The following is a 70653-nucleotide window of genomic DNA, read 5'->3' as shown; positions in this document are numbered from 1 at the left end:
CAACTGAGCCGCTGTTTCAAGCCTTATAAAAAAAATTTTTTTTAAAAAAACACCAGCCCAGTTTTGAGTTTACTATTCTCAAGAACCATTGCCTAATGTGAACCATGCCTTGCAGAAAAGAGATGATTTACTGCCGATAGATTTAACAATTGTTCATTTGAATGAAGTTGGAAAGGGTCACAAAAGTATCTCTAAGAGCCTTGATATCCATCAGTCTATGGTAAAACAGATTGTCTATACATAAATGGCTAAAATTCAGCAGTGCTATTCCTCTCCCGAGGAGTGGCCATACAGTTTTGTAAAGAGGAATGGTCCAAAATATTTTGCAAGACTGATCTGCAACTACAGGTTTGCTTGATGCGGTTGGTTATTTCTGCCAAAGGCTCAGCCAGTTATTCAATCCAAAACTTCCCATACATTTTCCCACCCTGCACTCTGAATGTTGACCTGTTGTGTTCAATAAAAACATGGGAACATATTGTGGTTAGTGTGCTATTAGTATTTTTTTTTGTCTTAGATGAACATCAGATTACATTTTATGAACAATTTATGCAGAAATCAAGGTAATTACAAAGGGGTTGCATTCAATATATTGCAACTTTATGTTTGCAAAAGGCTGCATCCATCCAATGCAATAGAGTCTCTATCGGCAGTGAGATTGCAGTGTTAGCATCTTGTGTTTGGCCCAAATGTAAAATTACGTCTGTTATTCACGATCCTTGGGGTATTCTGACAACAGCATGTCACAAGCGTGTTACCAAGACACCTGGGAAGTGTTTTAAATTGTGGTGAAATAAATGCATAATACTGTAAGGCAAGTTACAGCTGATGGCAAGCAGAGGCATTTGTTGACACACGTCGTCAGCTGTAATGAGCTCACTTACAGGAATGAGTAGCAGCTGCACACTTTCGCATACATGTTCTGCTTTTTCTCACTTCACATCTTCACGACGCTTCCTATCTGTTACCGCATTTTCTTTCTATCTCTCCACAAAGGCGCTCTCATCAACATTTAACAATGCCCTGGCACGTCCTGTGCAAAGGGTGCCTGGAACGTCTTCTCGAGAAACGGCGACGGTTTCCTGTTGCACAATGTCTGGCAAGAAAAGCCCCTTCTCATGCTAAAATCGTTGGATTCCATGCCACGTGGCCCCAAGCACAATGCAGCCATCATTAGCGGCGGCAGGAAGTGATGTAAACCCCGCAGCGTGACTCTTACTGGAAGCTAATGGCGCATGAAAATAAAAAAGCAAGATGACGGCAGTGCGGTTCTCAACAGGTGTGCGCCTTTGTCGGTTTTCCTCTAAAATTAAAGCTAAAAAAAACACACCGCAAACAACTGCATTAGCATCGGAAATCTGTTTCAAGTCATCACTGTGTGAACTGAAATTGTGTAAGTAATACTGACTGGCCCTTTAATTTCCTCGCAGTGTTGTGTTTGGGTTCTGCCATATGGCCTTAAAAAAAAAAAATTCTATTTCCAAATTCAATCGTTTTTTTCCCGCTTCTCTCAAGCAAAAAGCTAATTTAAAATAATCAAAACAAGTCTTGCTCATTGTTTTTCCCCTCCCCCGATTTGTTTAATTTCTCCTGGTACCAAACAAGTTTTGAAACTGTTTTCTTTTCAATAATTAACTTGTGTCAACGTCCACACAAATAATAGAAAGACATCTTTTACTTTACAGATAATGTGAAAATCCATCCATCCATCCATTTTCTACACTGTTTATCCTCACTGGGGTCGCAGGTATGCTGGAGCCTATCCCAGCTAGGCGGGCTACACCCTGAACTGGTCGCCAGCCAATCGCAGGGCACAAAAAACAAACACCCATTCGCATTCACATTCGTACCTACGGGCAATTTAGAGTCGTCAATTAACCTACTGTGCATGTGTTTTGGGATGTGGGAGGAAACCGGAGTAAACCCACGCAGGCACGGGGAGAACATGCAAACTCCACACAGGCGCGGCCAGATTTGAAACCGGGTCCTCAGAACTGTGAGGCGGATGTGCGAACCAGTCATCCACCGTGCCGCCTAATGTGAAAATAGGCAATAGAAAATTTCCACTTTTGTCAAATCTTGTAAACAGGATCCTTAATAATTTAACCTTTTTAATATTGAGCAATTTAAGAAAATAAAATGAGTCATCAGATTGTACTTTTTGCATTGCTTGCTGTTCTCTCATAAGGAGCTGAACGGCAATCAAAACAGGTGTTGGAGCCATGAAAATTTCCAAGGATTTCCACTTGTGTGCCTTTTTGTGACTCTTCCAGTCTCTCTGTTGCAAACTGCTGATGACACTCACTTTAGGTTCATCTTAAAATTTCACCTGAAAGCCAAATATTCCGTTTTCAGTAGCGTGTAAATACAGTACATATGGATGTCCAATTGTGCTCTTTTTTTACAGAGCTCTACATATAGCAGTGGTGCAAGGGGAGCTGGCCATCGTACGCCAAATCATCCATCAGCTCAGTTTCGCAGACAGAAGCCTCGACCTCTACAACAACCTCCGACAGGTAAAACCACCAACGCATTACACCATTCCTATTGCTGCCCATTATGCACACATTGTCATTAACATTGTTCGCCATTGACTGTGGATTTTAAAGACTCTTCGAGATTATCAAAGCATCCATCAGAGCAACATGATGCAACTTGTGTCTGTTTAGCAGGTAAACCACATTCCCCTGCCTCGCCCTGCTAATGAGGCAGACATGGAAAAGAATGAAAGAGGAAGTGGTGCTGTTTCCTGCTCGCTTGTGTTTTTGATCGCACATACTCTCGTGGCTCGTGATTATTCAGCGGAATTCACCTTTTTTATTTCGAACCACCCGTACTCGCCACAAGCCAAATTACAAGCACGGCGTGCAAAATCGTGCGCGTGTTCCTGTATTTTATTTTATTTCATCGATGCTCACCTCTTCCCCAGCCTCCATCGCAGAAGGGATTTTATTTAGGGATTTACCATCTTGCGAAAGACAGAGAAGTGTGGCTCCCAACTCCTGCATTAGTAGAATCAAGGTGCAAATAACCAAAAAAACTATCCAAATGTGTGCATTTTCTAATAATGCACTTTTAATTCAAAATCTTATCAAATAAACAGCGTTTTCAAGCAATGGCCCCAAACTATTTGGGGCCATTTTCTACCAAAAATGGGGTAACTTTTTTTTTTTTTTTTTTTTTTTTTAATACGAATCCTATAAAATAAAGCTCTTGCTAATGAACCAAAAACTTAAAAATATGTATATTTTCTACCAGTAGCGGTGCACTTTTGCACCAAATCTTATAAAACAAATGAAGCATTTAACACATGAAATATGACAGTTTTCTATTAAATCAAGCTTGTTCAAGTAACTTACCCAACAATGTCTTTTTTCTACTAGCCATATTGCACTTTTCGTACAAATTCTAAAACGAAGCGAGCGACCCTGAAAATATGTCAGTTTTCTGCTCATTACAAGTGCACATTTTTATGAAGTCCCAGACAAAACATGCGGAGGAAAAACATGTAAATATATCACAATATAGTAGGATATGCTGTAACATGCCCACGAAATGATAATTTGTGGACAGGAAAAAATATAAGTTAATAATATTAATATAATTCCTGGACAGGACCTTCTCTAGAAGCTAAAGTACATTACAGTTTACAACAAACAAACATGCTTCATTTCCTTACCTACTGTATATGTCCAACATGTTCTTTTATTTTACACACCTTCTACATACATTGTGGCCATAAATTTTTATTTTGTGGACATGTTATTATCTATATTGTGGTCACAATGTTTAAATTGTTTCCATGTCCTGTCTGGGGGTCTGTACACTTTAATTAAAAAATCCTACAGTTTTTTGAAAGTGCTGCCCCCCAAAATACCATAGTGCACTTCTTGTACAAAATCCTACTACTGTTAAATAAAGTTTTTCAGTCCATGTTGTTAGTTTCATGATTGGTGGCGAATATGGGAAGCCGTTTGAGCATTTATTCCATATCCTTGATATCCAGTTTTAGGTCCATGTACTACTAGTACGCTTTGTCCTTATTAGTGAGAGACAATTCAGTGCACTAGTGTGCTAAATTGTCGTACTCGTGAGGCCAAAGAACGGACAAGTACGTGGACCTCGTCTAGGACATCGAATAAATGCTCAAACGGCTTACCGGAGGCGTGTTTCTTTACTTGACGTTTATTCCAGACAGTGCATGACATGCTGCACATGACATATGGACAAGTTTGTTCTAGTTGTTATTAAGAAAAACTAATTAGTGTCAAGGGTTCTTAAAGTCACCTGAGGCATGCAGAGCTTCATGCTCGGGGGGGATTCACCGCACCGAGGTGTCCCAATTACCAGAAATAACACCGGCTCTATCTTTTTCTCATCTCATGTTTTGTGATATCCTGTCTGTCTGCACTTAAACAATTGTTTTACCTTACACCCTCCCTCTGCCAAAAAAAAAAAAAAGTCTTGCATGTTTGCTTTCCTGCCAACTTCCCCCCATTTATGCCAAGTCACAATGTGTGTTATATTACAGAACCGCTAGAAGAACAAGATAATATTTCCATTACTACTGCCCCTTACTGTGTTTCTGTGGTTGGAGTGCATGGAGAATTTTGACAGTGTCACTATCAGTGCCCTTCATGAACAACACTGCAAGTGCTCGATTGCCCCTGAATGACGACAATATGACAGTCGTTTGATACTCGCACCCACGTGCGCACACACGCATGAACACGCACACACAATGTGTAATTAAATCCTTCAGGGTTGATCAGCATGCACCTAAGAATGCAATTACTACAATATTAGGGACACCTGCAATTTAGTAGGCGTCTATCGTGAGTAGACCCATTAAAAAGTGTCAAGAACCCATGCCCCAAAAGACATAGGAAGTCTGCCATTTTGGTTTGAAGCTCTCACGTTACTTCACTAGAGATTTAGTCCAATGTCTACCAAATTTAAATCTCACTTAGATCAAATTGGGTAGGCATGTCTATCATGAGTATCCCCACAAAAAGTCTCAAAACCACATACCCTAAAAGACACAACTCCCCTCCCCTTTGCGCGCCACCGTATCTAGGTGAAACGTGATATAGCAGGTGAACACTGTACACAAAAAAAACAAACAAACAACAAATGGACACTTGCTTCATGTTTTACATGGTGTGCACATACATGCTCACACCAAGCATCTGTGTGTTTGTGTGTACTTTGATATTCTCATTCCGAGAAGTCACGTGACCCCCCTTATCCAACCCCTCCTCATCTTGCGCGAGGTTGTTTCGTAACATACCTGAGGTTCACAGGGTGGTTCACGGGGACTTTCCCTTCTTGCATCTCTCTCTCTCTCTCTCTCTCTCTCTCTCTCTCTCTCTCTCTCTCTCTCTCTCTCTCTCTCTCTCTTTCGTTCTCTCATAGTGCCTCTCTACCACTTTTATCTACCACTGTTGTCATGAACCGACTTGACACAATCACCCCAAAAAAAATAGCTGTATTTGTGTGCAAGCAGGAAAGCAAGGGCTCTTTGCAGTTGTCTGTTTGGCGTGGCATCAAGGCCTTGGGCCGCTTTTCACGGTCCACTCATCTCCGAGGAATGCCAGAGTACGTAGGGAAAGATGAGGGATTTTCCCTTGCTATCCTGCCTTCCTGCTCTTCCTTGTTTGTGCTGTTGGTACACACACACGGACAAACACGCGCGCTTCCTCTTAGCGATGCTCCGGTTTTGTTTTAGTCACGCTCGAGGCTTTTTACAGGAAGGTCTTACTTAAAAGCCTAAATATGGAGAGGGGATGGGTCAGTTCCTGTTTGATAAGGTCAGGATGTCCGTTTTTGACATATACTATGATATGTGTGTATGTGTGTGTGTGTGGGTGCGTGTGTGTGTGTGTGTGTGTGTGTGTGTGCGCCTATGCGTATGTGTGTGTGCGTGCGTGCGTGAGTGAGTCACAAGATTCAGGGAAACTGATGGACAATGGGGCAATTAGATGGAGTCCATAAAGGCTGTCTTTTAAATTGATTGTTTTACTGAAAGGCCGTATCGTGAAAACAGATGTCAGTCATCTTTAACTTTGAGCATGATGGGTAATTTATTATTATTATTTTTTTAAAGGCAGCATTGAGTATGGTGAGCTATAGTAGTTAGCACGTCCCCTCACAGTTCAGAGTTTCTAGGTTCAAATCTGGGTTTCAACTATTATACTACCGAAACATTCTCACACCTCCTCCTGAAACACTCACAAATACCGCTAAAACTCTCACACACACTGCTGAAACATTCTCATACACTGCTGAATGTCTCTCCCATTCACGACAGAAATGCAACCACACGGATTACTGATATGCTCTCACACTCACTACTGAAACGCTCTTACATTCACCTCTGAAACACTCTCACACATACTACTAAAACAGTCATCTATTTACTGAGGCTATTTCCCACACTACTGAAACACTCAAAAAGGCAACTGAAAGGCTCTCACACACCAAAGATAAACGTTCTCATACCCACTATTGAAACATTTTCAAACAGACTACTGAAATGCTTTCTCACGCACTACTGAAAGTACTGAAACACTTCACACACTGCTGAAATGCTCTCAAACTGCAAAAACGCTTTCGCACACATTACTGAAATGGTCTTACACGCACGACTAAAATGTTCTGACACACACTATTCAAAAACTTTCACATACACTACTCAAACGCTCTCTCACACGCAAGTGAAACACTCTCACACACGCTACTGAAATGCTCCCTCACAGTGAAAAGAAACGCTCTCACACTAACTATTGAAATGCTCGGATACGTACTACTGAAACGCTCACACACACATGATTGCGCACACGTGGAACGTGTATCATAATATATGATATGAGAACATTTCAGTATATCATATCATCCATCCTTCAATCCATTTTCTGTACCGCTTTATCCCAGCTATCTTTCGGGCGAGAGGCGGGGTACACCCTGAACTGGTCGCCAGCCGATTGTAGGGCACATACATACAAACAACCATTCGCACACACATTCACACCTATGGGCAATTTAGAGTCTTCAATCAACCTACCATGCATGTTTTTGGGATGTGGGAAACTGAAACCCGGAGAAAAGCCACACAGGCACGGGGAGAACATGCAAACTCCACACAGGCGGAACCGGGATTTGAACCCCGGTCCTCAGAATTGTGAGGCAGATGTGCTAACCAGTCGTCCACCATGCCGCCTATATCATATCATATGATATGAGAGCAAAATGTCCTTACTATAGTACAATGTTTTAAAACTCCACACACACCTCAAATAAGTCAGTCAAAAAGCAAAAATGCAACTGTGTTTTTTCAGTTGCTATTTATCTTCCAATCTGTCCAAATATGTGCCGAGAGTTCACTTCCCTTTATGCTGAATGATCACTTTATTTAAACACCAGTGTCCTTGCCTGGCAATGTTGACATGTTCGTCAGAAGGATGACACACGCTGACCTCATGCTCGGGAATATCCTGCATTGCTCAAGGGGTCAACAGTGGATTCATCTAGTGTCGTGTTTGTCTATGCCAGCGCTTCCCAACCACTGTACTGTGAGAGATCATTATCATCATCATCATAATTTATGCCAGTGACTTATAGTGAGGCACGGTGGACGACTGGTTAGAGCGTCCGCCTCACAGTTCTGAGGACCGGGGTTCAATCCCCGGCCCCGCCTGTGTGGAGTTTGCATGTTCTCCCCGTGCCTGCGTGGGTTTTCTCCGGACACTCCGGTTTCCTCCCACATCCCAAAAAACATGCATGGTAAGTTAATTGACAACTCAAAATTGCCCGTAGGTTTGAATGTGAGTGCGAATGGTTGTTTGTTTTTATGTGCCCTGCGATTGGCTGGCGACCAGTTCAGGGTGTACCCCGCCTCCTGCCCGATGATAACTGGGATGGGCTCCAGCTCGCCCGCGACCCTAGTGAGGAGAAGCGGCTCAGAAAATGGATGGATGGATGGATGGACTTATAGTGACAGGCAAAACAATTAATGCTCTTCCACTCGATGACAGAAGGCATATAATTAAGTTCCATTTTGTGAGTAAATTAAGTCATGATCGTCATTGGTTCAGTAAAACACCACATATTCGTGGTCCACCATTCGCAAATTCACTCATTCACTGATTTTTTTCGAGAGCTTATCTTCCGTTGTTCGATATACTGTATACTGTTTTTGTGCTCAGGTCAACTACTTTTCCTCATGTAAAATATGTACCTCAGCACAATAAAGGTTTGGAAACACTGGTCTATGCCAATAGGTTTTACTTGCTCTAGTCTCGTTTTGGCCTTCATGTATAGCCAATTAGCAATTGTATATCTGTGTAAAAATTATGACTCAATGTTTTGGTTTGTATTTTGGTTAGTTAGTCGTAGCAGTTGGCATATTAAGGCGTAACAATCGGGCGTTGGCTCTACTTTATTGTGTCTGTTACCATTCCATGTGCAGTACTTACCAAACATGTTATGACTCCATTTAATTGTCATGTTAAATTGACCTTTTAATTCACCTTCAATCATTTTTATTACCACCTCTCCGACAGACTCCCCTTCACCTGGCAGTGATCACCCAGCAAGTAAACATGGTGGAGGCCCTGCTGAGGGCTGGGTCGGACCCCTCCGCTTTGGACCGCAACGGCCAGACGACTCTGCACCTCTGCTGCGAGTACGACCATCCAGAGTGTCTGTCCGTGGTTCTCTCATTGCCCTCGTCGGCCGCCTGCCTGGAAATGAAAAACTTTCAGGGTAAGGCTGCACTATTAAGATCCACAAAGAAACGTTAAGAAGTAGAGTATAGCATTGCCCTCATTTAAGTCCCAGGTGATAATTTTAAGAAACTAAATACCATACACATCCTTTCTTCAACTATTATCTGAAAAACTCACCTATTCTCAGAAAGGTGTATTTTTGGGCTCTTTCTATAATCTGTACCTCCTTAAAATGCCGCAGGATGATGCCATATCTCTGGCTAATATGAAAGCAATATTTAGTGTCACGAAAGTATGTTGAAATTATATATCTCGGCTGTACTAATATCTTAATATGTCAGGGAGCAGCGAAGTTGAGCCTGGATTGGTAACAGAAATGATAGTCTTTACTGCATGTGTATTTTTTCACCCTGCATTTTTTCAAAAGAAAATAATCAGTCAGACATTTGCTTTTAATGGTAATGTAAAATGAGTTTGAAATAAGGTTAACGTTTTTATAGTTTCCTTATAGTAGAGGATCGTTTGTGTTATATTTATGATATACACTATTAATATAGGCAATCGTAAAAATAATTTAGGCGGTTGTCCATTAGTCTCGGTTTTTCTCTGTTTACGTCAGGGGGTTTACCATACAATTTTGGTCCATCTCTCATTACCTTTTTACACTGCATGTCCACCTTTCAACTCCCACACCAGGTTTGAGTCCCCTCCATCTGGCTGTGCTACGTGATCACAGAGATTTGGCCACCATGCTGCTGGGAGCGGGAGCTGACATCAACACCATGGTCAGCATGGTTGCATTCATTGACTCATCACACAGTTTACATTCACCCCCGCCTGCGTCAGATGGGTGACTTTTCCCATGATATGTTATGTTCTTCCTCCACACTGCCACCACCCCACACCCACTTAATTAGGACATCAAGAGTGGCCAGAGTCCCCTCATTCTTGCGGTGGAGAGCAACAATGCAGAGATGGTCCGCTTCCTCATTGAGGTAAAGATATTGCCTGGGAAGGCTTGTGACTCAGTTCCAGATGAAAAACTGACCTCAACAATATATGGTAATACTATGAATTTAAATTAGTATAGCAATATATTTGACGGCGTGACCCCAATACAAGTGTAATACAGTGGCCCCCGCTATGTTGCGTTTTTAAGTGAATAACTTTTTTTTAATGAGTTTTTACAGCACACTTACTGTACTGAAAAAACAGTGAAACACACTGAGCACACACACACACACACACACACATCAGTGTCTGCGTGAGTGTGCAAATTGTCTTTGTCTTTTAATGTTTTCTTGGCATTCAAATGCCTGGAAAGTGCATCTGCAACTGTCTCTCCTTTCCCACATGTAAGGGCATTCTGGTAACTCTAAAGACCCATAAAAGCGATAGCTTTAAAAAAAAAAAAAAAAAAAAGACCTGCTATAAGAGGGACCCACCGTAGATGTTACTTGTTCTTGTGTTCCCTTGACACAGGGTGGCTGCGACGTGAACAGGCCGTCGTACAGCGGCAACACGGCCCTGCACAGCGCCTGCGCCCGGGGCCAGGCGGACGTGGTGCGAGCGCTGCTGAAGAGTGGTGCCGACGGTAGCCTCAAGAACTACCACAACGACACACCCCTCATGCTGGCCAAGAACAAGAAGGTAACCGTTAACAATGAGGCCTTGACAGGGGTTGGGGCACTCCCGGGACACTCAGGGTTATAGACATTTTCAGTGGTGGGAACTGGGATGTAAGGAAGTAGAAATATGTTGTTACTTTACTTAAGTACAGTAGGTACAGTGCTGTGAAAAAGTATTTGCCCCCTTCTCAATTATTCACAAATTGAGAAAACATGGAAGTTTTGACCCTTCCCTGGAGTGGGTGCCCTACAAAAATGACCCCAATAGCACAGCCACGACTCCTCCAGGAGGTCACAAAGGATAACATCTGAAGAACTGCAGGCCTCCCTTGCTTCAGTCAAGGTCAACAATACGGAAGAGAATGGGCAAAAATGGCATCCATGGCAGAGTTACAAGGCGAAAACCAAAAAGAACATAAACGCTTGTCTTACTTTTGAAAAAAACAAAACAAAAAAACATCTGAATGATTCCCAATATACTTGGGAGAATATTCTATGAACTGATGAGATGAAAGTTGAAGATTTGGAAGGTGCACGCCCGTGACCCTAGTGAGGATAAGCGGAATGGAAGATGAATGAATGAATGTGTCTCATGACATCTGACGTAATGTAACAGCATTTCAGAAAAAGAACATCAAACTAACAGTCAAACATGGTGGTGGTAGTGGGATGGTCTTGGGTTTCTTTGATCAGGACCTGGACGACTGTGACTAACGGAACCATGAATTCTGATCTTTAACAGAAAATCCTGCAGGAGAATGTTCAGCCATCAATTAGTGATGTCAGGCTGAAGCGCACTTGGGTTCCGCACCAGGTCAATGATACAAAACACACTCGCAACTCAACGTCTGAATGGCTTTAAAAATATATATATAAATAAATGAAGGTTTTGGAGTGTCCAAGGCAAAGTCTGGACTTGAATCAGGTTGAAATGCTGTGGCGTGACCGATCATGCTCGAAAACCCTTCAGTGTTGCTGAATTTAAAACAATTCTACAAGGAAGACTGGGCCAAAAATATCTCCACAGAGTTGTGAAAGACTCATTGCCAGTTGTAGAAAATGCTTGATTTCAGCAGTTGCCGCTGAGGGTGGCCCAACCAGTTAAATGGTTTAGGGTACATTTGCACACAGGGCCAGGTAGCTTTGAATTTTTATTTTTTAATTTTCTTAATAAATAACAATCACCAGTCAAAAACATCATTTTATGTTTATTTGGGTTATCTTTGTCTTATATTTACATTTGTTTGATAATCTTAAACATTAAAATGGGGAAACTATCCAAAAAATAAGGATTTAAGATGGGGGCAAATACTACAGTATCTGTACTTCACTTGAGAATTAATTTTTCTGACGACTTTTTACTTTTACTCCCTCCTTTTTAACACAGATATCTATATTTTCTACCCCTTACTTTGTCAAAATAGCCTTGTTACTTCATAAGTCGTAACCAGAGAGAGGAAAAGTTTACCGTGGTTGAGATGCTGATTGATTGACTCGTAAGGCTGCAAAACCAGCAGCGACATGGAGGATTATGAACCTGGGAGCATTAACAGATTCAGAGAAGCAAGATATTCCCCATACATGGCTTTATTTAAGACAATTGTTTGATATTTTCAGCTCCTAGAATGATTTGTAAGTCTTGTGCCAGCCTAAAAACCACCAACTTCTGGCGTTCATAAATTCTCAGCCTAGTTTGAAAAACCACATACAAGTAAGGTTTATTTTTTCAAGTTGTTATTATTAACTCTCCAGCCATCCATTTTCCAAACCGCTTATCCTCGCTCGGGTCGCGGGCATACTGGACCCTATCCCAGCTATCTTCGGATGAGAGGCGAGGTACACCCTGAACTGGTCGCCAGCCAATTGCAGGGCACATATAAACAAACAACATTCACACCACATTTAACCCGGGTCATCAGAACTGTGAGGCAGACGTGCTAACCAGTCTTCCTCCGTGATGCGTTATTATTAACTAATTTAGCATTTTTTGTTAGTCAGTTGGTTCACAAACTCAGCAAGGCTATGGGAACACATTGTTCCCATTGTTGACCATGAGTTTTCATCTTCTCAGTTTTAGCACTTTGTAAGTTATAAAAGAGGGAAACCATTTTATGTGCCAAGAAGTGTTTTGTTTTTTTTTAAGCTCACGTATTGTATATAATTGACGGTAAATTAATTTTCAGTGTTTAACTTAAGTGCTTTGCAGAGTTCACTTTTTTACATTTACTTCGGTAAAGGCGTTAAAACAGTATCGATACTTATACTTTTCCCAAAGTATATTTTACACGAGTATGTGTACTTATACTTAACTACAGAGTGTGAGTAATTCTGCCACTTATGCTACTTCCTGCATCAGGCGAGTCATGGGAAAAGCAAAACATTGCAAAATCTGCTGGATTCCACACAAGCCATGATGTTAGAATCCAATTAGTTTATCCTCCCATCTCGTGGACAAACATGAATGGTGCAGCATACTTATTACCTTTTGCTATCCATACTTGCTGTTGTACACCCTGGACTGATCGCTAGCCATTCGTAGGGTTCATACTCATATTCACACCTATGGCCTATTGAGAGTCTTGCAAAGACTTATATTGACATACAAGTCCCAGAGTTTTTTAAATTGTAGCTTGTCGTTTTTTTTTTTTTTTTTTTTTTTTTTTTTTTGGGTTTGTTTTTTATTTAATTTGTGTTGAGTTACAAATGAGTATTAGATATGCCACCGCTCAAGTGGAAAAAAATTGAGCAATTGATTAGTTACTGTAATGCCCTCACATGTGGGCAAGGAGAGCCACAGTCGCCAATGCACTTTCAGGTATTTATTGACAAACAGCCAAACACACAAAGGAGCAAGAGGCTGCTGTAGGCCACAACTCATGCCCAGACGCTCACACTAATTGGCCAACCCTACATCACTCCCTAGGCCACGCCCCTTAAAGGCACACATCTGACTAATGAATAATACAGTATGTGCATTCATTACACTTTATAAAATTAGTTTATTAAATTACATTTTCTTTTATTATGTTTTATACAATACGGTTCTATTTTTCTTAATTAAAAACACTTAACAAAAATGGTGATGATTTTTGCGGGGTTCTGATTGAATAATGGCATTTCAAGTCGTGTCAAAGGGGAACATTTATTTCAAATGTGAGTAAATTGACTTTTGAGCTTGGTTATGGACAGAATTCAACTCGTAACTCAAGGTAACACTGTAGTCCCATTTTGAGGACTGAACACGTTTGAAATATTTTGCAGATTGCGGATATATTACGAGGGAGAGGGTCAAAGCCCATACGAGTTCCTGATCAACACATCAGCACATCAGTGTCGCCACACAGCAGCAACTTCACGACCAACAGTAAGATCGTCACTGTACACTAGACATTACATTAGGTACACCTGCACCATCTAATGCAGGGGTGTGCAAAGTATGTCCTGCAGTCCACATACGACCCGGTCCGTTCTTGAATCCGGCCTACAGAGCGTTTGCATTGTCAAGAGTCCTGTAAAATTTGTGGCAACTCATTCACTGCCATTGACGTCTGTTGAATTCTGTTAACAAGGAGGCCTGGCAGTTTTTTCCCTCAAATCACTTACTTAATGTGTATTTCTTTCTTTTTTTAATTAATTTACCTCATTAACTAATTTAATTGATTTGCTGTAAATATATATATATATTTTTTTTATAAAATAAACATTTCAATAGTATTTATTTATTTATTTACGTACTTACTTACTTACTTAGTTGTTTTGATTATCCATCCATCCATTTTCTGTACCGCTTATCCTCACTCGGGTCGCGGGCGTGCTGGAGCCTATCCCAGCTATCTTCAGGCGAGAGGCTATTTTAACTATCCATCTATCCATCCATTTTCTGAGCCGCTTATCCTCACAAGGGTCGCGGGAGTGCTGGAGCCAATCCCAGCAATCATCGGGCAGGAGGCGGGGTACACCCTGAACTGGTTGCCAGCCAATTGCAGGGCACACATAAACAAACAACCATTCGCACTCACATTCACACTTATGGGCAATTGAGAGTTGTCAATTAACCTACCATGCATGTTTTGGGGATGTGGGAGGAAACCGGAGTGCCCAGAGAAAACCCACGCAGGCACGGGGACAACATGCAAACTCCACACAGGCGGGGTCGGGGATTGAACCCTAGACCTCAGAACTGTGAGGCAGACGTGCTAACCAGTCGTCCACCGTGCCGCCCTATTTTAACTATTTTACATAAAATGCAACAGTGTCAAAATTATTAAATGAAATAATTTCAAAAAATCTAATTTCATTAAATAATTGATCAAGTAATTATAATTACATAAATTAAAAAAAATCACAAATACAAAATGGTATGTTATTTTATATTTTTAAACAGGCATGAATTATTATTTTCTTATTAAAATAAAAAAAATCACCAAATAAGAAATAAATACACATAACATTTAAAAAAAACATTTTAAATTAAATAATGTTTTCATATTCTTTTTAATCAGATTTTAATTACAATGAAATTAATTACAAATAATAAGATACTTTCCATACATATTTGCCTTTTTCATTTTCTTTTCCTTTTTTGACGTCATACTTGGATTTTCAAATGTGGCCCTTTAGCAAAAATATTTGCCCATTTAATGACTTCCATTGCAAGAGCAGTAGCCCCCAAAATAATGTTATGCAATATTTTCATTTTCAATTTTCATTTTTTATTTGTATTATTTTAGGTTCCCCATCTCCAAGCCACAGTCGTGGTTGTTCTCCCTCGACGATACCACATGGCTCCCACCACACCGCCCCCCACTCACCGAGGACTCCACCTTTGCTCACTTTTCCATTTTACTAGTGAAGAGTCCTCATGCATTGACACAGGCAACTACAGTATGCAGGACCCCAAATGCTGTGTTTTTCTTCTGCCACAGTATGCAGTCAAACTGAATGGTGTAGGCGGTTTTAAAATGTCTTCTCCCTTGGTCCTATGAGGAAAAAAAAAACTGAAGGGAAAATGACCAAGCTTTGATTCAGGGATCTTGCAAATAAAAAAGGGTCGCTGCGTGAATTTATAGGAGTAAAAAAGCAACTACAATGTACAGGGGGTGCACTTTGGGACTGAGTTTAGTTCCTACAGCGGCGACGTAATGCGCTAATCTATCGCTAACCTATGCGAACGCAGTAATAAAGTCAGAATTATAGGAAAAATGTGTTCTGAGCTTCTGTGACTATTTTTCAAATGTAACTAAAATTATAATCGTGAAAATTTCCAAAAGCAACTGTAATTTAATTCCACATTTTCTCCCATTAATGTAATGGATTGTAATTACATACATTTTGTAATTAAATTATGTCATTTAGTTACATGTACCGCATACTCCCCAACTCTGCTCAAATTATGGGATGTTGGCTGGATGTTGTTGCACATCTAGCGGCGATGCACCTCTAGTTTGATCATACCCCAAATTTGGGCTAACAACACAGCGCAAAAAAACACTCGTAACTCGGAAAACTCGTCGGTTGGCACACTCACAATTCAATGTACGACTATATTCTTAGGACGTCGCACAACCGACTAGTTTTTTGCGGCGTCACGACCTTTAAATGTCATGACTACCGTACAGTAAATAGTTGCATTACAAACACTTTTAGGCCATAAATTAAACAATCAAAGACAGCGATTTCTATTCTTATCCTGCTGTGAAAACTAAATTGTTTGATCGTAACCTCAAAACCGTGTTGATCCGGACTGTCGAAGACCCCCTGTACTTAAAAAGTGATGGAAATTGCATTAGTTGTGTATATTTTTGTTTTTTTGTTTTACATACACTCACTACTCACAAAACGTTAGGGATATTGGGCTTCTGGGTGAAATTTCAAGATGAACCTAAAATAACCCAGGTGAACCTAATTTGATGCTTCTCTAAACTTTTGAATATCAACTTTTTAATGTTTCAGTATTTTTTATTTTTTTTGCCCAACTTGCTGTTCTCTATGAGGGAGCTGAATGACAAGATTCACAACAGGAGTTTGATACATGGAAATGTTCAAGGACATCCACCGCTATGGCTTTCTGTGACTCTTCCAGTCCCACTGTATTTCTGTTACCCAGTATCCCTAACTTTTGGTCAGTAGTGTGTGTCTGTGTGTGTGTGTGTGTGTGTGTGTGTGTGCGTGTGTGTGTGTGTGTGTGTTATTCTGCTTTTGTCAAAAAAGCAATGAAGATTTTTTTTTTAAAAACTCAGATTAACAAATTTACTTGTGTGCTTTGTTTTTATTTTTTTAGCCAATATACAGTACAGTACAGCAGTGGTTCTCAAACCGGGGTCTCCCCCTGGTAGGCCGCAACCATTAAAGGTTGGAAAAGTCCCTATATACTGACTGTATAGTGACCAAATCATGATTTATTTATAATGAATTTGGCAACACTCATTGTACTTTTGTAAACTAGCTCCTCTCTGTTTGCAGTCATGTTGTTGGTGGAAAAAGTGCACATCAACAAGTGATGATGGATACATTTAATTCAATTGAATTTGATTTTGTTAAGTTTAATTCCCCCTCAAAGTCATTGTAGTGTTTTGTTTCTAAATACGCTAAATGTGTTTGAAGAATAGTGCTGATAACATGCTAAGACACAAAAATATAGTACTGAATTGTTGAGCTATAGCTTGAAAGTCTTTCACCTTTTCAACTGGATGGATTTTATGTGCGGGGCTAAAAATGAGCCCCGTGATGAAAGCAGGCTGGGGCGTATACTTTCTGGCAGAGGTGGGAGTAAGTCACATATATGCAAGTCACAAGTCTCAAGTCATAACGTTGAAGTCTCAAGCAAGTTCTAAGTCGCTGAGGGGGAAAAATAAATCAAGCGAGTCAAGTTGAGTCGCCACGAAATTTCAAGCAAGTCGAGTAAAGTTATTACTTGGTTTAAGCATGTTGCAAGTCAAGTCATACAATCTTGCTCCACTTGCAACATACAGTATATTGGAGCGGTAATAAAATGTTTTTTCCCAATTTTCTTCCACCAATAAATGATAACACTAAAAAAAAAAAAAGCATTCACACCTCAAGTTAAATGAACAACAACTTAGATTATGATTGATTCAATGTATTGCACTGAATTGTTTTAAAGTAGTATTTCAAACTCAGTCTAACTGAACTTTATTACTGAACAAACTTTGCTGTGATGACAGCCTTGTAACTCCTGCATTTCTTAAGAGAACACAATTAAGCAAGGGTCAAGACTGTTTTCTGTTAGTCAAATATAATTAGATGTGTACTTAATGTGCTAAAGGAGAATGAAAAAGATTCATATTTAAGGGAATAATACAATGACATAAACATTTTCCTATTCTTAAAATAAAAAAAAAAGTAATGTGAACAAAATCTGCATTACTCCTGCGTCCTCGATAATTAAATCACTGTCAGGTTTGTTGATTTATTTAGAAGCACTAACTCTGGACAATTGACAGTTGTCAATTGACAGTTGTCAATTGTCCAGAATCAAAAATGTGATATTTGTGTTAGAATAAAAAATTTGATATTTGTGTGGAAAAAACTGATATGCAAGGCCATATATGGGTGACCAGGTCATTGGAATGGAAAGTTTTTAGAACCCCAGCAACTCAGCTCTGCTTAAATTTAAAAACTGTGATCTGATTGGTCAGTTGACGGCCCGCCTCCATTGAGCCGACCGACCAATCGAAAAGCGAGTGTGCGGCCATGTTGAATTGTCAATAATTTGAAAGCGAGAGGGACAAAAGAAGTGATATTAGAAGGAAAGCGGATTTCTCAAAACCTACTGGTCGTTACACGCTTCACAAAGACCACGTTAAAAAGCGGATGAACCAAAAGATACTTTGGATGGATATAGCAAACTCAAGGTAGGTTCGCCAACTGAGTCCAGTAACTTCTTAAGCGCCGTAGCTTAAACAGCGAAGGGGGCGAGGCTCATAGCATGCTAACTTCATTCGTCTACTTGGGGAAAAGTTCACAACTATTAAAAAAAAAAAAAAAAAAAAGTGCATTAGAAATTACTACCAAGGCTCTTTATATCGGCATGCCTATGACCTTATGAGGGGGTTTCACAAAACGAGTTTGAGTTGACCGCGGCGTCAATGTTATTTCGCTAGAGCCACGTTGATATGGCAAAACATTTAACAGGGCTACATTGCTAAGTAAGTGTGCTAACTCCCCCCCCCCCCCCCCCCCCCCGTTAGAGTGTCAATCAGAAGCATTGAAATGACTTCTTTGAAACGCCAATTATTGTTCGCTTTCCCTTAGCTTGTAGTTTCGGCATCACATCAAAGCTGATAAAGTTGGTAAATGAAAATTTGTATTCCACAGTGAAGGTCTGCTAGGCATTGCTTTTAATTCTCTTTACAGCAACGCTGTAACCCAATATTGTTTTATAAACTTAAATAGCTGAAATTGTGCTTTAATCAGAGGCGGCAGTGATTTTAAAATCACAGCCGACTATTAGCTCTTAACTCTCTCCATTTGAAAAAGCTATTCGAGTTGTTGGGCAAAATGGTGCAAAGCAATTATCGTGACCAAAATAATCACTATCAATATGATAGCGATGAAAAAAAGAAGAAAAAAAAAGATACATGCTCAAAGATATTCTCACATTTAGTTTTGAAGATAATAAGTGTAAAATCAGTAACCCTGTCTACTTTTTGGATTTTAAAAAAGCAACCAGCATAGGCACCCCACGAAATGTATGCAAATGACTAAAGTTGACAGTGACGCATTTAATTTAATAGTGGGGGGACGCCAATAAAACTTAAATTACTATAAGCTTTGCACGTATTCTCATTTTAATTAAAATATTTGTAACTCGTACTATACTATGGCGTATTTTGGGATTTCAGCAGAGTTCAGTTATGTGTTGGAAAAAAAATCTTAAATGAATCAAAACTGTTTAATTAAAGAATATTCGTTGCAAATCCAAGCCCCTTCACTTGATAATACAAAATTACTTACCGTTACGCATTAAAGTATGCTTACGCATTCCTCATCGTGGAATTAATTATAATGTACCAGTTTGTATTTAAGCAACTAGATAATAAGTCTGTTTTAAAATACATAATTTTTTTTTTTTAAATACTCTGGTCACTGGTTGTCAGTCAAATGTCACCTGGTTTTAGGGATGGTTAAAAATGTTTTTTTTTTTTTTAATTTAAATCAGATTTTTATATTTAAATGAATTATTTTATTTAGATTTCACTAGAGCCACATTGATATGGCAAAACTTTTAACAGGGCGCATAAAAGTTATGAACAGTATCGGTGACAAAGGGCAGCCTTGGCGGAGTCCAACCCTCACCAGAAACGAGTCCGACTTACTGCTGGATATGTGGACCAAACTCTGACTCCGGTCGTACAGGGACTGAACAGCCCGTATCAGGGGGTTCGGTACCCCATACTCCTGAAGCACCCCCCACAGGACCCCCCCGAGGGACAAGGTCGAACGCTTTCTCCAAGTCCACAAAACACATGTAGACTGGTTGGGCGACTCTGCTCCCGCATGGGAAGGCGTGTCTGTGGAATTGAGGAGGTCTCCCCACCAGCTCACAACGTCCCGAGTCGAGGTCAGCAGCGCCCCATCCCCACTGTACACATTGTTGATGGTGCACTGCTTCCCCCTCGTGAGACGCCGGATGGTGGACCAGAATTTCCTCGAAGTCGCCCGGAAGTCTGAGTTTTTGCACCAGCGATCACCAAGGCTGCATTCCACTTGGCCAGCCGGTACCCATCAGCTGCCTCAGGAGTCCCACTGGCCAAAAAGGCCTGATAGGACTCCTTCTTCAGCTTGGCGGCATCCCTCACTGTTGGTGTCCACCAACGGGTTCGGGGATTGCCGCCACGACAGGCACCTGACCACCTTACGGCCACAGCTCCGGTCGGCCGCCTCAGCAATGGAGGCGCGGAACATGGTCCGCTCGGACTCGATGTCCCCCGCCACCCCCGGAACATGAGCAAAGTTCTGTCGGAGGTGGGAGTTGAAACCGTCTGACAGCGGATTCCGCCAGACGTTTCCAGCAGACCCTCACAATACGTTTGGGCCTGCCACATCGGACCGCCATCTTCCCACACCATCGGAGCCAACTCACCACCAGGTGATAATCAGTTGACCGCTGCGCGCCTCTCTTCACCCGAGTGTCCAACACATGCGGCCGCAAGTCCGATGACACGACCACAAAGTCGATCATCGAACTGTAGTTGAATTGTAGTTAGTCGTCATGTGCATTTTAGTTATGGATAGTTAATAATATAGTGTGTTTCCTCTGTTTTATTAGTCATTACTAAAACAAAGGCTGAAAATCGGTTTACACTTATGACATGCTCCGTGACTGAATCAAGTGTCTTGGTTATTGACTTGTCTCATGTTCCCAAGCACTGTAATTTGTTATTGATTAATATCTACTGCCTGAGCATAAATAGCATATTATTATTATTATTGAAAAGCATATCAAGCTCTGGTTCTCGTGAACAAAAAAAGTAACCAGTAGACTTTACGGCGAACTGATCGGTTTTGACCGATAATTAGCATTTTATGATGATCGGCTTTCATGTCGTCATTCGCCGATCGGATCAATGACGTAATCGATCGGCTCCACAAAATAAATTTACTCCGTATCGTGTATGAATCCAAAAGCTAGTTTATTTTTAGCCTTGTCTTGTGGTCCAGTACTGTAACTATCTGATGGCCAAGAAAGTATTTTTCAATCTTGTTGGTAAAAAAAAACACGTCGTCGGCGTGGGACTATTTTGTGGTGTCTCGGACAAACAACACGCAAGTTATTTGCAGTCTGTGCACAACTGAAGTACGTCGTGGGGAACGTCATCGAAATGCTTCAACACAACAAATTTGATCGGGCACCTGAAGAATGTACACGAGGAGGAGCATTTCAAGCAACGCAGGGTGGGTGGGGTGGTGGAAGGAAAAGCCAAACGGACGCAAACTCTAAACAACACCCATCCATATAGCCGGGACAGTGAGAACGTTAGCGTAAGCATGTCATGAACAGTATTTGTTAAAGTAACTTAATTGCAATAAATTAATTTAATTACAGTAAGTTAGCACCCATTATTTCTGTCATGTTGTAAAAATGATCTGACGTAAACTTATGTCAGTAGCCAATCCTTGAATCCCCCCTAGAGGTCATTGATGTTTTAACTTTTGTCTAAAATGCTAGAGAATAGCGGCACGGAGGCCGACTAGTTAGAGCGTCAGCGTCACAGTTCTGAGGACCCGGGTTCAATCCCCGGCCCCGCCTGTGTGGAGTTTGCATGTTCTCCCCGTGCCTGCGTGGGTTTTCTCCGGGCACTCCGGTTTCCTCCCACATCCCAAAAACATGCATTAATTGGAGACTCTAAATTGCCCGTAGGCATGACTGTGAGTGCGAATGGTTGTTTGTTTCTATGTGCCCTGCAATTGGCTGGCAACCAGTTCAGGGTGTACCCCGCCTCCTGCCCGATGACAGCTGGGATAGGCTCCACCACGCCCGCGACCCGAGTGAGGAGAAGCGGCTCAGAAAATGGATGGATGGATGCTAGAGAATAATTTTGAGCTGGGATGGGCTCCAGCACGGGGCCGGGGATTGAACGCCTGCGACCCTAGCGAGGATAAGCAGTACAGAAAATGGATGGATGGATACTGTACTCGATGTACAGTACACTAGTATGTACAATAAAAGAACAAGTCGTACAGTACACAAGTCTGTACAATAAATGAACAAGACCTGTAAATGGACACATTGCTCCATCTTATCGGTTATAATTTTTTTAAACTTGGTGATTGGCCCCTAAAATCCTGATCGTGTAAAGCCTAGTAGCTAGTGGCAGATAATTCAGAGTAACTGTAATCTGACTACTTTAATATAAAAAGTAACGTGTTAGATTACTTATGACTTCACCGGACTGCATGTTTTGAGTAACGCGTTACTTTGTAACTTTACTTTGTAATGCGTTACATGCATCACTGATTAGGACATGGACACAATTCTCATCTTTTTGGTTCTAAACACCACCACCACAATGGATTTGAAATGAAACGAAGATGTGCGTTAACTGCATACTTTCATCTTTAATTTAAGGGTATTGACATGCAAATTAGGTGAATTGTGAAGGAATTAAAGCAATTTGTATATGTGCCTCCCACTTTTTAAGGGACCAAAAGTAATGGGACAACTGGCTGCTCAGCTTTTCATGGCCAGGTGTGTGTTATTCCCTCATTATCCCATTTACAAGGAGCACATAAAAGGTGTAGAGTTAATTTCAAGTGTGCTATTTGCATTTGGAATCTGTTGCTGTCAACTCTCAATATGAGAACAAAAGAGCTGCCAATGTCAGCAATAATCATACATACTTATTTTGAAGTATGGAATCATTTCAAAATCAATTCATTAAAAATGCAAAAATCCAACTAGAATTTGGAAAAAAAAACAAGCAATTTTAATCATCTCTGATGCCAGGTGACATTTGACCGACTGACAACAGGTGACCAGGAGTATTTATTTTTGTTGTTGCATTTGTGTAGGTTTTTAAAAAAAAATCTTGTTTTATTGCAGCTAACCTGGATTTGGCCAATCCAAAAGCACTTTCCAGACTATCATCTCAACAAATAGAAAAAAGGAAAAAACATCCAGGTGGAAGAAACACTCACAGTAGTGCAAAAATCAAAGAAACTGAATTTATACATGTAGCACGCATCAGACACTACAGTCTAAGACACCAATGAACAGGATTTCTATTGCAGCAAAGATAATCGGACTTTCAGGTAAACGCCCTATAAGAAAGAAAAAGGGTGTGTCAAGTCACATATTTTTGATCTATTTATTCATTTGAATGTTAATTTCTCCAATTTTTTGGGAGCATTATCTTGTAAATAATCATATTTCACGCACAGGACTCTTATTTTCAAGGGGCCTGTTGACCGATACTCAAAGTGCAGTGCACTTTTAACTTTTTTTAGTCTTAATTGATCAGTGAGCAAGAAACAAATCACTGTTGAGCATCAGTTGCGCTGGTAAATTGAAAAAAAGAGAGAGAAAAGAAAAATGGCAAAAGCAAGAGCAGCAAACCCAGCACAGATGATCGACTTGATCACAGCAACGAACGGGCAGCTCAGAGGCAGCAAGTCTGCAGGATTCAGTGGCCAGCAGCCCCAGAAGAGGAGGAGTATTCCTCAGAGCAGTGGCGGTATAAAGTAAGATTTGGTTTGATATGTAATTCAAAGTATAAAGCCGCTTCTCGTCAAGCTCTTTAAAATTGTATTTTCTTCTTCTTCTTTTTTTTCTTTTTTTTTTTTTTTTTTAGGTTTGGGGATGATTGGAAAACGTGTCTGGAGCTTCCTCCAAAAGACAACAGAATAAAAACATCGGTAAAGTACTTTCAGCAATTTAAGGGAAGAGCATATAATTATTTTCCCTTGTCACTATACTTTGCTGGCACTGATGAATAAAGGTACATTTGTGTGAAAAAGGGATTATTTTCCATGGCACACCTCGTGACAAAATGTTTGTGGGTCACTGCTATAAAAAAAAGTTATTTGCTTTTTGTCTTGCAATTTTTTAATATACTGACGGTGGGATAGAATTTAAACTCTCAATAAATAAATAAATAAACAAAGTACAGGACTAATCCATGCAACAACGCAATTGTGTCCAATGCAAGACAGAATACATCAGAATCATCTTTATTTGCCAAGTATGTCCAAAACACACAAGGAATTTGTCTCCGGTAGTTGGAGCCGCTCTAGTACAACAGACAGTCAATTTACAGAACACTTTGGGGACATAAAGACATTGACAAAAAACAATTGTGCAAAAAGATGCAGTGTCCTCTAGCACTTGGAGCAGTTCAAATGACGAATATTGCAATAGTCCGGTGCAATGACCATTGTGCAAAGGGCGCTGAGAGTTCAAGGAGTGTATGCGGTTTAAAGTGACGAGTAGTGCGATCATCTGGGACAATGTTGGTTGTGCAAATGTTACAGATACTCCTCAATCAGTGTGCAAATGGAGCAGATGCTACTCTGGCAGGAGTGGCCAGTATATGCAAATAGTGCAGCATGGCGAGAAAACTACAGTGAGTGCACGAGTAATACATAATTGGCCCCACAGAAATGTGACAACGAACTCAAGTCAAAAAATGTACAGCTTGTTGTAATAGAATTATAGGTTAGGTCTTTAAGAAGTTGATCGCAAGAGGGAAGAAGCTGTTGGAATGTCTACTAGTTCTAGTTTGCGTTGATCGATAGCACCTACCTGAGGGAAGGAGCTGGAAGAGCTGGTGACCGGGGTGCAGACGGTCCGAGAGGATTTTGCACGCCCTTGTCTTAGTTCTGGCAGCGTGCAAGTCCTCAATGGTGGGTAGGGGGGTACCGACAATCCTTTCAGCAGTTTTGATTGTCCGTTGCAGTCGGAGTTTGTCCTTTTTTGTAGCAGGACCAAACCAGACTGTGATGGAAGAACACAGGACTGATTCGATGACCGCTGTGTAGAACTGTCTCAGCAGCTCCGGTGGCAGGCCGTGCTTTCTCAGAAGCCACAGGAAGTACATCCTCTGCTGGGCCTTTTTGAGGACGGAGTTGATGTTGGTCGCCCACTTCAGGTCCTGAGAGATTGTAATTCCCAGGAACTTGAAGGTCTCGACGGTTGACACAAGGCAGCTGGACAACGTGAGGGGCAGCTGTGGCGAAGGATTCCTCCTGAAGTCCACGATCATCTCTACCGTCTTGCGCGTGTTCAGCTCCAGGTTGTGTCGGCCGCACCACAGCTCCAGCCGCTCCGCTTCCTGTCGATATGCAGACTCATCACCGTCCTTGATGAGGCCGATGACAGTGGTGTCATCTGCAAACTTCAGGAGCTTGACAGTCGGGTTCGCTGAGGTGCAGTCGTTCGTGTAGAGAGAGAAGAGCAGCGGAGAGAGGACACAACCTTGGGGCGCCCCAGTGCTGATGCTGCGTGTGGATGAGGTGGCCTGACCTGCTGTGTCCTGCCGTCAGAAATCTGTAAATCCACTGGCAGATGGCAGGTGAGACGCTGAGCTGGAGAAGCTTGGTTGAAAGGAGTTCAGGGATGATGGTGTTGAACGCTGAGCTGAAGTCCACGAACGGGATCCTCGCGTAGGTCCCTGCACTGTCGAGGTGTTCTAGGATGAAGTGCAGTCCCATGTTGACTGCATCATCCGCAGACCTGTTCGCTTGGTAGGCAAACTGCAGGGGGTCCAGCAGGGGACCTGTGACACTCTTGAGGTGGTCCAGCACAAGACGTTCAAAGGACTTCATGACCACAGATGTCAAAGCGACAGGCCTGTAGTCATTCAGACCAGAGATCGCAGGTTTCTTGGGGACTGGAATGATGGTGGAGCGTTTGAAACAGGATGGAACTTCGCACATTTCCAAAGATCTGTTGAAGATCTGAGTGAAGACTGGAGCGAGCTGGTCCGCGCAGACTATGAGGCAGGATGGGGACACATGGTCCGGTCCTGCCGCTTTGTTAATCTTCTGTTGTTTGAAGATGCGTCTCACATCCTGTTCATGGATGGTTAACGCAGAAGTCAGAGTTGTGGTCGCGGGTGCGGCCGGGTGGGTGTGTGGCGTGAAAGTGTCCTTTTCAAATCTGCAATAGAAGGTATTCAAGTCGTTGGCTAGTGTGCTATTGTTCTCATCTTGGGGGGATCGTCGCTTGTAATTAGTCAGCGATTGGAATGCATGCCAGACTGATTTTGAGTCGTTCGCGCTTAACTGTTTTTCCAACTTTGCTGCATAGATCCTCTTTGCAATGTTAATTTCTTTAGTCAGCTGGTTTCTAGCTCGATTATACAGGGCCCAGTCCCCGCTCTGATATGCATCTTCCTTAGCTTGGCGAAGCTGCTTAAGTTTAGGAGTGAACCACGGCTTGTTGTTGTTCAATGTCCGAAATGATTTTGTTGGTACACAAACCTCTTCACAGAAACTGATATAGGATGTGACAGTGTCCGTATATTCATCCAGGCTGCCAGCTGAATTTTCAAAGACACTCCAGTCTGTGCAGTCTAAACAGCTTTGAAGTTCCATCTTGGCTTCATTGGTCCACTTTTTGACTGTTTTCACTGTGGGCTTCGCACATTTAAGTTCTTGCTTGTACGTCGGTATTAAGTGAATTAAGCAGTGATCAGACGAGCCCAGGGCTGCACGAGGTATAGCACGGTATGCGTTTTTTACCGTAGTGTAGCAGTGGTCTAAAGTATTATTTTCCCTGGTAGGACAGTCGATGTGCTGCTTGTATTTAGGGAGTTCGTGGTTGAGTTTAGCTTTGTTAAAGTCCCCGAGAATAATGAGGGGTGAGTCCGGGTGTTTTTTTTCAATTTCGTTGACTTGCTCGGCGAGCGTTAGTAATGCGGCGTTCGTGTTAGCTTGCGGTGTAATATAGACTCCAGCCAGTATAAACGATGCAAACTCACGTGGCGAGTAGAATGGTTTACAGTTCAAAAACAGCGACTCCAAATGCGGGCTGCAGTGTGTGCTGAGCACCGTGACGTCCGTACACCATTTTTCGTTTATATGGAGGCATATCCCGCCGCCCTTCGTTTTCCCCGATGATTCCATGTCGCGGTCTGCTCGATGAATGTTGAAGCCGGGAAGCGTGACGGCGCCATCGGGTACAGCGTCGCAAAGCCAGGTCTCCGTGAAGCACATGGCCGCGGAACGTCCGAAGTCTTTACTGGTCTTTAACAGAAGATGAAGCTCGTCCATTTTGTTGGGTAGGGAGCGTACATTCGCGAGGTGGATCGACGGGAACGCCAATCTGTGTCCTCTCTTGCGGAGTTTCACCTGAATGCCGGCTCGTTTTCCTCTGTGGCGCCGCTTCCGCATCCATGCGCCGAAAACCGCGGACGCCGCTCCGGTGAGTAACTCGAGGAAAAAACTGAGCAGATTTTCGAAAGTTGGTGACAGAAAGTCCGGAGTAGCCTCCTTGATGGTTAGCAGGTCTCCCCTTGTGTAAGTGAGTCGTGTAGGGTCTCCAAAGACGGACGAAAAACATGCAAATTGCCGTTTTGAACTCAAACTAGGCCATTTACGTGAATCGCGTAGATCTGATGTTTTTCCTTGAGGGCAGGGGGGTTCGCTGTCGTCATAGGCTGTTTCGTACTCCTTGAACACTGGCAGCTACATCCATTCCACAATCTACACACACATGTAATTGTGAATTTTACTCCGTGGTGGACTGTCCAGCGGTTGGAGTTCCTTCGTCAAGCCTCCTGGAATGATTGCAAAGTTATTGCACTCAGTCGAATGGTGACTGTTGAGACGCTTCTCCCGACTGTTCTTTGCTCATTAATCCATTGCTCGAGTTGGTCTTCCAACTCGGGCCACCTCGCCTTGTTTCCACAGAAACTCCGCTTCGTCGTCTTGACTTGGCGAAGATCGTTTTCCTGCTTCTCTCTGTCACGCGCACCCTTCCCCCTTTACCTCCGCATGCTGTCCTCAGTCACGTCTGCCTTCCTCTGTATAAGCAGCCTGTCGGGAGAAAATGCTCCCAGTCAGTCAAGCGGAGCGCCCATTCGTCGCACAACAACATTTACACATTTTGGAACTCGGTGCACACAAGGCGCGCCGCATTATAAGGCGCCCCGTCCCTTTTGAAGAAAATTTAAGACTTCTAAGTGCACGTTATGGTCGTGAAAATACGGTACTCTACATGTAGATGTTTTATAACGTTGATTAAAAATGCCTAAATTTTGGTTTCTCTGTAGCCAATATTTTGTGATAGCTTTTTCTCTCGCAGCCAGCAACACCTTAAAAAGATAAGTCATAAGTTTATCCAGTCCTTCTGGTATATTTACAATATATAGGGCTGTGAATGATACACAGACATAAAAATTTAAGACCTTTATAAGTACTGTATATAAATAATCTTTGCCACTTCCGTCCAGAAAATGGATGGAGGGGCAGGACCAAAAGATGCAGGCGTGATCAGCCTGAAAGCACGCACAGATGTCCACAGGTCTTTTTTCAGTTCCACCAAAAGTCTTTTGTCGGGTCGACCTGAAGCGATGCCATCCCTATAATCATAACTTCGCTTATCACTTTGTCGATTGAGTCTGAAGTTTCGTTTCCTTTCCAAACTCGATCTTGACCTCGTTGAGCTTTGGCTGGCCACAGCTTCATCGGTTTCTTTTTCAGTATTGTTTCGTAGTCCGGATCCTACTTTATTTTAATCCCCTCTCATTATGAAAGAGATGTACAAGAAAGAATTAGCTATAGTTGTTTCAATGAGTGGCGGCACGGTGGCCGACTGGTTAGAGCATCAGCCTCACAGTTCTGAGGACCCGGGTTCAATTCCCGGCCCAGCCTGTGTGGAGTTTGCATGTTCTCCCCGTGCCTGTGTGGGTTTTCTCCGAGCACTCCGGTTTCCTCCCACATCCCAAAAACATGCATTAATTGGAGACTCTAAATTGCCCGTAGGCATGACTGTGAGTGCGAATGGTTGTTTGTTTCTATGTGCCCTGCGTTTGGCTGGCAACCAGTTCAGGGTGTTCCCCGCCTCCTGCCCGATGACAGCTGGGATAGGCTCCAGCACGCCCACGACCCTAGTGAGGAGAAGCGGCTCAGAAAATGGATGGATGGATGTTTCAATGAGTCAGACTTTTGAAATATTAAATTTTGCAGCTGATACCCAGAGCTGCCCTGTTGTGTAGCACGCCACCAGAAGTCCCGCTATAAGCAAAGTTTTTACCAAAATGCATATACAGGTATACGCTGAAGCCATGCTTGTGCTTTTCCAATCCCAGGATGTTACCTCTACCAAGGGAAATGAATTTGAAGACTACTGCCTCAAGAGGGAACTCCTCATGGGGATCTTTGAAATGGGATGGGAGAAGCCATCACCTATACAGGTATGTTTCACATGTATACTGTTGCTTTTTGACTGGTTGATTCAACAGTAGACCCCTGTCTTTCACAGGGGGTTACATTAAAAGAAACTGCAGCGAAAGTCAAATTCTGCACATACTGGACACATCACCTAAAAATAACTTTTTATGTAGTTAATCACCAAAATACCCTTTTACACACATTTTAGACAAAAACTGGTTTGCTGGCCTACTCTGTATGCGCCGTTCACGATCAAACTATGACTTGATGACATGATCAGAGCTGTCAAATGTTAAGGAATGTCCATATTTAGTTACGGAAATCACTGAACGTTGACTAGTTACGACCGTGTGATTGTGTCTGATATTGGGGGAAAAATATCCAGCGTCTGAGATTACCAGCACGTCCACATTGAGTAGCTGCTTGGTGCATGCTATTTTTTTTTTACACCCCCCCAAGGTGCCAAGAGAGAGTTCTCTTTTGGACCAGTGTCAATGCAGTATAAGTTACTGATCATCGCCTCCATGGTAGCGAATAAGCTACACTTCTTGTCATGCTTCTTACAAGAGTCATGAAGGTAGGATGAGGAGTGGCTAGGCGAAGACTGTCAAAACCATGGTAATTGCTAAGCGATTGTTAAATGCAGTCGCAAAACAAAAGTGATTTGGTTATACAGTACACTTGTCACATAAGTCTGGCTGGAACCTTGTTTTCGCAGAAAGTAACATACTTTCAATAACAAAATAACAGGCCCGTTAGTGTTTAGAGATATAAGTATAAAATAATACACGTCCACACAGGACGCCCGTCTGAACCGGAAATGAATTCATGTCACCTGATCCGTCACTTCAGAACGTGGGAAGGTTAAAAGTATATTATCATTATTCATAAATATTTGTAATGTAAGATAACATTTTGGTCCCACAATTGGGAAATTTGTATCGTTTCAGCAGCAATTGTGGATATCGGAAATATAAATAGCATGCAAGAGAAGACTTAATTACATTTCTTCTTGTACTTCTTCATGTACTTCTTGTACGCGCACAAGAAGTACATTGCACAAAGTAGAAACCAAAACTATGTCCATACTAGACTATGCCGATCTGATCGGTGTGATCGGTATCGGCCGATATTTAGCATTGTATTCTGATCTGCTTTCATGTCATAATTCGCCGATCCGATCAATGACGTTATCGACCGGCTCTGCACAAGACCGCGTCACCATTGTGTATGTATCCAAAAGCTAGTTTATTTTTAGCCTTGTCACGGGTCTTGTGGCACAGTACTGTAACTATCTGACGGCCGATAAAGTTTATTTCTATCTTGTCGGTTAAAAAACACGTCATCGGTGTGGGACTGTTTTGAGATGTCTCAGACAAACAACACGCAAGTTATTTGCAGTCTGTGCTAAACTGAAGTATGTCGTGGGGAAAGTCATCTATATGCGTCAACACAAATTGGATCGGGCGCCTGAAGAATGGGGGGAAAAAAAGGACAAGCCTAACGGACGCAAACTCTGGGCAACAACCGTCCATATAGCCGGGACAGTGAGAAAGTTAGAGTAAGCATGTCATTAACAGTATTTATTAAAGTAATTTAATTGCAATAAAGGAATTTAATTACAGTAAGTTAGCACCTATTATTTCTGTCATGTTGTAATATTGATCTGACCCAAACTTATGTCAGTGGCCAATCCTTGAATGTCCCCTAGAGGTCATTGATGTTTTAACTTTTGTCTAAAATGCTAGAGAATAATTTTGAGCTGGGATGGGTTCCAGCATGCCCGTGGCAGTAGTGAGGATAAGCAGTACAGAAAATGGCTGGATACAGTACTCAGTATACAGTGCACAAGTATATACAAGAAAGAACAAGTCATACAGTAGTAGACTAGTATATATAAGAAAAGAACAAGTCATACATGTTATTTGTTTGTTTGCAAAATTGAGTGCTGAGTTTTTCACATTTGAGATCTGTTTCATCTGCTTTCATAGACCTTGAGTTTTTTGTTACCTGGTTTGAAAACAGAATTAGGCAAAGGTAAATTAATCCATAGATTGAAGCCTGCACCTCCTGCGGCTGGGTGAGGTTGCCTAAGACTGTGTACGGTCCTGGATATGCAGTATACAAGATTTAGTAGTGTTTAAAAATGTTAAATATTTTTTGTTCAAATGTTCTGAAGTGTTTAAAAGTGTTCAAAATGTATTTTTTGTTTTTAATCAAAAGTATTCTAATTAGTATCCTTACTTTTTAAAATAAATACAAAAGCTATTATTCCACAGATTTTTACTGATGTTTTAAGTTGTTACTGTTGTGTCATTTCAGTACCTGTATCAAGGTTCTTTATGCAGGTATAGTATCAAAGTCAAACTTTTGGTATCGTGTCAACACTAGTGCAACACCACCGATAATGTATACTACAAAACAATTTCATTTGTTTACTTAGTTTGAACCACTGCTGCGCTAGACCTTTAGCCATATAAAAACATAGTATGTTGGGATATCTTTATTTTAATTAACAACAAAAATGAAAACAATAGATACAATTTGGATGCACTCAATTTTTCTCGTTTTTTCTCTTTTTTTTGCTTCTAACTGCATTGCAGATATCAGATTGGGATGCTATATTGGCAGATACTGAAAATGAAGTGACTGGGAGTAAAAAAAAAAAAAAAAAAACTGGATCAGGACATCCCTAATGCATTTCAAGTTATGTTTGCAGAAGCTGAATTTTTTACTATTGTTTATTGGCTTTAATCTCATACTTGATATTTAAGAGTGAACATGACTCATTAATTTATGTGCTCGCTCATAGGAGGAAAGCATCCCCATCGCCTTGTCAGGCCGAGATATTTTGGCCCGTGCCAAAAACGGAACAGGCAAAAGTGGAGCCTACCTCATCCCTCTCCTGGAGAGAATAGACCTAAAGAAGGGTCACATTCAAGGTCAGTGTTTGCATGCTCCTCCTCAATGTTTTTATTTTTTTTATTTTATTTTACTCATTTATTTTTTTGCCACTTGATTATTGTTAATGATGAACATGGACTAACTTTGTCCACGCATGTCATCAACCCTCACATTTCATAAGCCCTCCCCACTTGTTTCCACGTAGCCTTAGTCATAGTGCCCACACGAGAGTTGGCCCTGCAGATGAGCCAGATCAGTATTCAACTCAGCAAGCACCTTGGAAGAGTCAAGGTCATGGCCACCACCGGCGGCACCAACTTGAGGGATGACATCTTGCGGCTCGACGAGACGGGTACTTCTCTATAGTGAAGACATTTCCATACGACTTCCACTCAGGGCCACATACAGAAAGATGGAGGAGGACAGAGGGGTCTCTTCACCTTGTTAATCAAACCGCCTAAAACCAATTCAGAATGTTGTAGGTACACATGCTAAGGAGTAAAACATTTAACAGAAAAAAATTTCAATCTCTGCTTGGTGCTATTGGTGACAACCAATAGGTTTTCATGTTGCATCATTCGTAAAAAGACTCATTGCTGTATTAGCTCAAAAGGGTCCTTCTACTAAATACTGAGCAAAGGGTCTGAATACTGTGTGATATTTCAGTTTTTCTTTTTTAATCTGCAAAAATGTCAACAATTGTTTTTTTTCCCGTCAATATGGGGTCCTGTGTGTACATTGTGTGGGCGGGGGATCTTAAATGATTTTAGCAAATGGCTACATTATAACTAAGAGTGAAAAATTTAAGGGGGTCTGAATGCTTTCTGTACCCACTGTACTTGTGTACTGTATACTGAGTATCTTAAAGTATTCATTCTCTAGTGCATTGATTCCCAACCAGTGTGCTGTGGCACATTAGTCTGCCATGAGCAATCTTCAGGGGTGCTGTGGAAAATGATCAAATTTTACTTAACTGCTCAAAAAATAATTCATTTACAAGAAATTTTATTTGTTCCTCTGTGTATGCCAGTGACAGAACAAATAAATGCCCTTCTCTTAGATGGCAGGAAGTACATACAATAATTACTGCGTAACTACTTTTTGTGACATTTGTTTGCTGGTGTGCCAAGAGATTTTCCAATTGTAAACTATGTGCCTTCGCTCCATAAAGGTTGGAAATCATTGCTCTAGTCAGGGCATGTATTCTAATCAGGCAGGTCAAACCAACATTACAACATGACAGAAATAATGGGAGCTAACTTACTATAGTTGAATTACTTTATTGTAATTAAATTACTTCACACACACCGAAACTTTAGAGCATGATTCGACATAATGCTCGCATATTTACGCACAACCGTTACTGCTAGCACTAGCTTGCTAGGCTACATAACGTTTTGTTGCCTGCTTGCGAGCCGCATTGTATTAGAAGTACGTGAACATAACTCAAGCAAGCCTTAAATGAACATAATCTCCCGAGCACTGGTGACCACCAGTACAAGTTTTTCCCTATTTTGTTCTTATTATACACACGTCGCGATGTCATCACCATAGTAACGAGTATATCCGGTCACGTTTGAGTTGACAGGATAAAGCCCAGTGATCGTAAAAGACGGGATGTGGTTGTATCGGAATGCAGGTTTATTGCAGTTGTCTGACATGGGGTAATCATGAAAGACCATATTTGTCTTGTCGTCTGATCCACGCATTACATGTTGTATGTCTCAGACGTGTTGTGTGACATTTAAAAAAAAATAAAATAAAAAAATAAACTATTGGTTGTCAGATATTTACAGTACCTCGTCAAAAGACACGCAATAAGGCTAAAAATAAACTAGCTTTTGAATTCAAATATACTGTACACGATGGCGATGTGGAGTAAATGTCTTTTGCAGAGCCGATCAATGACGTCATTGATTGGATCGGCGAATTATGACAAAGCCGATCAGCATAAAATGCTAATTATCGGCCGATACCGATCAGGCTGATCAGATCGGTGCAAAGTTTTATATATATATATAATATACACATACATCTTTTAGTACTAAATACTGTATCTTTTGAAAACATTGCTCGAAAAATATTCACACTTAAATGTAATTCCTATTATTTTATTCAGTATTGCCATCCATAGGCACCACCTGCTATTTTATTCTCATGGGGAAAAGTCAGTTTGGGGTTAGGTGCTTTTTTTCTTTTTCTTTCCCCCCTCTCAACTGAGCATCATTCAATTAAGGGCAAGGCATATTGCCGTCTGAGGAAGTATGGCATGTGCAATTATTTTTTTTAGCAAAGGTAGAGGAATCAGTTTGTATTGTGTAATAATTGATTCGCTGTTTTTGTCCCAACAGTGCATGTAATAATCGCCACACCTGGAAGAATACTAGACCTGATGAAGAAGGGTCTGGCTAAAGTCGACAAGATACAAATGATGGTGATGGATGAGGTAGGCCTTTCTTGGGTTATTAAAAGCATCTTTTCTTTTGATTCCCCTTCATGATTGGCACTTTCAGGCAGATAAGCTCCTCTCACAAGACTTTGTGGCCATCATTGAAGACATCATCAGCTTCTTACCGAAGAACCGGCAGATTCTGCTTTACTCCGCGACGTTCCCCATGAGTGTGCAGACATTCATGGTATGATGACTTTAGCTTCCAAACTTCTGGGTTACAAGAAAAAGCATTTTCAGACATTTTTTTTTTTTTTATCCCGTCCAGAACAAACACTTGCAGAAGCCTTATGAGATCAACCTTATGGAGGAGCTGACTCTGAAGGGCATCACTCAGTATTATGCGTATGTGACTGAAAGGCAGAAGGTCCACTGTCTCAATACGCTGTTTTCAAGGGTAAGTGTTAAGCTCCTATTCCATTCTGTTCTAACCTTGTTTTTTTTATTTGAATCAAGTACCACTAAAGATCCAGAGATGGTCACAAAATTATGATGCTTTTTTTCCCCACAACTATTTGTATACACGGCATACACCTCTATAATGTTTGTGTTACAGCTTCAGATCAATCAGTCCATCATCTTCTGTAACTCCACTCAGCGGGTAGAGCTCCTGGCCAAGAAGATTACCCAGCTGGGCTACTCGTGCTTCTACATCCACGCCAAGATGATGCAAGAGTACAGGAACCGTGTGTTCCATGACTTCCGTAACGGATTGTGCCGAAATTTGGTGTGCACAGGTTGGTAGAGAAACTTGGTGCATGTTTTTAATAACTGAAAGTCAATTTGGTGGTTAAAACATTTTATTTTCATAGACTTGTTCACACGGGGCATCGACATCCAGGCGGTCAACGTAGTCATTAACTTTGACTTCCCCAAAAGTGCAGAAACCTACTTGCATCGCATTGGAAGATCAGGTAATGGCCAACAGTTCCTTTTACCCACGTATTCCATCCCCCCCATATAGTCACTCCCCAATAGCGGAGTAAAGGTCCAATTCATGTACATTGTTTAACAAATGTATTTGACCATCTGTCATAGAGAGAACATCCAGCATAATGAAGTGCTTTAATGCAGGCTTTACATTTTATTCAGCTCTTGACGTTTTACCATTTTAAACAAGAATGAGGAATTTTAAATTGGATTCATCTTTTTATAACCAATTTTGTGGTGGGATTCAGCCACTAAAACAATTTTCTGTTCAGGAATGCAAGTGAATAACTATAGTTCGACATTGTAATCAAGAAACCCCGTTCCCCCCATTTTTTTCAATTATTTATTTTGTAAATCAGCAAATTAGAAAATTCATGGCTATTCGGTGTCATCTTGTGGCGTTTTAGGGCATTACAGAAAGATTTCAAGTTTTTCAGCGAATAGCTGAGGGTAGGTTTCCCCAAAAACTGCGAATAGGTAAAACTGTGACTCGCGAACTGCAAATAGGTGGGGTTCACTGTTTAGTGCAGAGGTTACCAACCTTTTTAAAACTTAGAGCCACTTATTTTTAATATGAAGGGCTACCAGTTTGATTCGCACTTCTGAAATAACACATCTGCTCAAATTACCCCTTGGTTATTATTAGTAATCATTAGGCTTTACACAATCAGGATTTTTGGGGCCGATCAGAGAGTTAAAAAAAACGATAACCGATTTCTGATCACAAGATGGAGCAATGTCTATTTAAATTACTTGTTCATTTACTGTATATACTTGTATACTGAGTATCTTAAAAAAATATTCTCTAGCATTTTAGACAAAAGGTAAAACAATGACCTCTCGGGGGCATTCGAGGTTTGGCCACTGACATAAGTTTAAATCTTCAGTCAGGTCAAACCAATATTACAACATGAAAGAAATAATAGATGCTAATTTAGTGTAATTAAATTACTTTATTGTAATTGAATCACTTCACACACTGAAACTTAAGAGCATGATTCAACAGAATGCCGCAGCGTTTATGTGCAACCGTTAGTGCTAGCACTAGCTTGCTAGGCAACAGAACGTTTTGTTGCCTGCTTGCGAGCCGTATCGTATTAAATGTACATACCACAAGCAATCCGTGAATGAACGTCCTCTCCCGAGCATCGTTGATGAACACCACACGATTTTCCTTATTTTATTTTTCCCCCCACGCAATACATGTGCGCAATCTATTGTTGTTTTCGTCGCCATGGTAATGAGTGTATCCGGTGGCGTTTGATTTGACAAGATAAAGGCCAGTGTTGGCGAAAGACGGGATGCGGTGCTATCAGAATACAAGATTGGGTAGTGCAATCGTGAAAGACCGAATTTGTCTTGTAGTCTGATCCAGGCATTACGTGTTGTCTGTCTGAGGCACCGCAAAAATGTCCCACACCGCCGAATGATTTTTCACCGATAAGATTTAAATAAAACGTTATTGGCCGTCAGATAGTTGCAGTACTACATTACAAGACACGTGACAAGGCTAAAAATAAACTAGCTTTTGGATCGGTACACGACAGCGACGTGGAGTAAATGTCTTTTGCGGAGCTGATCAAGATTGGCGAATTATGACATTAAAGCCGATCAGCATAAAATGCTAATTATCGGCCGATACCGACCAAGCCGATGAGATCGGTGTAAAGTGTAATAGTCACAGTCAGCTAGGTGAAGACACTGATCGTGTTAACTGTGTCTTGCAAATATTATCAACACCGATTTAACAAGGTAGGAAACAAATATCAATATCCGTTACTTCTAGAAGTCTCTGCAAGCGTTTACTTTTTCAAGTGATCACTTGCAGCTATCGGATATCTGTATTGGTATTTGAGTATTCTACTAAAAATAACCAAGTATTCGGATAAACTAATTTTGTTTGATTAAAGAGCAATTACGAATACATGAGAAAGTAAGCCATTTCACTAAATAATGAATGACCAATTGGTTTCCTTTTTTAGATACTCAACAGTTTTTTCTTAAACTCACATTGAGCAGAAAACAGTACTTTCTTGTTTATAAACATTTTCAGTGAGACAATTTCAAACAGATAAAAATAAAACACAAATATAAATACACTTCAGTTTAAACTTAGCATTACTTGTCAGTATGAAAAAAATAAGGCAATTAAAAGGCCTAAACAACTTTTGTTGTGCAATTGAGCAGCTCGCGTTTTACCATGCGACATAATAATGCAGTAGGTTCATGCCTGTGCATTTATGAGCTTAGATGAGACTAACTAAACTAAAATGAAGACACCTCGAGAGGCAACACAAATATTGCCTTCATTTAGTTTGAGTACATGACCCATTTTACTCTAAAGTCTTCTGACCACGTTGCCACGTTTCACAACCTCTTTAGACATGCCGGTGGCAAACACATCACTCCCAATAATTTTTTTCACTTCCAGTACTTGACTCAAAATGTAGCCACTTAAAGATCAGATGGTAGTACACTGACCATATGTCTCACAGTGCTTAACTATTGGCATACACTGAGCTAAACTGCCCCCTGACTAATATGACAAGCATCCTGAATGAAGTCACGTTATAGTCTAGGACATACTGTAGTGGTCACTGTCGGAATAAACTGGCCACAAATTTGTTGGTAGTCATAATAAACAGAAACCTTAGACCTCCGCAGGGCTAATGTTATGTTAGAAAGGTACATTAACGTTAATCTCACTGATTTGCGCTACCGGTACGTCAATTTGACCTTTTCTCAGGTCAGAGATGTTGCGAGATTGACATGCTTGAGCGACGTTCTCTTGTAAAATGCAAGGTCTGTGTTACGCGTCACTGATGTTTTCTGCTCAGTCTGAAATGCTCCCACACTTTCAGTATTTTCTTTTTTTCTCACATTTTTCTTCTTGTACTTCTATCACATCATGGTTGTTCAGTGGTGGTTTGCAAACTATAATAGTGCATTACCACCTGTTGTCACCATCTTCTCACTCCTTAATTAAAAAAGAGCTTCCACCCCCTTCCCCCGCATTGATGACATAAGTGCGTTGTTCTCGTGTGTCTGCTCAGTTAAGCTTCACAGTTAACTAATTCAAGCCATTGATAGGCAGCTACTGTATATAGCCACAGTATCTAAGTGGGAGGACTGGCAGTGAATGAGTTAAATAAGCAGATCCCCGGGGTGACGAAGCCCTCGATCATTTTTTATAATTGTATTAATTAATTTATTTATTTTATTTTACTCTAAGTGTACCGGGGCACATTAGTGTGCCATGAGCGCTCTTCAGGTGTGCTGTGGGAAATTATAAAATTTTACGTAATTGCTCAAACAAAAATGTATTTACACAAAATAATGTATCTTTGTTCATCTATTGATGCCACTGAAGTATAGTGACAGAACAATGGCTTGGCTTAATCGAATAATCATTTTACACGTATTTCTGCGTTCATAGCACTTGATTTCCATATGTATTGTTCTCTTTCAGGGCGCTTCGGTCACCTGGGTCTGGCCATCAACCTGATCACGTCGGAGGACCGCCACAGTCTGAAGAGCATCGAGGACCAGTTGGTCACCGACATCAAGCCCATCCCCGGCAACATCGACAAGAGCCTGTACGTAGCAGAGTTTCACTCTGTGGACCCCAACGACGACAGACCAGCAAACACAAAACAGGGAGCAGCCTGAATTAATGTGGTAAATTGCTTTGGATTACCTCCTTGAACCTTTTTAGTAATGCCATATCTATCGGTCTCTCTATCTATATGTCTATCTTTAAAATAGGAGTTGATGGGAATTTAACCGCTGTATAATACAACTAAAATAAAGCCATTTATTTATTTTGAGCATCCAGATGCTTTCCAATGTGGCAATAAATTAAATTTCCTGTTAAATGGTTATCACAACAGTTTTCCTCTTTGTTAGATTTCTGTGGTGGTGGACTTTTGGGACATTAGTTCTCCTCTTCCATCATTTATCATTTTGCTTGGATAACAAATTGTAACACTTTGGATTTGACTTTGGAGGTTGCGCTCTCTTGTAATCAGAGGTGTGTTCGCATTCTATACACTATGCACTATAAAAGCCGTCACTGCTGTGTATTAATGCGCCACAGGGATCTAGCCCGAAAGAGCGTGTAATACAACTGCTAGTGGATGGAGTCCTCTAGCATCAAGAGGATTAAGGGGGAGTTATCTTGGTTTCAAAGGTGAAGGGTGACCTTCTTTGGCCTGCGCAACAGCAGTCAACAAAAATGTCATTGGGATGCTCTGAGGTAACGAAGTAGAGCATTGGGCCTAATTTGAGCCATACTGTTTCATATCCTGTAACTGGTATACCTAATAAGTAGAAGAAAATGTGCAGATTTGTAAGTGTAATTAAGATATATTGTAATTGCGGTATAAAATTTCGGCCATATCGCACAACACTACTCCGTCTGCCTTTTTTGTAAAAAAAAAAAAAACATTTTCAGATTGATTCAAACACCTTAAAAATAAGTAAACGTCACATCCCGGGTGGAATTGATGTTTCTTAAATGCCTTGGAAATACAGTAAATGCTTTCATTGAGAGGGTATAGCAAAATCTCCATGAGAAAAGTCTGAGGATGAGAAATCAGCGACACTAATCGACTGCTGCCGTGCGCAAAACAAGGAAAACCACATCATATCTTGTATCAACAGAAAGATTGGGGTTCTCTGCAGCTGTGGATTTAATTAAAATTTACGTCATTATACGCATGAACCAACAAGAGGCTGTAATACGGTCCATCATGGTGGTCGATTGTTGCTGGGCTAATGCTGAAACACAGCTTCCGATCTTTAAATTGACCTATCTTCACCAGATTTTTTTTTTTTTTTTTTTTTTTTTTTTTTTTAGTACCACAACTGATACATCATTGTAAAGCATTTTAAATCCCTTTTCAGAAAATGTTTATAGTTCAAAACATGGCTGTGCGACTGCTGATTGGTTTCGTGCTGGATGGTCACAATTGTAAATGTTAAGTGTCCAAAATTTACGATCCTTATGTTTGCGTTCTCCCTGATTGTGGCGTGAAATGCAACAATAGCCAATTAGGAAGCTCAGGCTATCACCAGGTACAAATAGAGGCGCAACTGGTTTTGTTCAGTTTTTGTCCCATAAGTTATTTAGTTATGTTTTACATATTGGATTCTGTGTTGGTCATCTCTAGCACACCATATATGGCTTTTTTTTCCTGCTGTGGGGTTTCTCACTTTTTAAAAATGGATTAAGATGTTAGAAATAGGTATGCATGTACCCAACTTATATCCTTATATCCTTTGTTTTTCAGGAAAGATGTCGTCATTGGCATCGCAATTAGAAGAGTCCTGTTTCACTAAGTTTACAACCGTTGCCTGTTTTGTCACACACATGCGCATTCTGGTTACCGGCTGCCATGTAAACCAACCAACAGTGATGGATACAGCTGAAAAGGCTAAATAATAGCCATGGTAACTTACTTTTTTTATTCTTTTTTTGGGGGGGGTAAACTTCAATCTGTGTGATGCATTCTTTTTATCGGCCACCATTCCAACTTTTTCCCCCTTTTTTTCCCCCTCCTCCCCCTTTTTTAAATAGTGACTGCTACAATTTATGCAATAACAAATGGCAGTTGTGTATTTATTTTGAGCAGCAGCTTATGGGTACATTATTAACACACACGCACCTAGTTTGACAAGCAGGCCAGTTCAGTTCAGTTGCACTCATTTAAACATCCATAGTTTTCTTATCAATGGCAGCACCACTGGGCAAAAAAAAAAAAAACTTCCCAGAAGAGTGAAAGATAAACATTGTTTCAATCAACAAGACATTTTGTTAGAAACTTGTCATGGTCTTGCCATTTGACTATTTTTTTTTTTTTGTCTGTTTGACCACGTTATTCCATAGCAGCAAGCGAGACGAGCAAGAATTTTTCTATAAGATGCCGTTGCCTTTTGGGAGAATAAAAGTAACTTGAGGTTTATGTTCTTGCTTCAGTATTTTTTTTATGAGCTACACATGCACAACATAATGGGAGTTAATATTTTGTATATACAAAAAACACTTCCGTAGCAAAGCGAATTTATTTATATAGCGCATTTCATACACAAGGTAACTCAATGTGCTTTAAAAGCATTTAAAAACAAAGAAAAATAACAGCTTTTTAACATTAAAACAAAGAACAAATAAAAATACAATTAAAACCGAACACAGTGCAAGAAATATTTAAAAGTGGAAATGCTCCAAAAAACCATGGGGGGGAAAGGAAGAGTTTTTAAACTGGACTTTAAAACATGCCCACTTGGGGCTGATGTCACTTGTTGGCAACTTATTCCATTTGTGTGCAGCATAATAGCTGAATGCTGCTTCACCATATTTGCTTTTGACTCTGTGCTCCACTATTTGACCTGAGCCTGTCGATCACAGAGCCCTACTGGATTTATATTCCATTAGCATTTCATTCATCTATTCATGACTTAAACCGTAAAGTGATTTATAGACCAGTAGCAGAACTTTAAAATCTATTCTAAACTTGACTGGAAGCCAGTGTAAAGACTTTAGAATTGGAGTAATATGCTCTGACCTCTTTGTTCTGGTCAGAACCCGAGCTGCAGCATTCTCAATGAGCTGGAGCTCTTTAATGCTCTTTTTAGGGAGTCCAGTCAGAAGACCATTACAATAGTCAAGTCTACTTGAGATAAAAGCATGGATGAGCTTCTCCTGGGGCCTCATGTACAAAAGGTGCGTACGCAGAAAAAACGTGGCGTCCGTTCTTTTTCACGGTAAAGTTCAGATGTATCAAGAGTGACATGACCGTGGAAATGTGCGGTGCCTCGCGCCAACTGCATGGCTGGCGTACGCATGTTTCTGCAGCTTTTGGTGCTTTGGTGACACTTAAAGGTGATGCTGGGAAACTGTTCTCATAAATCTGCACACCAGAGAGACATGAATAATTAGCACTGATGAACAATTCATCCCCGGCAACATTTGATTTCAACAATGCAATTCAGGCAAGGACTGAGAATTCATTTGTTAACCAGTGTATTTAATGAACCACTGATATTTGTGAGGACACCTATTAATTGATCAAGGTGATCATTTATGCCGCCTATTGCCCTCACAATCGCTTCTTGTGAAAAAGAAGAGTCCTTTGAATGTACTTAATTTGAACATGTACATTGGTTGCACATGATTAAAATGTGTTTAAATTGACATAATTTACCCCTCTTCTCCTAAAAAAAAAATGTTGTCGGTGTGCGTGTCCTCTTCTGTGTATAAGAATAATAAATTGAGTAATCAAAAATGTGTCAAAGTTTTTGATATCTTCTTTGATATGGTGATGTACTTCTATTTGATTTCAAAAGATTTATTGCACATACAACATTTCCGCATGAACCTTTATCTCACAGGGCTGAGTGTAGGTTACTGTATGGACACATTTGTTATGAGTTTTAAAAATACATGGTATTAACCTTTAGGGGTGAGCATAGTCAGCCATGTCCTCCCATCACCATTTTCTTGCGTGACTCCACTTCATTGAGCAACTTCACATTCAGAAAAATTATTTTTCTTCATTACCTTTCTCATTTTCCTTTTTTTCTGACCGTGCAGAGATCGGCATCTCAGGTGCAGGGTTCATTTAAATGTCATTTGCATATTCATCAAATGTGGGCGTGGAAAGGGAGGAGTCGGCTCCTCAACATGTCCGCTCATTTCCACGTTGATTGGAACGGACGAAGGAAATGTGCTTGGATTCATGAGTACGCAGAATTTCATACATCTGAATATTTTTGTGCGTACGACGTTTTCTGGATTTGACCGTACGCCATGTTTTAGTAGGAAATCCACGCAAGTGTTTGTACATGAGGCCCCTGGTCACCAGGTAAGGTAATGAAGAAAAATAATCTGAATGTGAAGTTGCTCAATGGAGTGGAGGCGCGCAAGAAAATCCTCTTTGCTACGCTGTCCTACGGCGTTAACAACACGCGAAAGAGGAGCGAATGGGACAGCGCGTGTGCAGCCGTCAATGTTGTGGAGACACAATAGCGCGCACACTTTGAACTAAAAAGAAAGTGGTCAGACATTAAGGTGGATGTGAAGCGTTGGAAAGGTGTCCACCGCCAAAGTGTGGCCGAAAAAAGGCGCAAGAACCGACGCCGAAGGCCTCACCCCGTTCGAGGAGAGAATCGCTGCGATCATGGGTGACGCTGGTCCCTCAGGGGTGATGGGAAGAGGTGGCTGACTATGATCACCCCGCAAGGTTAAAACCATGTATTTTTTTTAGAACTCATAACAAATGTGTTCATACAGTAACCTACACTCAGCCCTGTGAGATAAAGGTTCATGCGTAAATGTTGTGTGGTATGTGTTCTTCTATTTGAATTCAAAAGATGTATTACATCAGCATATCAAAGAGGATATCAAAAACTTTGAGTCCTTCTTGATTAATCAATTTATTATTTTAATACACGGGAGAGAACACACAAAAAAAATCATGTTTTATTTTTAGTGAGAAGAGGGGTAAATTGTCAATTTAAACACATTTTAGTCATGTGCAACCGATGTACATGTTCAAATGACTTTATTTTTCCAGTGCACTAGCTGGAGTCACGAAGCGATTGTGAGGGCAATAGGCGGCATAAATGATCGCCTCGATCAATTAATAGGTGTCCTCACAAATATCAGTGAGTCATTTAATAAATACACTGGTTAACACTGGTTCCGTGCTTCTTTTACATTGTTGCAATCAAATGTTGTCAGGCATGAATTGTTCATCAGTGCTAATTATTCATGTGTCTCTGGTGTCCAGATTTATGAGAACAGTTTCCCAGCATCACCTCCAAGTGTCGCCAAAGCACCAAAAGCTGCAGAAACGTGCGTATGCCAGCCATGCAGTTGGCGCTAGGCACCGCACAGTTCCACGGTCATGTCACTCTTGATACATTTGAACTTTGCCGTGGGGCCGGGGATTGAACCCGGGTCCTCAGAACTGTGAGGCTGACGCTCTAAACAGTCGGCCGCGCGTGCGTGCGTGTGTGTGCGTGCGTGCGTGCGTGCGTGTCCGTCCATCCATTTTCTGAGCTGCTTCTCCTCACTTGGGTCGCGGGCGTGCTGGAGCCTATCCCAGCTGTCACCGGGCAGGAGGCGGGGTACACTCTGAACTTGTTGCCAGCCAATCGCAGTATGTATGTATGTGTGTGTGTATGTGTGTGTGTGTGTGTGTGTATATATATATATATATATATATATATATATATATATATTATATGTATATATACGTATATATATACATATATATATATATATATACGTATATATATATATATATATATGTGTGTGTATATGTATATACGTATATATATGTGTGTGTGTGTGTGTATATATATATATATACGTATATATATATATATATATATATATATATATATGTGTGTGTGTGTGTGTATACGTGCATGCGCTTTAAACCGATGTTTTAATTAATGTAACGCGCAGTAAAACAGACGTACCCTTGGAATGTCATTCATGGAAGATTGAATGAATCGACTCATTGGCGAATGACACCCAGTGGCCTGAAGTCATCGTGAGTGGGCTGAGTCAGTGGTGATTCTGACCAATGGTTAGCAGCATCGACTTGGCGCTAGCCAACCAGCCGACTCGGATACCGGAAGATGGAGGGCCCTTGTCAACTACGGCCACAGACGCTGCGGTGAACTTTACCGGCCCAGAACGCCCCCCCCCCACTCCCCTGGACCAAATCCTTTATCGTGAGTAGATTAACCGTCAATTTCCAGTATCACCTTCAAAACTACGTTCATAGCTGCCTGTAAGAGCGGACGCCGTAAAAGCTGTGGCCGGTATTTGCACGTACCGGGTGGACGGATCTCGTGGCCATCCACATGGCTTCGACTCATGCTAGCTAGCTAGCTTGCAAAGCCATGCTAGCTAACATTAGCTTCTCCGGGTTAATAAAAAGTTATTGTGAGTGTTCAACTGTCCGTAACAATGCTTTGTGGCTACAACGACATGCACGTTTCAATGTGTCAACCACAACCCGCACGGTTCTCTTGGAATAAGGAGAAACGGATCAAATGGGGCTTTAGCTAAGATCTGCTCTTCTATGCCCTTCGTGTAATTGTCATTGAGATACGCGTGTAATCGTGTCTGATTGTGAATTCCAGTGTGTTTTGTGTGTCAAGCGTTTCATGGTTCAAGAGCTAATTCTACAGCTACTAGTTAGATATGCAAGTAAAATATTAATGGGTTTACATAAGCGCAGCATTATCAGACAGATATTAAAAGACAATTCCAGTGATATAAGTATCATTTTCTTCTGAAAAATAATAAATTAATTATCTAATTTATAAGACCATATATAATTTATTACTCCTTGCTTGTTCCCCATTTGTACTGTTGTGTAGCGTGCAAAAACGTGCAATACATATTATTAAGAGTTTAGAATTACTCCCACTGACCCACTCCTTCACTGAAATGTTTTGAATTTAAAAGACCTTTGCTATTTCAGAATATTGTGAATAATGTTCAAAGCGGAAACACAATTGCTTCCACGCTCCATACAAGGGTTTTTCATTCTGGAGTCTCAATATGATTTTAGTGTTTGGAAGTTTACTGTACATTAAGGAATCAATGTATTTCTCTTCATCTTTATCCAATTCTCAAAAAGGTTGGTGTCATTGGAAAGCTTGCTAAACACAGAAATGGACAACATATAACAATGGTGAACTGATGAAATTAAAATAATTATAGATTACCAAGGGCCCATGTTTACAAAATCATTGTCAAGAGCCAAACAGAATTTGCAGATGGCTGTCAGGTGATGTGTGGTTGAATTTGGCACTCAAACATGTACAGAGAGAAAATAACAATCAAGAATAAACAAACACTCCATAAGTTGTTAAAATACATAGGACGGAGCACAGTTAAAACACTTTTGTCGTTGGTAAATTTCATGAAATTAGCATTGAATGAAAGCGACGGAAAATCTGTTTGTGTGTATGGCCAGAGTAACATCACCCACCCATCATTTGGCCAGCGGCAGGTCCAAAAAATGTGTTTGCCGATTGACCCGAAGGCAGTGAAACACGGAAAACAGCGGTTCGACCGCTCCTCAAATTGCATGTTGAAGTGTGGCTCGTTGCGTGACCACTTGCGACAGCCAGTGAGCGGCAGACACACGCATCCCTATACTAGTAGCATAATATTCCATCATTTACATGATGATGTCACAAGTGAGGGGTGGGGAGCACATATTGTTCAAAAGTAAGCCAACTTTCCCAAGCGAATGATCATCCTGTGTAATTCAGCAGATCCTTTCCATAGTGGCCAATGAACCACAAACTCTGGTTGCGTTAAACCACAAATGGTAATCCCACGCATATTCGTCGCATATTCGCAGTTCACTATTCACCATTTTACATATTTGCATTTATTTCTGTGCAACCGAACTCCAGCAATTCGCTGAAAAACTCATCTATTTTCGGTTTTGTGTTAAGACTGTGGTCGCCTAACAAATTCAACTCCTATCTCAAGGCACCACTGTAAGCGAGCAACTCGGTCATCCCTACAATCTTTTGCAGTCTGTACAAGCTTCACAGTATGGGCAGTGTGCTGGCTGCCGCCTCCCCCGCTCCCGCCCCGGCCGCGGCTGGAGGAGGCCAGGGGGTCCCGGGGTTGGTTTCGGTGCCTCCCGGTTTCACCATGCCCTCCGTGTCCTCCGTTCCGCCGTCGTCTGAGGTGCAGATCACCGACGTGGAGCAGTCGTCGCCGCTGCCCAACCCGGGCACTTACGAGGAGTGCCACCGCAAATGTAAAGGTAAGCGTCGAAAAGCTTCAGTTTGTTTGTTGTCTTGTCAAACTGTCGTTGTCACTATTAAGGCGGGTTCTCATTTTTTAAGTTACGAACGACTTAGTTTGTGCATCTTATTTGGTTCAAGAAGGCACGCTCAGTCAGTTGTACTCGTTAAAATGACTGACAGCATGGCTAATTTACACCTTGAAAAAAACTACTCACTAATGTCACAATCTAAGCTTTTTTGTTTGGCTGGTAAGAAAAACAAATACTTGGAGGATATGGAATAATGAGAATTAAGTCTTCATTCATTGAGAGTTTTTGTTTTACGACAATAAAATCAAAATCTGAGTAAAAGTAATCATTTTACAAGAAATGTTCATTTTGCAAGAATAAAGTTGTAATGTCAGGAAAAATAATCCATAATTTTACCAAAAAGTCATTTTGCAAGAAACAATCATCTTTTCAAAAAGAATAGGTTGCAGTATTAGGAAGTCGTAATTCTGTGATAAGAAAATTTACATTCTATGTGCAAGAATACTCTTGGCTTATTTGGCAACTATAAAGTTGAAATATTAGGAGAATAAAAGTTTAGATTTTAGTTAAAAAAAAAAAAGAAAAAAAAATTTGCAAGAATCAAATTGTAATATTACAGGAAAAAAATCCCTGTAATGCAACTGTCATTCTATGCGAAACAGTTGTCATTTTGACGAGAAAGACGCTGAAAATGTTTTTCATTTTACAAGTCTGTTGTTCACGTCACACAGGACGATTACAGGTCATAATTTTACGATAAAAATATTTTTATGAGAAAAGCCAGAATAGCAAGATGAAATGTAAACATTTTTACCAGAGAAAACTAATCTATCTTAATTTTAAGGTTAAAACATAAAAAAAATTCTGATAAATGTTGTTCTCCAAGAATATTAATATTACAAAAAAGTCATCATTTTATAATAAAACATGATTTGATGATTTAAAAAAAAAAAATAATAATAATAATAATCACCTTTTGGAGGTTGTAATTTTGAGAAAAGTAAAAGTGGGGGGAAAAAATGTCTCGATTTTTAAATCAATAGGTTATTGATATTTTTAGTGTAGCTCTATTGTACTGAGCAGCCAGCACGCACACTTCCGATCCCTTTTTATGACTGTCATTGTATCTGATGTCACAACGGGTTTTTATTTTCCTTCCCTTGTTCCAGAGGTGTTCCCTATACAGATGGAAGGCGTGCGGTTAGTTGTGAACAAAGGCTTGAGTAACCACTTCCAGGTGAGCCACACCATCACCCTCAGCACCCTGGGCGACTCTGGCTATCGATTTGGCTCCACGTATGTCGGCAGCAAACAGACCGGACCGGCCGAGGTAAGCAACCACCATTCTACATTCCGTTGCATGTGCGGAATGTACGAATCGTCTTGGAAGGTAAAAAACAATTATAACAAACACGTCATTATCTTATGAGATAAATCAATACTTTTACATGAAAAAACAACACGTTCCCAGAAAAAAAGGATTCATTATGAAGTAATAATTTTCCAAGAAAATTGTCAGTTGTACTTGAAAAAAAGTCATTGTACGAGACAAAATCATTTTAAGAGTGAGGTTTGTAATTTTATGAGGAAAAAGTAATCATTCTATGAGGAAAATATCGTTTTGGTCAGTTATTTTGCCCATATTATAAAAACAACGAGAAAATGTAATGTTTTTACGAGGAATTAAATAATTTCACTAGAAAAATAAATCATTTCACAAGAAAAATTATTTTACTAGAAAAATATTTTGAGAAAGAAGTCATCATTTTAACAGAAGTATCAGTTATTTTATGGGAAGTCTTTTTCAAAAATGAAACATTTTCTCAGAAAAAATATCATTTTACAAGTTGTAATTTTTTTAACAAAAACATTTATTTTCTTAGAAATAATTTTCTGAATGAAAGAAAAGAAACCCATCATTTTATGAGGAAAAAAGTCATTATTGTAAACTTTCATTTTACAGTTTTTTTTTCACCCCAAAAATTATTTACCTGAGAAAAAAGTTATTTTACGGGTAGTCACCACTTTTAAGAGAAAAGGATTTTATATAAGTAGAAGTAATCATTTCATGAGAAAAATTAATCATTTCACGAGAGCTCTAATTTATTTTAATGTGTGCAAAATGAGTACTAACAAAGATTTTTTTGTTTTTCCCTTCAGTCGTTCCCGGTCATGGTGGGAGACATGGACAACACGGGGAGCCTCAACGCCCAAATCATCCACCAGCTCACCACTGCCGTCCGCTCTAAAATAGCCCTCCAGGTAACTTACTTACGCACAGACAGTACAACATAGACAGTACAACATGTTGTTGAACTACCGTGTTGTTTTTCCAGACTCAGCAGCATAAGTTTGTGAACTGGCAGTGTGACCTGGAGTACCGCGGCGCCGACTTCACTTCCGCCCTGACGCTAGGAAACCCTGACGTCCTCGTAGGCTCCGGTATGACTCTTTGCCCCAAGCGTACTGCTGCTTGTTTGTCTTGAAACACCACCTTAGTTATTGGAATTTTCTTCAGGCATCGTTGTGGCCCACTATCTTCAGTCCATAACACCTGCACTTGCTCTCGGGGGTGAGCTCGTATACCACCGGAGACCAGGCGAGGAGGGAACGGTCACCTCCCTCCTGGGCAGGTACACAGGTAAAATACAGCCTGGACAAAAAAGTACTCACTGTTATGGCCACACTGAAAAGAAAAAATATGGACTACATATTCCATGAAAAGTAGTGGTTTTGCAAGAAAGTCACACTTATTAGGAAAATCCTCATAATATTTGGAGAACAAAAGAGCTGCCTTTTTAGGGGATTTGATTGTCAGTCAGATGAGGAAAACAATTACCCTCACTTTTGAAAATAAGTTGTTATATTTCGGAAAGGAAAAAGTCGTCCTTCTGTAGGAATAAAGTTGCTAATCAGTAATGTTGTTTATCGAACACTGGGAGAACAGTAAAACACATGGGCATAAAAACACCCAGGCACTTGCACTAAATTTCAGGGGGGAAATAAAAAAAAAAAACAATAATCACCTTTTTATTGTAGTAATCTTAAGACATGATGACTTGTTTCAAACAGAATAAAACACTTTTTTTCCCTTTCATTGTGGTACAATAATTAAATAAGACTCGTGAGATACTTTTTCCCCCTCATCTTAAAGAAAAATATTAAAAAAAAAATATATATATATATATATATATATATATATATATATATATATATAGAGGTTGGCACCATTTAGAAGTTGTATGTACTTGTGTGGTTGTTGTGGTCAGGCAACAACTGCATGGCCACGGTGACTGTGGGAGGAGCAGGATGCCACGCTACGTACTATCATAAAGCCAACGATCAGGTACAAGCCATCATGCAAACACTCCAAACCATTTTCATCACAACACTGATCAATGAAAAGCTTGGATCTTACAATGTATTTTTTGTAAATATCATAAACACCAAGAAATGGTTAAAAAAAAGTGTTGTCAAATTTAACACAGTCAATTATAAATGGTTTTAAACATCTTTGTTGAATGAACAAAAATTAATACTGTATTTTCCGGACTACAGAGCGTATCGGAATACAAGCCGCACCCACAAAATGTGTAGAATTGTATTTTTTTTTATTTTTATTTTTTTTATATACACATATATTAGCCGCACCGCGGATATATACGTTGTGAAATTAGATATTTACACAGAAAGATTTTGTCAATGTTTATTTACATACCTTAATTGTTTCCAAACAGCGTCTGTAACACGGCAGTAAAACGGCTCAAACATAACAGTTCATCCTCCTCCTGTTCACTGAAGTCGTCGTTTTCAGTGTCGGAGTTGAAGAGCCTCAGAACATGTCCGTCACACACCATTTCAGTCTCTCTGTCGCTCTCAATGTCATTTTCATCTCGAGACACAGTAACCGCTGAAGTTGTGCTGTTCTCCTCACGCAGTAGTCCAGCCTTTCGAAATGCGTTTGTGATTGTTTGTGATTCTTTCACACTGCGCCACGCTTTTAAAATCCACCGACAAACCTCAGAAAAGGATGATCTTCGCATGCGGCCAGTTTTTGTGAAAGATTTCTCGCCGCTGGTCATCCAAGCCTCCCACTCACCTCGGAGTGACGCTTTGAAAGCACGATAGACAGATCGATGGCTTTCAACTTAAAAGCTGCATCATACGCTTTTCTTCTTGTACTTTCCATGATGAGGGTGTGAAAAATCAAAACTATTTTGCGTTCGTGCGGCTTTTTGCATTGACTGCGCCAAAAACTAGCGTCATCATCTTCTCCACGCAGGAGGCATCTGCGCATGCCCAAACCCTAGTGCATTATGGGAAATGGTCATGTTTTAAGCATTTATATATTATCTATATTTTAGCCGCATCGTTGCATAGACCGCAGGGGAAAAAAGTAGCGGCTTCTAGTCCAAAAAATATGGTACATACTATAAAAGGATTGATCATGAATGGATTCATGAGTGATCACCAATTCATACTGTATTTAATCACGTAGCTTGTTGCCACATAGGCCAAGTGACAATGCTCCGTGCTGTCACACATAGATCGCTCTCTCCATGCATGCGAGACCATCATTGCGCCTCACTTAAGGGGAATGAATGAATGAATGAAGCCGCTTTGATTGGCAGCGAATAAGGTCAGCTGTATTTCCGTCCACCATCTCAGAGAGCCCCTTTTGATAAATAAGATGGCTGCGCGCAAATGCGGGATTACGACAACCTGGCCTAACCCGCCCCCTCGCGGAGTTACGCCACGCACCGTGTCGGATTTGCGCTAGTCAGGGAAACAGAGCCCCAAATGTTAAAAGAAAGCATGAAATAAGAACATTCATCCATCCATCCATGCATTTTCTGAGCCGCTTCTCCTCACTTGGGTTGCGGGCATGCTGGAGCCTATCCCAGCTACAGAAATATTTAATACAAATTCCAAAAAGCACATGCTTTTTAAAAACTGTAAATGAAAGTAAAGAAAAACAACTTTGATATCAGCAGCAATAAATAAATATTTGAAAAAATAAAAATACATAAAATTTAATAAATTGTTGATTAAATGTGGAAGCTATATAAAGAGATTAATAGTAATAAATAGTTGAAAAAGATGCATATGTAATTATTTTAATCAAATGTAAAACAATAACATGCATAAAATAATGTAAATGACAATAGTAATTAACATTGTATTCAAGCAAATACATTCTTTTAAATTTGAAAAAATGTACAAAAATATTGTAATGTTAAAAAAAACATTCCTTTAAACATTTCCGGTAAATAAAAAGAAGAGTTTTCTTTATTTTTTCAATTAAGTGATTATTTATTTATTTATTTATTCATTTTGGTGTCACAGTTGCAGGTAGGTGTAGAGTTTGAAGCCAGCACGCAGATGAAAGAGACCACGACATCTTTGGGTTACCAGCTAGATGTGCCCAAAGCCAACTTGCTCTTTAAAGGTGAGCCTAATTCACCTTCATTTTGTATGAAGCGCATATTGTATAAGCGTATTAACGGTCTTCCGCTGTCCTCCAGGCACTGTGGACAGCAACTGGGTGGTGGGCGCCACGCTAGAGAAGAAGCTGCCGCCCCTGCCGCTCACCGTGGCGCTGGGAGCCTTCCTCAACCACCGCAAGAACAAGTTCCAGTGCGGCTTCAGCGTCGTCATCGGCTAGACGGCCCCCGAGCCGGAACCGCCGCCGCCCCTCAGGACTCAGCTCGCGGGCCTCAGCTCAGACCGGCACGGAGACACACACACACACAGGAACCCGGACTGAGTTTTTCCCAACATTATATTCAGAGACGCTCTTTTACTACAGTGATTTCTGGGGGAAGACGCCAGCGACAAGACGGACGGAGAAGACCACTGAGGAGCCGGGTCTGGCCGAGTTGCGTCTGTCTACATGGTGTAGCGCACTTGTCTTTACTTTTGAAGGAACGCTGACGAGAGGGAGTGACGTGGATGTCACGTGAAAATCAAACCGAGTCTGTGCTTAGACGTAATATATGGTGATCATGTGTGATGGACGCTAATAAATGTCATTACTTTTTCTAACGATGCCTGGGACTTGTTCTTTAAACAAAGAGTCAGATTTTTACAAGAATACATTTTATCATATCACGAAAACAAAAGACAGGACAAAGGACAGATAATTATCTGAAAAGGAAAAACGAGAAATGTTTTTTTTACGATTCCAGAAGTCACATTACAATTTTTACAAAGGTAAAGATAGACAATTTTACAAAAGGTTTTAAATCTCAAGAAGTAACTATTGAATAAACAATTTCGAGATTAAAAATGAACAGTCACAGACAAAAAAGAAAAAAACGAATCTAATAGAAGTTTTACAAAAGAATTTACTTTTTTTTTTTTTTTTTTTTTTACAAATTACCAATTAAAAAAAACAAATAAAATTGCAACTTGCTGAAAAATGTTGATTTTTAGAAAAATATTTACATTACACATTTCCAAGAAACAAATTGCAAGGCAGTTAGTCATAAATTGCAAGAAAAAAAATCACATTTCATTAAAAGGTGACAATTTAACAAAGATTGTGATGATGCAATTTTGCAAGAAAAAAGTTATTTGGTAACAAAATAAATATAACAAAAAAAGTAGTTTTACAATTCAGTCACAATTTTATGAAAACATTTTACAAGACAATTTTAGAAAAGTCGCACTTTTCAGAAAACTGAATTGAACAAAAACTTAATTGAACAAAATGAGCACACATTTTTTTTTTTTTTTTTTTTAACTAAAGACAATTTTACCACTTAAATGTAGCAATTTTACAAGGAAGAAAAATGTAAGAATGAGACAATTTAAGAACAAAAATACTTGAACAATTTCTGAGAAAAAGACCATTTTTTAGCTTAAATGCACCCCACAAACTGAGGTGACGTAGTGACACTCTAATTTGATGTTTAACCAAGGAAAAATGTCTGCAGAAATGTTCCAAATGTATGCCTGTGTGAGTGTGTCAACTTTACAAGTGCCATTGTGAGATTTTGAGAATTGTTTGTCTTGATTTGACTCCCAGCAGCATGAAATGTGATTTGAATCATAAGCAGTTGATTTGCCAAAACTAAAGTATAAACAGTCAGTCTGATATGCTTGACCTCTGAGTAAAGAGGTTATTGTGTGAATGCTGGATTTGCTCCGTTCCTACTTCGACGTGTCCAGCTCAATCAAACCAACCTGGAAACAAATCCCCTTCCCAAAATTTCACGAAATTTCAAAATAAAAGCCCGAAATTCTGAATTTTGCCGTAACTTTCTTATTTCTCAACAGATTTGCTCCGTTCCTAGTTCTACGTGTTCAGCTCCTTCCCCAAATTTCACGAAATTTCAAAATAAAAGCCCGAAATTCTAAATTTTGCCGTAACTTTCTTATTTCTCAACAGATTTGCTCCGTTCCTAGTTCTACGTGTTCAGCTCCTTCCCCAAATTTCACGAAATTTCAAAATAAAAGCCCGAAATTCTAAATTTTGCCGTAACTTCCTTATTTCTCAACGGATTTGCACCGTTCCTACTTTTACGTGTTCAGCCCCTTCCCCAAATTTCACGAAATTTCAGAAATTTTGTGACTTTACAAACAACTATAGCAACAATATAAACAACTATACCAACAACTATACGTATGTATATTTAATGCATGCAATCTACATATACAAACTCAAACAATAAGTGATCAGTCACTGCATATCACACATACCACCAACTACGGCGACAGCAACCCATACAATTACTGTACATAAGCAACCATAAGACAATTATACAAACAACTTTCTGTCATTTGTGCTAAGCATCCATTCAGACAGCCTACAGCTTTACTGCGCCACAGTATGTTATTTATTAGCCAGTAGTCCTCAAATTATTTGCAGTTCCAACAAAATCCAATAATTATAATAAACATTCAAGCCAAAAATCTCATCATATATAATATGATGAGAACGTATTACGTTCAGCGTGGCCCCGGGAGGTCTTTCTCGAAAGCGAAACGGCTCCGACAGGTAAAAACATGTCACAACAAGAGCATCTGTCATCATCCGCATCCCAACAATGCGAGGTGTGTAAAAAGCACAGCCACGAGAGCAGACTTGTTCCAAGACAGGCAGACATCCGTCTGGGCTGCTTGCCAGGCTTAGAAAGCGACACCCGGGGCCTTTTTCACGTTATTGTTGTCAAAACAACGCTTCATGTCAGTGCTTGTTGACATCTGATAGGCTCACTCGCTGACAGTAACTGGCCACAACATTAGGTACACCTGCTGTTCTATATCATAATGTGCAGTGTGGAGTGACACTTTTCATATAGCTAAACAAGGTAACCAACTCTATAACCAAATAAGATAAACCCATATAATCATAATCTAAAACCCTAAAATGAACCTGAAACTTTAACTTGAAAAATCTCCCCCCCCCCCCCCTCCCACCCTGAATTAGGATTTCATAAAGTTTCAAATTGGCTAACTTGAAACCCTAACTCTAAACAATAATTTGAAACTCATTTCAAATCCAAACTTGAAACTTTAATCTTGAAACCCTAATCTTCTAAACTCCTAAAGATGTCACCGTACTTCTTCATACTCCTTTTTGAATATGTATGATTTAACTTGATTTTCATTTGATTTTAATCTTGTCTATTTTGTTGTTCTGTTTTGTTTATATCATTCTCACATGTTTGAAATAAATAATTCAATTCAAACCAATACATACTGTACATGAGCCCTATAATGTTTTTATGTGGCCCATATATTCATGTCAAATCTTAAGCAAAAATTACTTGATTATGTACTGGATATACATTACTTATCATTCAAGATTTTGAACAAAATTGTGTTTATAATCCGCGCATGCATAATAATAATAATAATAATAATAATAATAATAATAATAATAATAGGCGGCACGTCAGCCTCACAGTTCTGAGGTTCCGGGTTCAATCCCCGACCCCGCCTGTGTGAAGTTTGCATGTTCTCCCCGTGCCTGCGTGGGTTTTCTCCGGGCACTCGGGTTTCCTCCCACATCCCAAAAACATGCATGAATTGGAGACTCTAAATTGCCCGTAGGCATGACTGTGAGTGCGAATGGTTGTTTGTTCCTATGTGCCCTGCGATTGGCTGGCAACCAGTTCAGGGTGTACCCCGCCTCCTGCCCGGTGACAGCTGGGATAGGCTCCAGCACGCCCGCGACCCTTGTGAGGAGAAGCGGCTCAGAAAATGGATGGATGGAATATATTTATTATTGTGGTTGCAGTTCCTATGTAAACAAACAAGTAAGCAACACGACAAACCAACTAAATAACCCGCAAACGGCAAACCCAAAACCTACCATTACCCTCATTTCAAACACCAACTTGAAACCTTAACCCAAACATGAAATTGTATACTGAAACCCTAACCTTAATTTGAAACTTTAACGCCAAAATTTAAACCTGAACTTGAACCCCTAAATTCAAACGCCAACTTGGAACCTGAATACAAACTTGAAATCCTAATGTAAAACCTCTTTTTTTTTCTAAATGATTATAAATCAAGTAATGTTTCAAATTGGCTGGCTTTAAACCCTAACTTGAAACCCCAATTTGAAACCCTATCCACAACCTCAAACTGTAATATTACTTTAAAACCGTAATCTGAAAATCTAAACCTAATTTGAAACTCTTACCCAAACCTTAATTTTACCCCCTAATTTGAAACCCCAACTTGCAACCTGATTTGGAACTTTTTTTTGTTCTAAATTAAGTAGAATCCAGTTAGTTGCAAACCCTTTAACAGTACTGAAACCCGAATTGAAACCACAATTTGAAATCCTTATTTCAAACCCTAACCCTAACTTCGAACACTTTTCAGAAATTTTAATACAGGTTTAAAGTTAGGGTATCAAGTTAGGGACTGAAGTTAGGGTTCTAAATGAGGGTCAGGGTTTGAAGTTAGAGTTTAGAATTAGGATTCCAAAGAATGGTTTGAAAGGGTTTCAAAATAGAGTTTGATGTCAGTGTTCTGAGTTAGGGATTGAAGTTAGGTTTCTAAAAGGGGATTTTAAATTAGAATTTCAAATAAAGCATCGGCCATCAATTGCTGACAGAACATTTGGTGCCGCACGCCGATGTTTTTGAATTGCAGCTCGATGGCTTGCCGCGACACGTCGGACAACAACACCGATGTTGTGCCTGTGGCCGGAACAGCAGACCAAGCTGTTGTGTCATCGGAACATGTTGAGACGAGGACAGGAACGTGAAGTCAACATAAGACTTCGAGGCCTGCTGGGAACGACACACCCACACAACTCGCTGACAAGAGGAAATAATAGATGTATAAAAATGACTAAGAACGTCTTAAAATGGGTCTGGTTTGATTTGCACATGCATTTCAACATCATAGTTTTCCCATGATATCAACAGTATCACAATATAGCAACTGTGCATAACAGACACATTGTTATGTGGATGACTGAAGAAGTAAAATGTTAAAGCTTTGTCTCAACTTTCAATTTTTTTCTACAATTAATAATGATTTGTTCACTGTACCAACAGTATCACAATACAGCACCTGTAGATAACTGATGCATGACGATATTTGCATACTGTGTCGGTTTTATAGTTTTGCTATTATCTCTAACTTTCCATTTTTTTCCCAGACAATTAATGATGTTTTGTCCATGACATACATTTAGATATGTGTATAAGTAACAAATACTTGGGTACTCTCAATAATATGTCTGTTTTTCCAGAGTTTCCATTTTTTCTACAATGATTGATGTTTTGCCTACGATATCAAGAATATCATGAAAAAGCAACTGTGGAAAACCGATGCATGTCAACATTTGTATCACTGAAGAAGATGACTGAAAAAAAAAACTAACTTGTAAACAATGTCTGATTATATAGACTTATCTCAGTTTCCATTTTTTTCTACAATTCATTTTTTTCCCATGATATCACGATACAGTAAATGTAGATAATTCATTTTCATATTAATGTTAATGTCTCTGAGTTTCCATTTTTTTCTACAATTAATTATGTTTCCCCCCCATGATATCAACAGTATTATGAAGGATGAATGATAGACTTCGATATTTGTATAACTGGCAAAGTAACAAATATTTTTCTACAATTGTCCATAATATCAACAGTATCATGATAGAGCAACTGTGTATATCCAATACATGTCAATATATTTTTTTGTATCACTGAAGAAGTCAAGAAAATACAGTGTCCGTTTATTCGTCTTAAATATATTTCTTCTGTTGAAGAAATATATTTCTTCTGTTTATTTTGCTTTAAAAAAACATCAGCAGCAGCAACAGACTTAAAAACAATAAATATTTGTTGAGCAATTGAACTAAGAAATAAATACAAATTGGATTGGAGCGACAGTACAATTGGGAAGACATTTCAAAGAGAATCTTGCGCTCGGGTTTCATTTAGTTGACCAAGGACTTGTACTGGGCCCTGAGCTGTTGCTGGAGGTCCGTTGTAAAATGGTCCAACCTCTCCTTCAGGTCTTCTGCATAGGGCGCCACCAGGCGTTGCACCTCTCTGCTCCTGAAGCTCAGCTCATCCTGGAACCTGTAGGTCATGGGGCCGATGTTGCGTTGGAAGGCCATCAGGTGCTCGTCAACGTGTCTCTTTAAGTCTGCCGTGTAGGGGCCCAGCTTGCTCTCCAGATCCATGATGCTGAGCTGCAGGCCGGCCATCAGCTCCTGGCTGCTCTGCACGATAGTGGCTTTCAGGGCGTCTGAATCTACGTTGTCAGCGTAAGCGTTCAGCTCCCGCTTCAGCTGCTCCACCCTCTCCTGGATCTGGGACTTCAAGGTGTTGGAGTACTGCTCAAGCTTTTTGCCGACTGAGCTCAGGTCCTGGCTCACCACGTTCATCAAGACGTCGGCCTCGGCGCTGATCTTGGCCATCAGGCCGTGGGCGGCCGAGGGGAGTTTTTCCTTCAGGGTGCTGGCGTACCTGCTGGCCACATCGGCGGTCTCGGCCAAGTGAGCGCTGCAAAGGCGAACCAGAAGATCAGATCACAGACTTGATTCGACATCACCATAGCAATGGTGCCAAAATCAATACATGTCAAAAAGCACCTTAGTGTTGGCAATCAAAGAGTTTATTTAGTGTCACAATATTTAGCCCACAATATCTACGGTATCACAATACAGTAACGAGGCCAAAAATCGATACATTTCAATATGCACCACAAGGTTGATAATCAAGGAATTTAGTTCGTGTCACAATATATTTAGCCTATATCAATGGTATCGTAATACAGCAGCTATGCCTTTCACTGAAGTCACTCATAAAAAGCTGTTTTTCATATTCAACAATGTGAACCATGATAAATATACAAAAATACAACTTATTGCTGATATAAGTAACAACTTAAAAATGGAATCACTGTCTGTTTTTTTTTGGTATATACGTTTGGCTTTATTGGTTGGTTTTCCTACCATTATTGATATTTTGCCCAGGAAATTAACAGCATTATGATACAGCGCAAGATAAAGACGACACACAACAATTTCTGTCAAACCAAAGACAGCCACAAAGGATACAACAAATGTCTTATGGAAGTATAATTCCACACTTGTATGTACTACCTCGAAGTAGTGCCACCTGGAGGATTTGTGACGTTCTGTCCCATCCATCCATCCATCCATCCATCCATCTTCTTTACCGCTTACCCTCACTAGGGTCGCGGGAGTGCTGGAGCCTATCCCAGCTATCTTCGGGCGGGAGGCGGTGTACAGCCTGAACCGGTCGCCCGCCAATCGCAGGGCACATAGAAACAAACAACCATTCGCACTCACATTCACATCTACGGACAATTTAGAGTCTTCAGTTAACCTACCACGTATGTTTTTGGGATGTGGGAGGAAACCGGAGTGCTCTGAGAAAATCCATGCAGGCACGGGGAGAACATGCAAACACCACACAGGCGGGGCCGGGATTTGAACCCCGGTCCCCAGAACTGTGAGGCAGATGTGCTAACTAGTCGTCCACCGTGCCAACACGTTTTGTCCCACTAAAAAATATATTTTTGACTGCCTGTATAATTGAAAAATCTCAGTGCGATCATTGTATGAAGTGAATATTTTGGAGCAACTTACTTGACTTCTGCTCCAAACTGCGACTTCATCACTATCTCCAGGGTGTCGTCGGCAGTCTTGCTGGCCTTGGCGATGTAGTCCCAGAAGGCGTCGGTCAGTGCCTCCATCGGAGGCTTGGGGGCGTCGGCGTGGAAGAGGTTGGCATTGCAGCCTGTTGGGGGAAAACGGATTAGAGATTACAATGAAAGATATTTTCAGAATTTATTGGCCAAGTATGTTAAAACACACAAGGAATTGTGGTGTACTTCAATGTTGGAGTTTGCAGCTTACCAGAAATCACAGCCAACGCGAGCAAAACAAAGATCCTCATGACTGCTGGAAAAACAAACATGATTTTGGTTGAAGTTCATCAACATGCGAGCACATTTACAATGATCTTCTACAAGAAGGCCTGCAAAATTCTTACCTACTCTTGTGTAGTTGTGTGTCTCTTTGTCAAGTGTGACTGGCTGCTGATTGTGCTGCCTATATATACTGATGAAGCATGACAGTTGTACTCGAGGAGGCAAAGTCCAGGAGTCTCTGCCATGTTGTCACAAACCTGTCACATGACTTAGCGGAGAGAGGCTAATAATGCGATGTGAAAATGATTTTAAAGGAAGAAGAAGAAGGCTTTTTTCATGTTTTCACGTTGGAGTAGCCAACCTACACACTGATAACTACTGGGGAAGCACAGTAGTAAGTCTGTTCACACCGCCAATGGCGTCCAGATAACACAAAATAAACGCGGGATGATAGTCCTGCTGGACTTTGTAACAGGGTCACGCCAGGTGTGCCTTACTTACTTGTTTTTATTATTTGATTTAATCGTTAGGATAAGAAAAAAGGAGGTGGAAACAATCCTCGAAACAATCATTTAACTTTTACGCCATGCTCCAGCCATGCAAAAAAAAACAAAAAAAAAAACATGCCCACTAAATTTAGTCAAACTTGTGTGAGATGGGTGTAATTTTTTGTAACTCACCAGGTGGCGCCACTGCTGACTGCTTTTTAACGGGGGTGGGGTCAGGTTACAAATGCAGCGAACCCCCGCTATATCGCGGTTCATTGTTCGAATGACCGCTGGATTTTTACAGTATACAGTTTTGCTGCTTTAATATTCGTTATTCCCACAGGGAAAAGAATATATGCCTGCGGGTATTGCTGTATGCTCTGCTTGTATGTGTTGCTGCTCTACGTGAGTTAAAGTAGCAGTTTTTTGAAGGTTCATAATTACCATAACAATATGTTAATTTCCATTCGCCCGTCTATGGCGTTCAACATTATGTTAGAATTAAACTTAGTAGACTTTGTTAGATGAAATTACGTGGTTTGCGTGAACATTTTTGTTTTTAAACATGCAGTACGCTACAATATTCAATTCTCTTATGTTGTATATGTCGGTTTTACAGTAAACTTCAAGTAACAGCTTGAAGCAAGCATGCTTTGCCTTCTATTTGGAGGACTGTGCGAGCAAGAGAGTGGGAATGGGTGGAAAGGAATAGTTTTTAAAAATGTGCCTTAATAAGTTTGTCTGTTTTCATACTGTATGGTTAAACATGTTTGAAGCATGTGGGAGTCGTAAAACTAAAAATAAATATGATTTATTTTTTTTCACCTATCACAGGTGGGTCTTAATGTATCCCCCCGCGATACACACAGTACAACTTCACCTGGATACACACAAATTGCTGAATTTTCGTGCCAGTTGAAGCCCCCTCAAAATGCGACTTATTCATCGGAAAAATAAAATTAACACAAGGGCTTTGCGCAGCTTGGTGTTCAGACCCTCCAGTAAATATGAACTACAATTGAGTAGTTTCATTGAGAGTTGCATTGTTAATTTCAATCATATTGTGCTAATCAGCTTGAAAACAAATGAGTGAGTCAGGGTGCGATGTATCAAGGTTTAAGCTAGATGGCAAACCTTTGGACCAAATAAAACCAGGAAAAAGACTAGGGTGCAACAGTATTTACTGTCTCGGACAACATACTATATACTTTGCTTGGGATCTTACAATTTATTACTAACTAATGATACCAAAATACCAGCACACAAGAAAAACAAACAAAAACGTGTCGAAAAATATCAACATATAATAAATGACAGTGGTGCCACTGATTTTATTTGTTGCTGGGTCAAACTGTTGCCGTCTAAAACCTTCAGAAACTGTACAGTCGATATTCTAAGCATTACAAGTGTAAAAATAAGTGAGCAACGTTCACTGTTAAAAAAATAATAAAACACTCACTCTCACTTGACTGTAATGCAAGGGTGAGAATTTTTTTATATTCTTACTTCTTATACAAATGTAAAAAGAAGCTAACCACCGTAAAGCTAACAAGCGACGACACACGTGACAACTTGAAATTGCACTTATTTAGCACACATAACAATCTTTTTTTTTTGGAACACGTGTGTCAAAACCCCCTCAACAAAAAGCCAGATTAAAATTCTTTGCTATACTGAGGTTTTTGTGCGATACCCAGACGTCTCTTGGCACAACATACCAGTGGCGTCGCTAGGCCTATTTTAGGGGCTTCATCCCCTCTAAAAACTTGTCAAGCCCCCCCCCCCCAAATCTTTGGTAGTATGTGGTTACGGCTAAGGTTTATTGTCATATCCCCCCACCCCGCTAAACCTGATCTCCAGACCCCCTAAACAAATATTGGTCTCCACAAAAGGCCTCCTACAAAAACTACAATAAAATGGGGGGGGGGGGAGACAAACAAACAAACAAAAAACCTCAAATTAAGGTATAGTTTACGTTGATTTCAGTTTTTTTTTTTTTTTTTTAAATCTTGGTTAGATTCGAGTTAAAATATGATTGGATTTTTTTTTAAATCTTGGTTAGATTCAAGGTAAGATATGCTTTTTCTTTGTCTGCCAAGATATTTCTTCCTGTTGTTATTAGAACTTATTAGTGACATTTTATTACTGGGTACGTGCAAGTTTTGCTTAGAATAAAAATTACCATATTTCTATAGGTGTAGTTAGTTAAAACACACTAGTTTCAAGAGATCTTTGCATATTTTGAGCCTCGCTCTGTTTACTTGTTTTTAGGGGTTGACATTCACTTTTTTGCTCACCAGCCACTTGAATAATAGGGGATATGCAAAACCAACTTTTGGTAAAACAGGTCGCAGCACTTGAGAAAACGACATAAAAAAACGATAAAAACGATAACGACAAGTTATCCTCCTTTCTCACCGGTTCCGGATAATTGGGCTGTCTTCACATCTGAGTGTGTTGCTAAACACACTTGCGGCCGACTCAGAGAAGGGATCACAATGTGTCGCTTTTCCTTTACTTCAGTTTTTTTACCCTTCAATACACTTCTCTCTTCTTGCATATGTTTTGACAGTTGTGTGGGTGTGTGTGTGTGGTTTACTCAAAGAGAAAGACAAAAAAGGACCAATATAGGCCAAGTGCACACAACATATGATTGGAAAAAAAAAAACTTTAAAAACACTTTACAAAGCAGGTTTATCAAAATGCTGATAAGCCAGCAACATTTAAGCAGCCAACACAGCACTTCTGGTTGACGTACTTATTTTGAAAGTCAAGATTCGCACTACTTCCAGCACACCACTTGCGGTGTGGACTGACGCTAACTTACTGATCATGGCAAAAGGTTCACTAATTAACGTTGCATCAAAAACGCTAACAAACCACTCCGGCAAAACTACAGCTAACAATATAATATATAATATAACAATGTGTTTACATGCACATGTATTTGAAAGATACTACTTATGGGTCATTGATGCACACTGCTGCACGAACTCACAATACTGCTCACACGTTCTCCCCAGACTTCTGCCTGCGTCACATCCTCTGCTTCTCAAGCCACACGTGCCACTGCGCATGCGCAAATCATGTGAAGTAAACTTCTCAAACACCATTATTCAATTTATAAATGTTTAAGGCACTAAAGATGAACAATTTCCCTTGAACAGTGAATGACTTTGTGGCCTTTTTTACACTACAATTAAATATATATATAAAATTCAACCCGGCAAAGTGGCTAGACAGAGTGGCTGAGTTACCCGCATTTGGCGGGTTGGCGAGTGTTTATGTCAAGCCCTACTTCTTTTAAGAAATCTTGCCAAGTCCGGTTTTCCTCTTCTACTGGCGGATCACTTTGCTTCAATGACGTGATATAGTCCTAATTTCCTTGCTTTATTCTAATTTAAATAGTTTGACTTTGACTTTTTGATAAATCAATCATTATGGAGACGTAAGACCCTGCGGTGACCTCACATAATGTCTTTTGACGTCATTTTACATTTAAGGTGAACACCTTAAGAGGGTGACGATGGCGCAGTTTGCTGACCCTTGGTCAGACTGATTCATGGCGGCTGTCATGGGAACTTTGACCCAGAAGGTATGGGAGGTGAGCTGGCAAAGTGTAAAACCAATGAGACACCGTGGAGAATTATTATTATTATTATTTTTTTTTTTTTGCGGCAATCAAATCAGCTATACATCAGAGTCTACAGATAAAAGTTTATTTCGGGTTGAAAATCATGAGAATGAACATGAAATCTAGTGATACATTCTGAAAAGGGTTAAGTCCTCAGGATGTGGGCTTTTGCTTAGGACATCATTGGAGATAGTGAGTGACAGCAAGGCACATGCGGCCTGGACTTTGGGATCATTATTATCTGCTTCTCTATAAAAGCTGCCGCAGCGCAACGGTTGAGCAGAAGCACTGCAGAGTTTTTTCTGGCAGATACTCTCAACAGGTAAGAAAGACCAGACCTTCTAAGTATCTTCTTTTTGTTTGCTCAATCATTCTATTGGGCTAAAATGTTCATCGCTAACTTAAGTGGTGTATCTTGTCACTCTAGATCCAACAAGTATGAAGGTCCTCGCTGTCCTGGTTCTGGCCGTTTTCACAGGTGAGTACAAAGCCACCCGATCAGAGAAGACAAAGTATTAGTCTCTTTCAGAAAACACTTTCAGAGAAGGAGAATCCAGAGGCATAGCTGAGTTTGAATCCGACTAGATGAAGAATTTGTCTTTCTATTGTCTTAGCTCTGCATTTATTGGCCTTGGACTTTTTCTTCTCTCAACACCATGTATTAAAGATGGTCCATCATTTAAAGTAAATGTTAGAAATTAACCTCGAAAAGCCAAAGAAAAAGCTAAAATGGACATATTTAATACCTTCAACTCAGCTCTGATGTATGCTCAGATCCTGTATATATCCTTTCGGCTTGTCCCGATAGGGGTTGCCACAGCGTGTCATGCTTTTCCACGCAAGCCTATCTCCTCCATCTTCCTGGAACACCAACTGCCTTCATGTCTTCCCTCGCGACATCCACCAACCTTCTCTTTGGTCTTCCTCTTGCTCTCTTGCCTGGTAGCTCCATCCTCATCACCCTAAATATTTGCCAAATTCCAAATTATATTACTTTTATGGGACCAAGGACACAGTTGACCAAACAGATTAATCAATCAAACGCTAGATTCTGTGAAAACCTCAGTGCTACGCTATGAATCCTTTATTGTTGAAAATGGAAGAATTTTGCAGGACTGTGGGAAATTAACCAAACTAACCTTCTTATTTTGTCTCTGTCCATGCACCAGGCTGCAATGCCAACCTCTTCTATGCTGATGCACCCAAGCCCCAGCTGGAGGTACTGACTGATGCCTTCTGGGATTACGTCGCCAAAGCCACTCAGACCGCCGATGACACCATCCAGATGATCAAGAAGTCTCAGTTGGGACAGGACATCAGGTATGCCTCGAAGCCTTTCCGTGATCTTCTATAGCATATGATGTTGTCTCATGGTCCTGTCTTCATGGTCTTCCAGTGCCCGGCTGACCGATGGCACTGACATGGCCAACCAGTACGCCGTCACCCTGCACGAGCAGCTCCCCCCTGTGGCCAAGGACCTGATTGCCAAGGTGAGCGCTGAGGCAGATATCCTGAAGGAGCGCGTGACCCTGGAGCTGAACGCCGTCCGTGAGAAGATGGAGCCCTACACCAACACCATGAGGGCCGAGGTCCAGGAGAGAATTGAGCAACTTCAGTCAGACCTCAACCACCTTCTCACCATGGATTCCGAGACCCTCAAGACCGAACTCGTGAGGAGGAGCGAGGTGATCAAGGCCAACCTGGAGCAGAGTGTGGCTGATCTGCAGGCTCAGCTGGGGCCCCACACCGAAGACCTGAGGGAGAAGGTGGAGGAGCACCTTCAGCTCTTTAAGGACAACGTGTCCCCAATGGCTGAGAAAGTCCAGATTGAGCTGACCCAGAGAGCCCAGCAGGTGAAAGACCTGGCCACCCCTTACGTCGGAGAGTTAAAGGAGACCCTGGACCCCTACACCCAGGACCTCCAGGCTCATCTGATTGCCCTCTACGAGTCCTTTGTCAAAAGCAACTAAGTCTACCACCGCATTAACAACAATAAACTGAGCACACAACTATACAGTTCTCCCACAGGGGCTATGCAAACTCATCAGTATCTACAAATGTTCATTGTTTACAGTGGTACTCAGTGTTGGTCTGTTCCACGCAGTCTTCCATTACAATTAAAATAAAGCTCTTCCCAAAAAAACAAAACAAAAGAAAAAAGCTAACTTGTGACTTACTACCTTGTCTCACCTTGTGAAAGGTTGTGTTTGGATAATCAATTGCTGATATGCAAATAGGATTACGCAAAAATTTCACAAACAATCCATTACCCACTCCCATCCATTTCTTGGTTCCAATCTGAATAAGGATGGCGATGGTGTGAAGGGTACAATCTACCACAGAATCCACATGGATTCCGAGACGGACCCCCTCCCCCCAACGAACAAACGGAAACAGAAACATACTACTATTTCCAGTTGACGATCTTTAAATCCACTTTTGATAACAGTTGCTCATGAGTTCAGATGTTATTTACAAAGTCAATGGAAGTCGAACATTTTTGTTAGTTTGTGTGTGTTTTTAAACAGTTATCATTAAAAAAAAATAAGAATGTCATAGAAAACTGATTAATAAGTATCTGGATTGCTAATCAGAAACACTCGCCAAAGACAATTTGCACAAAGTTAAGGTTTCATACCGTCTAGAAAAACGTACAGTTTTGGGGGTTTCCCTCATGAAAACTTCATTGACACAAGATAGAGGTGTAATCAACGCAAAAAAACAGAGAGCTCTCTATTGGTAAAAAAAAACGAGAAAAAAACAGCCATTTGGAAGCTAAAACAAAATGGGAAAATAATCAGAGCAACTGCTCAATCGTTTTGCTGTAACTCACACAATCACCTGGGGCAGCAGTAGCTCATCTGTAAGGACTTTGGCTTCGGAGGCGGAGGGTTACACGTTTGAGTCCTGCTGTGGACAAAAATGTAAAAATGGCAAATGGTTGTTGGAAAGAGTCTTTTGATGCACAACACTCATTAGCTAAGATCGGAAGGCCAGGCTGGAATTTGCCAAAAAGTACAGAGACGAGCCTTCTGGGTGAATGGACTGATGAGATAAAGTTCTTGCTTCACCAAAATAATGGAAAGGCTAAAGTGCGAGAAAACAAATGATCTACTCATAATTTCAAATGATAGCGGTAGATGAAGATTTTCACTCATGACTGGCACCAACTCAGCACACGGATCAACTGAAGTTAGTGAAATAAAAACAGTTCAGAATTGTTCCTGTTCGTTACAAGCTACAGGGAAACTTTCTTTTTCACATGCGGTTGAAGCCTGGCATGTTCAGGCTTTGTTCATGTCAGAGTTGCGACACCGCGAAGGGACTGGACAGAACATGTTGGGTTACTGGAAGTTCACGAAGACATCCTGTGTGCACTGTTTTTTTGTGCCACCATCCCTGCTGGCTGATTGCACCCACGCTGCGGTACACGGTGGCAAACAACATTCCACTGTTGTGCCTCCAGCTGTTTCTTAACAAGGTTAACCCTTGAACCAGCACGCAGGCTGTTTTCTCTGAGGTCTGTGCTGTCATTTTAATTTTATTAATTTAAACATTTATTTAATGAAACAACTTATCCTATTTCTACCAGTACTATAGATACACCACTCACAAAAAATTAGGGATATTGGGCTTTTGGGTGAAATATCAGGATGAACCTTAAATGCACTATAACCTTTACATGTGAACTTAATTTGTTCTTCTCTGGATCTTTGAATGTCCAACTGTTTCAGTAGTCCCCCCCCCCTCCCCCCCCTCCAACTTGCTGTTCTCTAACAAGGAGATGAATGGCAAAATTCACAACAGGTGTTTGATCCACAAATTAACCAATAAATGTCCTCATTCAATTGGAATTGGTATTTAAGCAGTCCTCTTCGTCATGTTCACATTTTGACATCATGAGACCAGAATGGCACAAGACAATTGATCAACAGTACCATGCCACTGAGAGGCTTAAAGAGGGAAGTGGCCACTGAGCTTAGTTTCACAGTGTGTCATCAGCAGGAGATACAGAGAGACTGGAAGAGTCACAGAAAAGCATAGAAGTGGATCAAACCCTCAAACCATCAAACCCAAAGTGGATCAAACCCTTGTTATAAATTTTGTTGTTGTGGAAAAAGTACTGAAACATTGAACATGTGCATTCAACAGTTTAGGGGGGTTCCAATTAACTTTACCGGTCAAGGTTAAAGTGCATTTTTGGTTCACCCTGAAATTTCACCTGAAAACCCAATATGCCTAACTTTGTGTGAGTGGTATAGATGGACAATATTTATAAGTGTGACAACAAAATTATTAACAGTAACATTAGCACTGCAGAACATGATTCCCGACCTTTATTGAGTTAAGGCACATATTTTATATACTGCACATATTTTATATACTGCATTAGAAAAAAAGTATATATACTGAAATATTGATGATCTTGTCTTGATTTTCTCGCAAATGACCTTAACCTGAAATCTGGGCCTGTTTAGATGAACACAAAGTTTATATACTGACATTTAATATGTCAGTATATAAATCAATAAAATAAAACTACTATATATATATATATATATATATAATATATATATATATATATATATATATATGTAATATGCCTCTCACTCTAGGTCACTAGCATACATAGATAAACATATATGATTCGTAGTAAGTTTAATATGTCAGTATATATATATATATATATATATATATATATTATATATATATATATTATATAATATTATATATATATATTAATATATATATATATATATATATATATATATATATATATATATATATATATATATATATTTAATATATATTTAATATGCCTCTCACTCTAGGTCACTAGCATACATAGATAAACATATATTATTCGTAATAAGTTTCGGACCAATTAAGTGGTTAATTTCTCAGAGCACACCTGGTGATCTCTCCGAACACAGTGGTTGGGAATCACTGATGTAGAACGTAGTTTTATTTTCTTGGTGCACTTATTGTTTTAAGCGAGTGAACTCGCCGGACGTGCTGCCAAAAGCATGAGCAGCACTGTTTACGTAGACGACGTCGCAAGAGCGTGAGGCACACTTTCTCTCCCTTGTTGAATGTGTTCGGCACCGACGAAAAACCAGGATGCATGTACCGTTAGACCATTAGAGATTAAGCGCAAAAAAAATAAAAGATGTTGAAAAAAGAAAACAGATTTACTGTACTTGATCATTTTTGGGCCTATCAGCATTTTGTAACCTGAAAATGCAAAGCAATGACAATAGTCAAAAGACAATGGCTGTTTTTACACTTCTCTAGCCAGTTCATCGCCCCCACTACTGCATTACTTACATGTATTATTCATCTAATATTTTGGTGTCATTTTAAAATATTGTAACGTTTTTTTTTTCTAAAATTGTATATTTTCACTGTTGAAAATGTTTTGGGGATAATATTCTGTATAATTTTTCTTATGCCAATGTAATTCTGTTTATTTTTATATTATTTATTTGTATTATTGTCTGGCATTATTTATCTTATATTTTTATTGAATACTTATTGTATCATTTTAAAATTGTGCCCTTTTCATTGATTTGTTTTATTTAATCTTTTTGTCTAAATGTTTGTATTTTCTAAAATATATTTTGTATTTGTTTTAGGTTTGCTATCTAATAATTGTTGCCTAATATTTTTGTATAATTTTTAAAAATATGTTTGTATTCTATTCAAAATGGCGTATTTTTCATCTAAACAGTTTTGTGTATGATTCAATAATTCTTTTGTTTTTTTTCAAACAATTTAAAAAAACATTTTCATTGCCACTTATCTCCTGCTACGAACAGGAGAATCAGCACCCG

At 40.2% G+C, this 70653-nt stretch overlaps 5 protein-coding genes across 21 annotated transcripts in view; 4 read left to right on the top strand and 1 right to left on the bottom strand.

Moving 5' to 3' along the window:
• bcl3 (BCL3 transcription coactivator) overlaps positions 1-16899 on the top strand; it is a 28425-nt gene extending 11526 nt beyond the window's left edge. The window contains exons 3-9 of one of the 2 annotated variants that reach the window (XM_061674285.1): positions 2408-2516; positions 8562-8763; positions 9423-9511; positions 9644-9721; positions 10209-10376; positions 13616-13718; positions 15085-15289. In XM_061674285.1, coding sequence (XP_061530269.1) covers positions 2408-2516; positions 8562-8763; positions 9423-9511; positions 9644-9721; positions 10209-10376; positions 13616-13718; positions 15085-15203 — 868 coding nt within the window. In that variant the 3' untranslated portion in view covers positions 15204-15289. Of the gene's footprint in view, positions 1-2407; positions 2517-8561; positions 8764-9422; positions 9512-9643; positions 9722-10208; positions 10377-13615; positions 13719-15084 lie in introns of both variants that reach the window. The other variant, XM_061674284.1, reaches the window with a different exon arrangement.
• Positions 16900-18067: 1168 nt separating this feature from the next.
• On the top strand, positions 18068-41455 carry ddx61 (DEAD (Asp-Glu-Ala-Asp) box helicase 61). 2 transcript variants are annotated; one of them, XM_061674278.1, is made up of 13 exons: positions 18068-18228; positions 22920-23557; positions 23668-23731; positions 29128-29232; positions 32022-32151; positions 32319-32465; positions 34465-34559; positions 34627-34749; positions 34831-34959; positions 35119-35299; positions 35375-35476; positions 38962-39170; positions 40784-41455. In XM_061674278.1, exons 2-12 carry the CDS (start codon positions 23409-23411, stop codon positions 39159-39161), a joined length of 1425 nt encoding a protein of 474 aa, XP_061530262.1. In that variant the 5' UTR covers positions 18068-18228; positions 22920-23408; the 3' UTR covers positions 39162-39170; positions 40784-41455. The 2 variants fall into 2 exon arrangements, with proteins under 2 accessions (XP_061530262.1, XP_061530263.1); XM_061674279.1 differs by lacking the exons at positions 22920-23557; positions 23668-23731.
• Positions 41456-44592: 3137 nt separating this feature from the next.
• tomm40 (translocase of outer mitochondrial membrane 40 homolog (yeast)) lies at positions 44593-53362 on the top strand. Of its 3 annotated transcripts, XM_061674280.1 has the most exons (10): positions 44593-44653; positions 44965-45236; positions 47067-47302; positions 48484-48644; positions 49475-49576; positions 49651-49756; positions 49833-49955; positions 50584-50660; positions 52661-52763; positions 52840-53362. In XM_061674280.1, exons 3-10 carry the CDS (start codon positions 47086-47088, stop codon positions 52977-52979), a joined length of 1029 nt encoding a protein of 342 aa, XP_061530264.1. In that variant the 5' UTR covers positions 44593-44653; positions 44965-45236; positions 47067-47085; the 3' UTR covers positions 52980-53362. The 3 variants fall into 3 exon arrangements, with proteins under 3 accessions (XP_061530264.1, XP_061530266.1, XP_061530267.1); XM_061674282.1 differs by lacking the exon at positions 44593-44653 and having other exon boundaries at positions 44955-45236; XM_061674283.1 differs by lacking the exons at positions 44593-44653; positions 44965-45236 and adding an exon at positions 45256-46852.
• A 5167-nt stretch (positions 53363-58529) lies between these two features.
• On the bottom strand, positions 58530-68143 carry LOC133401356 (apolipoprotein A-IV-like). Of its 13 annotated transcripts, none has more exons than XM_061674268.1 (4): positions 65566-68143; positions 60684-60728; positions 60414-60564; positions 58530-59301 (listed from the first exon to the last, which is right to left on the bottom strand). In XM_061674268.1, exons 2-4 carry the CDS (start codon positions 60721-60723, stop codon positions 58731-58733), a joined length of 762 nt encoding a protein of 253 aa, XP_061530252.1. In that variant the 5' UTR covers positions 60724-60728; positions 65566-68143; the 3' UTR covers positions 58530-58730. The 13 variants fall into 13 exon arrangements, with proteins under 13 accessions (XP_061530252.1, XP_061530248.1, XP_061530249.1 ...); XM_061674264.1 differs by having other exon boundaries at positions 60684-65781; positions 65959-68143; XM_061674265.1 differs by having other exon boundaries at positions 60684-66573; positions 67653-68143.
• Positions 65014-66984, top strand: apoa4b.2 (apolipoprotein A-IV b, tandem duplicate 2). The gene is made up of 4 exons (XM_061674277.1): positions 65014-65141; positions 65247-65297; positions 65989-66139; positions 66216-66984. The coding sequence occupies exons 2-4, from the start codon at positions 65258-65260 to the stop codon at positions 66787-66789; spliced, it is 765 nt and encodes a 254-aa protein (XP_061530261.1). The 5' UTR covers positions 65014-65141; positions 65247-65257; the 3' UTR covers positions 66790-66984.
• Positions 68144-70653: the final 2510 nt, after the last annotated feature.

The sequence above is a fragment of the Phycodurus eques genome, chromosome 4 (genome assembly GCF_024500275.1).
Source record: "Phycodurus eques isolate BA_2022a chromosome 4, UOR_Pequ_1.1, whole genome shotgun sequence".
Lineage (NCBI taxonomy): Eukaryota > Metazoa > Chordata > Actinopteri > Syngnathiformes > Syngnathidae > Phycodurus > Phycodurus eques.
Note: the sequence above shows the minus strand (reverse complement) of the source record. Positions and strands in the feature narration are given on the sequence as shown.

What these genes read in the sequence shown, in the direction of transcription:
- LOC133401356 (XM_061674263.1), bottom strand. Translation starts at nt 60,744, where the DNA reads ATGTTTGTTTTTCCAGCAGTCATGAGGATCTTTGTTTTGCTCGCGTTG. An exon ending in CGCGTTGGCTGTGATTTCTG is followed by an intron (nt 60,565 to 60,683) that starts GTAAGCTGCAAA and finishes TTCCCCCAACAG; the next exon opens with GCTGCAATGCCAACCTCTTC. An exon ending in CAGTTTGGAGCAGAAGTCAA is followed by an intron (nt 59,302 to 60,413) that starts GTAAGTTGCTCC and finishes TCGCCTTTGCAG; the next exon opens with CGCTCACTTGGCCGAGACCG.
- ddx61 (XM_061674278.1), top strand. Translation starts at nt 23,409, where the DNA reads ATGGCAAAAGCAAGAGCAGCAAACCCAGCACAGATGATCGACTTGATC. An exon ending in AGAAGCCATCACCTATACAG is followed by an intron (nt 29,233 to 32,021) that starts GTATGTTTCACA and finishes GCTCGCTCATAG; the next exon opens with GAGGAAAGCATCCCCATCGC. An exon ending in TGAGTGTGCAGACATTCATG is followed by an intron (nt 34,750 to 34,830) that starts GTATGATGACTT and finishes TATCCCGTCCAG; the next exon opens with AACAAACACTTGCAGAAGCC.
- tomm40 (XM_061674280.1), top strand. Translation starts at nt 47,086, where the DNA reads ATGGGCAGTGTGCTGGCTGCCGCCTCCCCCGCTCCCGCCCCGGCCGCG. An exon ending in AACAGACCGGACCGGCCGAG is followed by an intron (nt 48,645 to 49,474) that starts GTAAGCAACCAC and finishes TTTTCCCTTCAG; the next exon opens with TCGTTCCCGGTCATGGTGGG. An exon ending in AGCCAACTTGCTCTTTAAAG is followed by an intron (nt 52,764 to 52,839) that starts GTGAGCCTAATT and finishes GCTGTCCTCCAG; the next exon opens with GCACTGTGGACAGCAACTGG.
- apoa4b.2 (XM_061674277.1), top strand. Translation starts at nt 65,258, where the DNA reads ATGAAGGTCCTCGCTGTCCTGGTTCTGGCCGTTTTCACAG. An exon ending in GGTTCTGGCCGTTTTCACAG is followed by an intron (nt 65,298 to 65,988) that starts GTGAGTACAAAG and finishes TCCATGCACCAG; the next exon opens with GCTGCAATGCCAACCTCTTC. An exon ending in CAGTTGGGACAGGACATCAG is followed by an intron (nt 66,140 to 66,215) that starts GTATGCCTCGAA and finishes ATGGTCTTCCAG; the next exon opens with TGCCCGGCTGACCGATGGCA.